At 39.8% G+C, this 71,389-nt stretch overlaps 3 protein-coding genes and 4 pseudogenes across 8 annotated transcripts; 4 read left to right on the top strand and 3 right to left on the bottom strand.

The window, feature by feature from the left end:
- Positions 1-14,076: 14,076 nt before the first annotated feature.
- zc3h15 (zinc finger CCCH-type containing 15) lies at positions 14,077-21,207 on the top strand. The gene is made up of 11 exons (XM_086258820.1): positions 14,077-14,290; positions 15,975-16,076; positions 16,249-16,360; positions 16,460-16,612; positions 17,201-17,292; positions 17,634-17,816; positions 19,276-19,356; positions 19,527-19,592; positions 19,690-19,797; positions 20,617-20,752; positions 20,872-21,207. The coding sequence occupies exons 1-11, from the start codon at positions 14,216-14,218 to the stop codon at positions 21,057-21,059; spliced, it is 1,296 nt and encodes a 431-aa protein (XP_086114946.1). The 5' UTR covers positions 14,077-14,215; the 3' UTR covers positions 21,060-21,207.
- A 1,388-nt stretch (positions 21,208-22,595) lies between these two features.
- Positions 22,596-29,072, bottom strand: rbm45 (RNA binding motif protein 45). 5 transcript variants are annotated; one of them, XR_015124401.1, is made up of 11 exons: positions 28,598-29,063; positions 28,110-28,232; positions 27,611-27,737; positions 27,312-27,437; positions 27,031-27,201; positions 26,384-26,513; positions 25,366-25,456; positions 24,910-25,067; positions 24,563-24,638; positions 23,717-24,460; positions 22,596-23,152 (listed from the first exon to the last, which is right to left on the bottom strand). XR_015124401.1 is itself a non-coding variant. In XM_086258823.1 (11 exons), exons 1-10 carry the CDS (start codon positions 28,871-28,873, stop codon positions 24,344-24,346), a joined length of 1,395 nt encoding a protein of 464 aa, XP_086114949.1. In that variant the 5' UTR covers positions 28,874-29,063; the 3' UTR covers positions 22,596-23,853; positions 24,321-24,343. The 5 variants fall into 5 exon arrangements, 4 of the variants coding, with proteins under 4 accessions (XP_086114949.1, XP_086114950.1, XP_086114951.1 ...); XM_086258823.1 differs by having other exon boundaries at positions 22,596-23,853; positions 24,321-24,460; XM_086258824.1 differs by having other exon boundaries at positions 24,321-24,460; positions 28,598-29,061.
- Positions 29,073-32,085: 3,013 nt separating this feature from the next.
- Positions 32,086-36,409, top strand: LOC147315850 (cytochrome c). 2 transcript variants are annotated; one of them, XM_086258827.1, is made up of 3 exons: positions 32,086-32,242; positions 33,562-33,736; positions 35,257-36,409. In XM_086258827.1, the coding sequence occupies exons 2-3, from the start codon at positions 33,568-33,570 to the stop codon at positions 35,400-35,402; spliced, it is 315 nt and encodes a 104-aa protein (XP_086114953.1). In that variant the 5' UTR covers positions 32,086-32,242; positions 33,562-33,567; the 3' UTR covers positions 35,403-36,409. The 2 variants fall into 2 exon arrangements, with proteins under 2 accessions (XP_086114953.1, XP_086114952.1); XM_086258826.1 differs by lacking the exon at positions 32,086-32,242 and adding an exon at positions 33,165-33,357.
- Positions 36,410-40,562: 4,153 nt separating this feature from the next.
- LOC147315851 (Ig kappa-b4 chain C region pseudogene) lies at positions 40,563-42,734 on the bottom strand (annotated as a pseudogene).
- A 2,950-nt stretch (positions 42,735-45,684) lies between these two features.
- On the top strand, positions 45,685-46,253 carry LOC147315852 (immunoglobulin kappa variable 2-29-like; annotated as a pseudogene).
- Positions 46,254-48,731: 2,478 nt separating this feature from the next.
- Positions 48,732-49,192, bottom strand: LOC147315853 (Ig kappa-b4 chain C region pseudogene; annotated as a pseudogene).
- Positions 49,193-60,920: 11,728 nt separating this feature from the next.
- Positions 60,921-63,828, top strand: LOC147315854 (uncharacterized; annotated as a pseudogene).
- Positions 63,829-71,389: the final 7,561 nt, after the last annotated feature.

The following is a 71,389-nucleotide window of genomic DNA, read 5'->3' on the forward strand; positions in this document are numbered from 1 at the left end:
GGTCTGCCCTAGGGTCTCCTTGTGGTAGGGCATGCATGAAACACAGCACCATGCTTTACTTTACCAATAGTATTAAAGGGTTTCATTATTAAATCGGTATCAGACAAACAAAGCAACTGCAAAGATCATTTTTGTCAATAAACCACCTTATGGGCAAGTTGGGATATTGGAGACATAATCACATCCACCTTTTGATCAGGAGACTGGAATGCTAAAATGGTTTTGTTACGTGAGGATCAAATATAAACTTGAAGCACTTTTATAATGTTAAACATGTCAGTTTTCTAACTTATCAGAGTGCTGAGCTCAGCTCCTGCTTAAAACTGATGACACCGGCACATATTTTACATATGCTTATACACCCTCAACACAATTTCACAATAAGTGATCAATGGGGTGGAGAAATCTCCTTTTTTTTAAAGTTGTTAAAAAAATATCCAGCTGATAAGTTCACATCAGCGTGCCGCATGAAATAATTAAACTATTTACAATGAGCTGATGAGGTTATTTGTCTTTTTAATATCTGTTAATTTTGGACTTACTTGCACCAGGTGTCTGGAAACATGACTCTAAATTAATAACTTGATGTTTTAATAAGCAACAGATATCAAAGAAGTTTGGTATAAAGGTGAAGAAAGGCTTATCTTGTGTTTTTATGGCCTCAAGTGGCAAAAGTATCTGTTGTGCAGCTTTAATTAATCTACTTTTCATAGTCACAGGAGATGTAAAAGAAAAAGCCTTCTTAACTTGTAAACATAATCCAAGAAGCTCCACTGGCTCCCTGTAAAATCCCTCCCTGAATTTTTTTTAAAGATGTTTCTTTTCACAAGTCCTGAATGATGCCATCTGAGCACTCAGAGTGGAGGTAACCTGTGGTTCTTAGTTTCCAGCTTCCAATTTTAAAATTAAATTTGGGAAACAAAGATTATCTCTTTACCTTTAAGATTAGACTTCAAACTTGCCTTTTTAATTTAGAGCTGGATCAAGTATTGCATGTCATTAACTCTTGTCTTCTCTCCACTTTGACAGTTATTCATCATTGAAATCTATTGACTAGAAGACCTACAAACATCCCCCTCATTGTGTTTGAGGGGATTCCATAAAAGACAGCCAAAACAGCCAGTATTCAATTTCCTTTTTAAAGAAAAATCTGGATAATACATTATACATGTCCACAGTGCCTAGAGGGATTCTCAAGTTTCACAGTTCAACAGGTGACTGAACAAAAACACTAATTGCATAATTAGGGAAATCTTGAATTGACTTAGGGCCTCAACAGCAGGCTCAACTGCTGTTTGCTTTGCAAGCAAAAACATTCAAGCGTTTCAGAGAACACAGAAGAGAATTTAACCTCTATAAAACAAGCACTCAGCATGTAGTTAAATACACACATCCAGCTGAGGATGTTTAAATACCAATTAAGAAAGCTGCAAACACAGATAGGTAGACATTAGATGTTTACTGACTTACGTTAACTGATGCTGAAGCCCATTCTCTTTTCTCTTCATAGGAGCAAAGTGGTGATCTACTGTCTTTGCAGATGAAATGGTGTGGTTGCTGTCAGAACCTGTTGTGTCCATTTAATCATACTGGCTAACTAAATTAACTAACTGAAGCCCATTAACAACACCCCCCTTTTTTTTCATTTAAATTGCTTGCTGTCTGCTTCGTTTGTTCACCCCACAGTGTTTTGTTCTGACTGTCCTGGTACAGTTTTAATTCATAGATCGTCAGCATCCTGGTTTCCCTTGAATAGACACAAAATTATCTACTATGACAGGTCAATGCTTGATTTATTTTTGGAAATTCCTGTAAATTAAATCTAACAGTGGCCAAAAATGAAGAAACAAGTCATTGGAGAGGCACTTGGATGCTTAACACAGGCATGAGGTTTACTACAAACTGGAATGCCATACAGTGTCCTGTTACTAGAAACCTATCTGTTTATCGTTTTATTAATTTTGCTCTCCAGCTGAAGAAAACCTCGATTTCCTCAACTTTTTCTCTCCTTTTGGATTATAGTCATTTGCTCTCCATGAATGCACCTGGCACAGCAGGTAAAGGCAGTAATACTGTTTACCATTGTGTTTTATGCTTTAATAGTCCATAGAAATGATCGAAATCGCCGTTTCCTGTATGCTGCTGATAAGTGCCGCCTCTCTGTGTCCACAGATTTTCTTATTGGTTATTTCTAAATAAAAATATCTGCTTGGGCTTGCACACACTTATCTGTGTACGCACATTTAAAACCCATAATCAATACGGCCTTTGCTTTCTCAATATTATACAAATGTTTGCCCTTGGAGCCAGAAGAGAACAGGTCAAAATAAAGTTTTAAATATGCTGCCCATTTTTCCTGGAAAAATCGAAAGAAGGTGCTAAATTTGTGAGAACTGGTTATCATGCGGGAGTTTAAGTCAATTCCAAAGGATTGAGAAAAAAGTTGCTGTTGAAGCTGTGCTTCTTCTCAAAATGTTGTTGCATATCATCTGGATGTGATGTTCGCTCCCTTGCATCGTGTGTCAGTTGTGTTTATTAATGCTGTTAAAGCCTCTACTGACTCCTTGTGCAGGTCTCTCTTGAACAACAGATTTTTAATGCTTGTGGTCTTAATATATACAAATGTATCCATCTATGGCCTTCATGGCAGTGAGCCACAGTCCCACTTTCCAGTATTTTATATTGCTGGTTTAGTATGAGGTCTCAAACTCAGTTACTCAGAGGCCAACTTTGAAAATGACAGTCACATCACGGTAGGCATGTATCTTTTTTTGGCATGTTTTCATTTAATATAAATGGATATCTCACATAGTCTGCTCATGTACAATTTTGCCCACATAAAACCCTCAACCAGTCAACAAAAACATGCTTGCATTATTATCGGATAAGCTGTCAATCTGTATTATTCCTAATTAGATTTTGCTCTACTCTGACCTACCCAGAATCTTAAAAAGCTGCTTGTGATTTAATGCATTAGTGGTCCACTTTAGATCAATAAAATAAAAGTAAAACAACACAGACCACTTTTTTATAACACACAAGCACGTTTATGTATGAAAAACTGGAATGCATGACTGATGTGGGCATTTCTACATGTGAAATATCTGAGTAAACACTGACAGCATTGATCATGATGGGTTTATTTATTGCAAGTGAAGTTGTGGTGGGTTTTGTGTGTGTATGTGTGTGTATGTGTGTGTGTTCAAACATGGTGTGCACTTAAATTATGTGGAATTATGTGGATTGGTGCTCTTTTCACTTAATTACTGTATATCATGCTGCTTCTAGTGGAGGTGGTCTTGGTCATGAAGTCAAATCCCAAGATATTCTAAACCTTGTGTTTCAAATTATCATCAGGTACTTTTTAGAGATGATTTAAACTCCTAATCATAACTTTTTAGTTGTTTTTTTGGGGAAGTAGCATAATAACAAGGCCTTCCAGGTTTAAAGGATAGGGTTCTAATTGAAAATGAAATTGAATGAGATTCTTAGTTTCAGTTCAATTTTGTTGATATCGTAACAATTTACAAGCATCTCGAGGGGCTTTATATTGTAAAGTAGAGACCCTATAATATTAGAATTTTTAAAAAATTCTGATTTTTATTCTTTTTTCTCCAGGATAATCAATGCTTTTAATTCATGAAAATGTGAATTATATGGACGAGGTGGACTACATGCATTTTGTATGGCTGATTTGATCTTGATCCAATTCTAAATGTTTAATTTTGTTTTAATTTGCACTAAATGTTTTCTAAATAAGTCAATGTATATACAAAACGAATCCCTGCGATCTAAAAGTTCAGGCTTCATACTGCTCTAAATGCTTTGTTTCAGGGAAGTTTTCCTCCTATTCCAGGGTCTGTATGATGTTAGTCAGAGGGAATATCCCTACTACGCTTCTCAGGCACACAACCTTGCCTGTGAGTAAAGAAGCCCTACACAATCTATTGTCCAGCCAATCAGAAGAGCTGCCCTGAGGACCAGTAAAATATTAATAAGGATTATTTTGATGCAAAGACACTCTAAAAACTTCAAGAATAAAAATATTAAGGCTAATAATAAAACAGGACTACGCAGTGTGTCCACATTTAAAGAGGCAACATCTCAAATCACCTTCACTTTCACTGCGTGTGTTTGAATTCGCAAGTATTCAGACTAGATTAATTGTTTTTAATAAAACAGGAAATGAGAACAGAGACACATGAATAAACTTGAGGATAGACCAGTAAACAAATAAGTAAATAACATAAACTCAAATACTAAGGCTAAATTATAATAAAACTAAAGCTTCCAAACATGCTGAAGAAAACACGAAGGTCAAAAAGCAAAACTATAACACCAAACAAAGAATTCACCATCAGAGGTTCAAAAGCCCACAGTTGAACCTGGGATCATAACACAAAGATTTTAAACTAATAAACAAGAGAAATAAAGAACAAAGATTGGACATATGAGGGACAATATGGTGCTTTGTAGCTGTAGCTGGTTACTAATGGACATTCCAGGCTCTGATTTTGTTGGTACATGTACCTAAATATGTGAGTCAATTATGTTTTCTTTTCCAGTGGTACCTTATTAAATTGCTTGCTCTATTTATCATTCTTAGTTCACCAGTCATCGCTACAGGTCTTTGAAGTTCACTGACATGTCACTGTGTCCGGTCCCATGTAGCTCTTGGTGTCTTCCTGTTTGAATGCACCTTGATGCTGTGTTCAAACTGACTGCATTAAAAGGGCCATCCTTTCAGAAAAAGAACGCACACACAGGTCAAAGGGAACAAAAGTCAAACTTTATTATTACTGAAAACCCACAGTGTAAGAAAGCAACAGCAAACTAATCTTCCAGTTAAAACAGGAAATGACCAAAAGATAAATAACAGAAACTGTGACAGAAAGACTAATATTAAAGATGACTAACAAAGGTCTGTGCCTGGAATAACAGGGAAGTAAGGAAAGTCATGATAATTGAGAAACCAACATCATGCAGCAATAGCCCTTCAACCACGTATTCCTGACCGACAAGACTTTTTTACCAGAAAGTTGATTTTTTATCATTTAAATCATTATTTTAACATTTAAAGATAAAATAACTGCACAACTGATAACTGTCTAGAGCTGCTGTATTTTAGCCTCTGATAAGCCTTCACTGATCCGTTAGTCATACTGGACTTTGGTTTTCATATCTCACCTATCTCTGAAATAACATGCTTCCTCAATCAATTTTGGGGTGTCTAACTTTCAAATTTCATTTGAAATCAAAAAATAGTTTGTGGTACTGCTTAGATAAGAGTGGTTTGGACATGTGAGGACCTCTAATCTATCCAACCTTACACTGTGGAAAATTCAGAGCTAGCTTTGATATATGTCCTGTGTGCTGCGGTTAGATGGCTGTTCAGCAGGTTTTTCCCTTTAATTTTCACCTCATCGGGGAGCTTGGACAGAAAACGTCTCTTATCACCTGTTTTAATGCAACATGTGAAGTTAGACTAAAAGAGAAACTTGCCATCCAGCAGCATGAAAGTGGCACGCACACACACACACACACCTGAATGCTCACACAGGTACTAACATAACCTCACAAAGAAACAGATACATGCATTCCCACATCCATTACACAGAGAGTCAATAAAGAAGCACACACAGGCCAGGGGGGAGGGCTGGGGAGACACAGAACTGAAACACATGCACTCATGCAGTGCACCACTGGGGGTTTGATCGCCTCTCTATGTCAAATCAGTGCATTCCTTATTAAAGGTCCTTTTCTTCTCTCCCCTCTTCTTTTCTCCATCCCCTTTTTTCCTCTCCTTTTCCCTCCTGTCTTTGCATCCTCTTCCTCCCCCCTTCCCTCTCCCTCTTTCCCTTTCCATTCCTCTCTTCCCTCCCTCCCACTCCTCTGTCAGAGAGCAGATCTGCCTGAATAATTTCTTCCCCCTGGACCAGCTCTGCTCTTTAATTCATGAGCCAGAGCGCAAGAGTGTGTGTATATATGTGTGTGTGTGTGAGAGAGAGAGAGAGAGACCGAGAGCGAGCGAGAGCGAGAGCGACAGTGTTTCAGTGTTTGTGCGATTGTGTCAGAGAATGTGTGTGTTTGTGTGTCAGCAAGTGAGAGAACAAAAAAGAGAGCTAGTGACAGAAAGTGTGACACCGGCTGTGTGTGTGAGCAAGTTTCTTTTTCTTTTTTCATTTGAAATTTCACAAAATGTAATTGTGGTGTTTTGTGGTTCCCGTATCTTCATTTGTGTGCATTTGCATGGCGACAGCACGTGCACCAATAGCCATGCATATGTGCATGTGGGTGTGCATGCATATGTGTGCAGTGATCTTCTTCAACCGCTGAAAGTCTATTTTTAACTTCAGGATGAAGCTGGCTCAGAGTCATTTAGGACCGACTCCTTTGAATGAATCGCTTGCTTCCATTCAACATTAAGCTCCTTCCACTTCTTCCCAGATAAATCATTTACTTCTTTGCCACTCTCAGAAATTAATCTTTTAGCTCTTTCCGAACACTTCCAAATTAATTATTTGGTTTATTTCAGTTGTTCTAAATTGAGCCATTTAGCTGATTGCAAATCTTAACTGAAACGCTCAGATCATTAACACGGAGTTCCTTTCAACTCTAATCAAAATAGTTGGAGTTGAGCTGCATGCTTCTCACACAAGACGTGACTGGACTCCAGAAGAGCATCGCTCCCTTTATTTATTCCAAGTTTAAACAGTTTATGCTTGTAAATTATCCTCCATGTTGTTTTAATAAAAACAAAAGAATATTAAAAAGCAGGCATGCCTGCAAGGCTTGGACAAGCTGTGACTGGCAGCAGGTGAAATGTTCATCTGTATTCTTTTATTGGCAATAACAAGAGTCTCACTCATGGAACTGAAAGTGATTTACAGGTTTCATTTCAAGCTGCAATAAATTTGTCCTTACTGTCTGAATTTCATCTGTTAATATTTCAGAAACACAGTTTATTAAGTCCTTAACTTGTAACAATTCGCCGAGCGAACGTGACACGACTATAATAGTGCTGAGCTTTACTGCCAGCAATCATCTGCTGGTAGGTGGAAAATATATATATATATCTTTTTTTTTTTGCCAAGTGGCAGATATCTAATTTTGGAATGAAAGTCTTCATTTTTTATTTGAAGTCTAATTATCTCTGGGAGTTTGTAATCTCTGAACATTCTGCTATAATAATCTGAGTTTTTATTGTGTGACTTCTTCTCTTGATTTTTCATATTCTTTACTAAACAGTTGCTGAGTTTTAAGCATTAACTTTATAGAAAGACATTTGGTTATCTGTTAAATAGGTTTAATCTTTGAGATGATGTACAGTATTGAGTGGTAACTGATTAAAATTAATTCCACATTATCCATTCACATGTGTGAAACATTTTGTAGTATCTTTACACCCCGTTCATTTTCAGTGCATGTCAGTGTTTTTTTTATTATTTAATCCCCATAAGGTGAATTGCGTCCAACAGAGTTTGCCCTGTTGTGGGTGTTAAATTTCCATTTCTTCCAAGTCATATCTCACCCCCGTTTTGGCTAAACATTTGGTGGGAGATGAGAAAAAGGGCTAATATCTGCGCTTGTATTACTTTTAAAAATGACGGCAAAATGAAATTATTTAAATTTCACTTGAAACTGTCTTTTTTTAAGGGATTAACAAATTTTTTTAACATAGATCTTCCTGCAGTGATGGAACCAAATGCAGTCTTGAAAGCGAGTGCAAATGATTCTTGCAGGTGCCCTAAGTTTTGATGGTTATGTATGAACTTCCTGTACAGAGGCAGTGCTGAAACAAACCTTGTTACTACACCCTCTGAAGCATTATTATTATGTCATCATTCTAATAATGTATGTAATGTGTGACCAGTAAGTGGTAATGTTATCCAGAAGGATTTAAACCTCAAATGCAGAACACTGAAAAAGGTCAGTAGTTTTAATGAGCAATTCTCTGAGCAACAAGAGCGGGGAATACTTGCAGGTAAACAGTGAAACAGATTAGGTAAGTAATCTTTCTGGTAAGCTGATCATTCACAAGCTGCAGGGGACTTGGACAAGTTTCTAAATAAGCAGGTAAGTATACTTTAGGCAGGGGGCAAACACTGTTACTGCAGTTTTCCTCTCTTTCCTCAGGCTAAGGTTTCCAATATTTGAGTCCTCAGAGTAGAGATGTTACAGCAGCAAGGGCAGTGAGAGCGGGTGAGGCACACTCTCCAGGTGGGCAGACAAGTACAAGGTCCATGAGGATACAAACAAGCAGGTAAGCGCCATGCTAACGTATGCATAGGTTAAAAATCTGGCAACAGGTGGTGGTGGAAGCCAGCTTTAAACACTGGTGCGCCTGCCCTGGGTTTCCTGACACCATGCTCAGCACTGAAACAGACTGGTTAACTCACAACATTGCCTCCAGTCACATGGATAGGAGAGAGAAAGAGAAACAGACAGGCGCCACACCTGGAAGACTGTGACAGTAAGACTGTATGTGTCCCTATTTTTTTTTATCATGTGTAATTGAGGCTAATGTAGCATTTACTTAAAGACTTACAAAGACATCAAATTAAGTTTGAGGATAAAGTTTAAACTTCTAAAGTTAAACCTTTTCTTGAGATATTTCTCAGGCGGTGGAGTTCAAGCTCAGCTCCAAAACCTAAACACTATCATTTTCATTTTGTGAGCACTTTAAAAGACTTCTTATCTGATTTTTTTTCTGTTTTTTACTGATAATGTGCTACGGTTTAAAGCCATGAACACTACTCTGTCTAATCCTTTGACTTTCCCCACCAATGTTCTCACTCATTCATTCATGTTTCCAGTTATCAGGCAGTAAACCCCCACCTTCCAATCTTCCCTGAAACGACTGAGTGCGGTTCAATTCAATATTTATTGTCCCCTGAGATGAATATGGTTTGCAGATGGAGTTAACAATAAAATAATGAAATAGGAATACACAATAAAAAGGCACAGAAGGAATGCAATAAAATGTAGGAATGAGTAAAATCACAAAAACAACCAACAGTTTTATGCCACACAGGCAAGCATGAGATGATAAAACCCTGCAGGGAGTCAATAGCCGAAATGCTGAAAACCTAAAATCGGTTATCAGTGCTGCTGGTGCTTCTGCTAAAATGAATTGGTGGTAGCACTTATGACTGACAGTAATAGGTTTACAAACAACTTTATCCAATTGTGAGAAGAAGCCTGCGTATTTTTCCTGCAGTGAGTGAATAATGGGACAGCTAGTTAGAGAAAAATCCTGCTGAAAATAGTTTAACATGTTTTAAAAATAGCTACTGGTAAATATCTCAAATGTTTCGAGCCCATCTTCTTGTTTGGTGTTCTGTTTTTCCATAAATCACTCCAGATATTTCCAGTGTAGCTACACTGATATTGAAACTTAAAAGCACTACAATTGCAGTCCCACATTCTTCAGTTATCTGAAACATCAACAGTAAGCTAAACATCCTGTCTTGGTGTCAGTCCCTTGGGATTAGCGAGCAAAGCGCTCCTTTCTAGACTCTTCATTTTGCACCGACTTTCAACTCTCACACGGCGAGACAGAAATCCACCACGAGAGCAGGAATACACAGCAATCTCTCCACCGACAGTAGCCTCAAGGGACCTGAGTACAATGCATGCAGCAGACGAGTTGTGTTATCAGTAAAAGGATACGATTCTCCCCTTTTCCCAGATAAAAAAAAGCACCGTCTCTCGCTATCACTCTTGCTACTGCTATTGGTTATTACCTGAACACAGAGCATAAAGCTAAATACAACAAGTTCACATCTGTTCTCTTGGGACTGTCAGAATTGTAAGAAACCATCTTCTGAAGTAAATGTAGACAAGGCAGGTTGAGGGGAATGTGCATTACACCAAAAAGAAAAAAAAGAGAGGAACTTTAGCACTGAATAAGTCCTGGGTTGCGGGGAGCACCGCGGGATGATGGGATCTCAGCAGTGTGCAGAGAAAAAAGCCCTGAGGTGATGGGTGGTCAAGGTCTTTATGCAGCAGAACACTTTTCCCCAATCTACAGTGGAGTTACATGTTTTTGCTTTTGGAGCAGGAGGTTGCCTGGGTGGGCCTGGCTGGAGATTATCGTTCCTGCCCTTTTCTTCGCCCCTGGTGTCGTGCAGCACCTTGATGGGGAGCAGCTGACAGCCGATGACCTGCTCAGCAAGTTAGCGGTACAGACAAGGTGCTGCAGTTTGTCCTTGGAAGCAGGAGGAGGCTGAGGCAGACTGAATGCCAGGATGCTTTTGATTATTGCCTCAGAAAAATGAGACGGTTACAGGTTGCGCAGTGTCAAGTTTTCTCGGCTACCATGGGAAGAAGATCGACTGTTGTGCTTTCTTAATTAGGCCAGAGATGTTTTCTTTCCATCTGCAGGCATCTCTGGATTCAAGTGCATTCGAGTGTGTGCTTCAGTGTGTGTGTGTGTGTGTGTGTGTGTGTGTGTGTGTGTGTGTGTGTGTGTGTGTGTGTGTGTGTGCGTGTGTGTGTGTGTGTGTGTGCGTGTGTGTGTGTGTGCGCGTGACATAATGCCCTCTGCAGAGAGGATCGATGTTTGTATGAATATGAAGAGCGAGGTTATAGGGAAAATGCTCTTCTAGCAGATATAGTGATTTATTATACTCCACTCAGAGAGACAAAGACGTTCAGAGAGAAAGAAAAAAGGAGGAGCAAGAGAAAGAAACACACAGGGAAAGTTTGCTTGAGGCAATATTACCAGCCTCTGTTGTCTTAAAATCTAGCCTTCAGCCATGCAGTCAGCGGTAGTGTCAATATAGGTTATTGTATGCACACACTCGCGCACACATAGACGCACACATATTTGCAAGGTGGAAAAGCGCCATGCATGATAAGTGTGTTAGAAATAAAAAGTCTCCGCATTGCATGGAATAAAATAAAGTTGCAGCAGAGCATGCGAGCAGAGAGAAATGTCTGGTAACACATGGCTTTATAACACATTTTCAGCCAAGGATGCTGTTACTAGAGTTAATTCATTGTCTCACTCTGGGACTCATTAAAGTGCACAACTAGTACTGCCATTATAAGAGCACCCAAACTGAGTAAATGTTGTCCCTTACCCTTGAAAACCAGGACTCATTAAAAGACATGAGCGCAAATGAGAGCCCAAAAGGAGCAGGCATGTGTGACCCATTTTGGCTCTTGTCTGTGCCTCGGTTTCTTGTGCGACACATACACACATTTGCACACACACACGTTCTGAACAGTGAAGTGGCCGATGAACCGAGGCATGATGTGGATGAAGGCCACACATTTCAAATGTGCCAAACCAAATCACATTAGTAACTTAAGTGAAATCTAATTAAATCAAGTTAAATCAGCAGCTGAAGCGGTAAAACCCCTGCTGGTTAGTTCTCCACCTTGCAGCGATGACAAAGGGGTGCTTTTCTTTCTTTTCTTCTACAAATGCACCCAACTGTAGCTTTGTTCCTGCTCTTTCTCTTCTTTTTGTGCTTCCTATAATTTTCCTCACAGCAAACCACAGAGGGTTTGCAGATAGGGGCTGATCCATTACTCAGCCAGTAAAAGTCATACCAAAGTTGAAATTAATTGACTAGTGGTCTAATCAAACGGTGAAAAAAAAGAGTAAAATGCTAATAAAACAGTCTTATTTTCAGTGGCCAGATGGTGGCTCTCTAATAACCTTTTTTATCTACCGCCTATGATAGAAACACACATCTCCTTTCTGCTGATTTCTCAGTACCCGTGTAATCAAATACTCCAAAGTCATTCAACCAAACTCCAATTTAGGCATGTGGTCCTTCTCAAGTCTCCTGAGTTGAGCCACTTCTTGATCTTTTGGTTGCTGTTTGAGGCTGCAACATTAATCTGTCAAAAGAAACTGTAAAGTAAGTACTCTCTCATAGTGGCCTCATTATATCACCTCACCTTGCAGGCAGCATTTCAAATAATTTTGAAGATGTTTTTGTAATAACTAAATACTTGTAACACTGCAGATCTGTTTTCCTCATTATCCAGTTAGTTTTCCAAAACACAGAAAGTCCGTGCCCTCAAATAATTCTGGGCTCTCTAACAATATATGTCTGAATTTTGTTTACACTTGACCGTTAAATGAGTGAGGTCCTCTTTTCTTAATGTACAACTTCTTGAAGCGTCTTGCTTCAGCTGACATATATTGCAATACTGACACCAGATGGTTAAATCTTATAACTGCAATCAAATGGCTTCAAACCCGGTATCATAGTCTGCAGTATATGCACACTGAAACTTGTGAGTAGGAGCCAGATGCAGACACTCAGGTCCTGAGCCTGTTCTTGTTTCTGATGGTGAGACACGGCTGAAATGAATTGCATAAGACGAGACACAGGAAGTGAAACCAAAGGTAAAGCATGAGTAACAGTAAACTCACAAAATAAAGCAGGAGGTGAAAAGAAAACATACTGGGAAAATAAAGACTTAATACAAATTGATACAAAAGAAATGACACGAGGACCAGTGTTGGTCAAGTTACTTGAAAAAAGTAATCAGTAACTAATTACTGATTACTTCCCCAAAAAAGTAATCCCGTTACTTTACTGATTACATATTCTAAAAAGTAATTAATTACTTAGTTACTTTTTAAAAACACGATTTACAACCTGAATAGGTGATAAAGCAATAGATCTTTTAGCCCAATTTTACTTTTTCTGCATAATCCATCATACAAAATGTAATCAAATGGAAAAGTCTCTTTTTAAAACTTGTTTTATTAGTTTTAATCTTTTAACTTTATGCATCAACCAAAAATTTAATTATATGCAACATTCTCTGACTGGAAGAAATTTGTTTAACATTTAAACTTATTTTCTGCACATTCCAGCACATAAAATATACATTTTTGTGTGTTTACACTCACTCTTTCAAATAGATGCAAGTAAAACACAGCAGAAAATAAATAACATCAAAGACTAGCGGTCCTGTTGCTCTATTTTCACCTGTAAAGCAGGAGTGGGGTAGGCGGAGGTTTACCCTGGTGCAGGTGTGCCGCAGCGGTCAGTTGAAGAATCCGCGAGTTTCTCTGTGAGTTTCCCATTACGTGGTAGCGCACTCCCGGTGCTTGCTTGGAAGTTTAGGGGGGGGGGGGGTTCGCTGTAAAAAGAAGTTTTCTTCCCACGCACAACGTACACTAATGCTTTTGTCACTTTTTATGGAATCAAACTCAAAGTAAGGTCAGTACTTCCAAGCTTTAAATGCTGCACGCTCATACTCTCTCCTGCACTCGATATATGATCCACTGTTGATCTGCACACAGCTGTTGTCACGAACGGCGCACTCGCTTACATCACTGTCATGAGACATTCTCGCAAAAAAAATCATGGTTTTAGTAACGCAGTAACGCAGCGTTCCTACGGGAAAGTAACGGTAATCTAATTACCGTTTTTGTAATAGTAATCCCTTACTTTACTCATTACCTGAAAAAAGCAATCAGATTACAGTAACCATCTCTGCTGAGGACAAGCAACTAGTTTGTGAACACTCTGGGAACTTTGCTCTGGATGGTTCACCCCAGGTATTTAAACTCTACCTTCACTGCATCTGCTCTCTGCAGCTTCACTGTTACACCTGTCTTCCTGTCATCCACACACATCTTTTACAGACTTTCATTCCTCTTCTCTCCAAAGCATACCTCCCCCTCTCCAGACTCTTCAGCCTGCTACCTTATATCACTATAGATCACAGTGTTGTCTGCAAACATTGCAGTCCATGGACACTCGTGCCTGACCGCAACTGTAAACCTGTCCATCATCACTGCAAACAAGAATGGGCTCAGAGCTGATCCCTAAATTAATCCTACCCGCACCTTAAATACATCTTACCATCTCACCATGTCTTCATACATGTCCTGCACCACCACTGTAAGAAGAAGAAGAAGAAGAGGAAGAAGAGCCTTATGTTTGACACCCCTGAACTAGACGTGTTTTGCAATTTCCTTAGGGATTACATAATTTCCTTAGGGATTAATAAAGTATTCTGAGTCTGATTTTTCTACAGACTACAGTACCCATCCTGCCTCTCGGGGTGCGTGTTGACGTCACAGAACATCAACAACTCACATGTGGCCTAGAAGGCGCTGTTGCGGTGCTAGCAACAAGCGGGTAATGTGGAGCTGACTCCCCTGCAAAATCACCATATTAATAAAGATATTGAACAGCTTCACGCATTTTGAGAGAGCTGTACCTGAGCCGGCATGCCTCCGAAGAAACCCGCCCAGCCCGGGGGAAATAAAAAAACTCAGGAGAAGAAAAAGGAAAAGATTATTGAGGTAAAAGTTACACGAGTTAGCGTGTCGTTGATTAACCCTAGCTGATAAGCTAGCATACGGCTAACCCAGGCTATCGCAAGTGCTGACAGGTGAATCGTAAAGTTGTTCTGGCCTCTGGGCAGTTGTCAGTGCCTTCTAATTGTTCGGTCCATATTTCCATAGTTAGTAGTATTCTACTAAAGGCCCCTTCGGGTATAGTTAAACCTAAAGCTAGCTGACTCTCGACGAAGGCATGCAGCTAACCGATAAAGCTAAGCTGCTATCAGGGCCGTCCCGCCGCATGAGCAAGTGTCCACAGTTATTGCTTTAAGGTTAATATCCCCTGTTGAAGACGCATGTAAGAATTACAAACATTATGTTAAAGCTTATGTAGTGTTTTATGAGGTTTTATTCATGGTTTTAAACACAAACGGGCACGAAGGCGCAGAGTGAAAGGCCTGTTTTCTGACCGGCCTCAGGACTGCTCAGGAAACACATTTCAGTCTGTTTCAGTGATGTAAACGGGCTAGAAATGAGTAATTTCAAGCTCAATTTGTGTGTATTTAGTTTTTTACTGAAACAACACTTAATGTTATCAGCGTCTTCCGGTCGCTTACATGTTTTCTGTTGTGGTTAAGTTTAGCAGCGGGAATTTCAAGTAAATTTTGAAAGGGGCGCAGTTTGTGCTCGAAGTTTTTAACATGCAACTTCATAATTCAGTTTCCTTAACACCAGACAAGCAACTCTTGCTTTCAGTTGCAAAGTTTTTAATTTTACAACAGAAAATGGTGTTGAGCCAGGCTGTAGGTGTGACTTTTGTTGTTGGTAAAATAACTATTTAAACACATAGATGAGCCACATATTGCACTCTTGGTTCAATACCACCTGTTAAAATCAAAGCCTACTGTTATGGTGGATGATAAATTGGGCCTGTGGGTTTTTAATAAAGAATGAACGTGAACTAAATAAAGATGAAACTTGGGATGAGTGCTGCAGGCAAGGTAGTGCCTAAATAAAACATTTAGACAGAGCGATACAGTGCCGCAGAAGGCCAACCATAGCCTTCAGTTCTAATCGCTGTGAAAATTACCCTGAGTAATGATGTTTAGTGAGCTAATTTTTTATCATAGCTGTATGTCAGATTTTGAACAAGTGTGTCAGTATTTGTTGAATTAGACATGCATTTATGATCTGTTCCTTGTCGATAGTCTAACTTTTCACAGACTTGGTCTGCTGAGACAAATTTTGGTTTCTCTGAAATCCCTGACCACTGGCCTCATGTTGCTGTTAGTCAAACGAAAGAGAACAGATGCATCAGCATTATTTTAAAGGATCTATGCAATAAAAGCAAACTTGGAGGTTATGCTTTGCATAATGAGCCTAACAAGACTGAACCAAGACTACAATCTCGGTTTTGGTTGTGTGATAATTTTTGCTGTGATATGTGCAAAAGAAAATCAATTCACTCATTCTTTAAGCGATCTTAAAACTTTAGAGTTTTCACCTGACTAGCACACTTCAACTAGGTATGGATGGAAAAGTGAACCATGGCCTGATATTGCAGATGTGTCAAGTGGATTTCACTGTACTCCTTGTTGTTGTGATGTAACACTCACTCAGGCTTTGTGTTTGGAATTGTATTATAAAAGTGACAATTAATAAAGATTTGTTTGGGCTCTTGTGTTTGTTTGTTTGTTTTTTGTAGGATAAGACATTTGGCTTAAAGAACAAAAAAGGGGCCAAGCAGCAGAAGTACATCAAGAATGTTACTCAGCAAGTCAAATATGGACAACAAAGTGCCAGACAGGTTGGCGAACTGTTCTTGCCTTCTGTATTTCTTTCTGCCTTCATCCTTGTGTATCTTCTTAATCCTTAAGCCAAACATTCTTCTCTTACTTTTGCTCACTCTACTTGCTGTCTTCCTTAAATCTTTTGTAAGTAAGATAATCTTTAAATGTGGCTGAATTTGTCGTGTTTAGATTGCCCAGGCTGAGGCAGAAAAGACCATCAAGAAGAATGATAAGAAGAAAGAGCTGGATGAACTCAATGAGCTTTTTAAACCCGTAGTTGTTGCTCAGAAAGTCAGCAAAGGTAACACACAGCATGTGACACACAGGAGATGAATCATTTGATGTGTTAAATTTGATAAAAAAAGATGATTGATCTTTTTTCTCTCTTTATTTCCTGCAGGTGTTGATCCAAAATCAGTGTTGTGTGCGTTCTTTAAGCAGGGTCAGTGTACTAAAGGAGACAAGTGCAAGTTCAGCCATGATCTATCCATGGAGAGGAAATGTGAAAAGAGAAGCGTCTATGTAGACGAAAGAGATGAAGACCTGGAGAAAGGTTGGTAGACATCACAGTTAACCTGTACATATTGAAAGGGGGGTTATTGCTGCATGATATCAACATCTGCATCATGATTTCTCTTAGCAAATCTGTTTATCATTTTATATTATCCAGATAAATTAAGAAGACAACCATCTGCTAAATATGTAAACAGCTTGATTTGATATTTAGTTATGATTACATGGGTCTTAAGCCTACTTTATGGCAGCTTTGTTTATTTTTCCTGAATAAAATAGTCAATATTTTCCCCTGTAATGCAAATAAACCTCATTCTGAGTTTATTTCAACTACTGATATCTGGACTTAAAATTCAATGATGAACACTTCATTAAATTAACCAGGCCTTTGCCTTATCTCCTTTATTGACTTTACCTGGACGGGTGGTCCATCATGCCTACCATGTTTGTTTGTTTTTCCTTTGAAAATTAACTGAAAGTTCTGCTACGTCTTACTATCTTAGAGCCCCATCCTTGTACAAAAAAGGCCAATGTGAGCTATTTTTATGAGCTACAGGAGAGGGTGTTGGGCATTTTAGTGATTTGAATTCATACCCCATGCTGAAAGACTGTGATGTGCTGCTTTCAGACACTATGGAGAACTGGGATGAGAAGAAACTAGAGGAAGTCGTCAACAAAAAACACGGAGAAGCTGAGAAGAAGAAAGCCAAAACACAAATCGTAAGTCTGTTAATTAGTGAATGAAGACAAGGAGCTAGATATTTGCTGGTCGTCTGTGTTTTCATCAGGTGGTTTAATGAGAGTGTGGGAAACGGACTTGTTTGTGTGGTAAGGTGAAATGCAGGGAGTTCAGGATGTTTGCTGGATAAAGAAGAAGCAGAGAAAACCAAATCTAGGGAAAAAAATGTGCTTTTTTCCTCTCAGTTTGTTCCCAAGAGTCTTTTGGCTCTAAACAAAATTCCTCAAAGACAGTCCATCTAACAGTTCAGTCAACTAATACCAATAATAATACACGATTTTGTCTGCTTTACTGTTGCTAACTCACACTTGTTTGTCTGCAGGTGTGTAAGTACTTCTTGGAGGCCATAGAAAACAATAAGTACGGCTGGTTCTGGGTGTGTCCCGCAGGGGGCGACAATTGTATGTACCGGCATGCTCTGCCTCCCGGTTTTGTACTGAAAAAAGACAAGAAGAAGGAGGAGACAGAGGAAGAGATCTCGTTGGAGGAACTTATAGAGAGTGAGGTAAGGATAACTACAACAGCGCGCTTTAGGGAACCTTTGAGGTGAGTAACAGCAGCACAGAGTTCAACTATTGAATGAGATGGACTGGAAGGTGTAAAAGTGAGGCTGCTGTCTTGGGTATTGCTGATATGCAAACCGTTTTTACCATAGACAACTTTGCACTTTTCTCCTTTAACTTCAAAAGGCTGGCTCAGCCTGGTGTGGAGGTTCACGTACCAAACCAAACAGAAGCTGTGAAACCTTTATGTGGGTGCTGAATGATTAAATGCCTCAACTAATGCTCCAAGTAGGCAGGTCAATAGGAGAGCGGTAGTCCCAGGGTCCACTGGTCAGTTGTTGCTCGATATGGTCCCATTAGACCAAATTGTCATTGGTTATACAATTACTAGTGTTACTTACAATATAAGAAACAAATCGTCTGGGATTGAGCCATTGTATTTTTTGCAGCTAGAGCAGGGGTGGGCAATCTCAGTCCACGAGGGCCGGTGTCCCTGCAGGTTTTAGATGTGTCCTCAAACCAACACAGCTGATTTAAATGGCTAAATTAGCTCCTCAACATGTCTTGAAGTTCTCCAGAGGCCTGGTAACGAACTACTCATGTGATTCAGGTGTGTCGACCCAAGGTGAGATCTAAAACCTGCAGGGACACCGGCCCTCGTGGACTGAGATTGCCCACCCCTGAGCTAGAGGAACAGACTGGAACCACTTTGATCCAGACTGATTGACACCATGTTGAAGAAGTCACTGCATTTTGTTAAAACTTTATAGCAGTTTCTGTTGAAATCATGTTGGACAGTTTAACTATTAAAAAAATGCCATCTGAAACAGAAAGCTAAGTTGTCTGTGTTTAGAGCTTCTGCAAACATTCACGTCTCCAGCTTAAAGCTTTACGTGTGAATGTTATCACTACTGGTGTTTCTGTAATGGCACACACATCACAACCAATAGCAGCAGCCTCACCTAGTCCAAGCTGAGTGCAAACATGTATCTGAATCGGTTATGATTTCTTAAGAAAAGTACGTTTCAAATAGTTTAGTCCAGACAGATGAGATTACGTATCATTGCAGACATCTAGACATTTAGTGACAGCAGTGCTAATAAATGTGAGCAAACTATGTGACCTCTGCAGGGTAGTGGAACGATGTTTAAACATGAATACAAAACTGCTTAATATAAATTGGTGTCGCGGTCAGTGCTGCTGTTTTGGATTATTTTTGAATGTGTTACTTAGGATGTTTGCTAACAATTCAACATATGTAATTATGAAAGTAAACTATTTCTACTCAGTATTGAAAAACAGCAAAACTTGCTGTTAAGAGAGCACATAAGCTAAGACTGAGATATTATAATTGAATGCTAAGAAATGTCTCTGTCTTCAGATGTTGTGGCCTCATGCTGTTACCTCAAATTAATTAATTTAAGTGCGGAAACTGAGATTTCTTTCTTTGTCTCTCTCCAGCGTGCAGCTCTGGGTCCAAATGTCACTCGGATAACTCTGGAGACTTTCCTGGCTTGGAAGAAAAGGAAAAGGCAGGAGAAGGTTGGACACATTCAAACACTGTAGTAGCATCAGGTTGTCAGAGCCAAGTCCCCACTTTTTCCCTGATATTATTAAAGACTTGATTCCTCGGGGGGTTTTCAATGACTGAAATCATTAAAGCTTTTTCAAATATTTTTGTCAAGATATACTTGATGCTTTTGTTTTATCAGGTGGACAAAGCAAGGGAGGAAATGGAGAAGAAGAAGGCTGACTTTAAGGCTGGCAAATCTCTGGTGGTGAGTGCAGTGGTTGTGAAATTTCACCTTGGCAGTGGTGCCGAAGCAAAAATGTCCAAACGCAATTTGTATTATTATCTGTATTAATTATCTGCAGGTGAGCGGCCGTGAGGTGTTCGAATTCCGCCCAGAGCTGGTTGATGATGACGATGATGAAGCTGACGACACTAGATATGCCGACGAAGAAGAAGAGGAGGAGGAAGAGGTAATTGTGAAATTTCCAGCAATTGCATAATGCAATAAACTCACAGATTTGGTTGGAGGCAGTTTGAAAGAAGCTCTGTGTTTTAGAATAGACAAAAACCTCCCACAGTCTTGTTTTTCTGTAGTCTGTGTGTGAGTTTATATTGATTTCAGCTCTGTGGCTCTCACACTTGAAATGAGATGTCCCCGCACAATAACCTGTGTTTGGTGTCTAATATAGTTTGCGTTGTTGGTATGAAATATAAATGTTTTGATGTTGGCATGCAGTGTGTTGGTGTTACCACTTCAAGCGATTTATTTTAGTTTCTCTGTGAGGTCAGTGTAGTCAGGCAGATATGTTAAGGTACTGATTTATACTGGAGAACAAGCATTCAAATATGAAGCCAGTATTTCAGTATTTTATAGCTGGTGAAAAAAGACTTATAGGTGAATAAATATTAATATTACTGATAGTATTAATGATAGTTGAACCTTCTTACCAGTGATTGGTTGAGCCATGCACATCTGTACCACATATCGAGACAATGTCAGTGTTTTCTTTAGTTAAATCCACACATGCAAGTCTCCCAAAATTCCCTTTTTGACAGTTGTCTTATTGTTGCTTTTCCAATGTAGTCACAATGGTTTATGCTTCCTAGCTAGACTAGTATTCAGATATTTTCTAATTTTATGGAAAAGGAAAAATGTATACATCAAAGATAAGAATTTTAATATTACTTTTTTTTCTTGCAATTTTATTTGGACACTAGAGTTTTTTAAAATTCACATTTCCAGCCCTTCCACGTTTTTTCTTTTCTTTCTTTCTTCTTTTAAATTTCAGATTGATACTACAGACATCCAGGACATAGACTTATCTCGCTTTGTTCCACAAGAGGTCGACAACACAGGTATTACTGTAGCATCCATGGACCGGTTCACCTCTAGGAATAAGACAGAGACGACGGAATCAGACGACGGTGAGAGAAAAAACACACTGGTCAAAGTTTATCCCTTTTTTGTAAGAGAACAAACACAGTACTTCTGATGAACAAACGTCAGCTGTGTGAGTAGCATTTTTTTCCCCTCCTGCTTGCAGAGGAACAGCTGAACGGAGCTTGTGGTGGCGCCGAGGCCAACGGGCTTTCAGAGGAAGAGGGCGGAGGGGAGGATGGAGGAGGGGAGGATGAAGAGGAAGAGGAAGTACCGGTAGATGAAAACCTGTTCACGGGAGAAGATCTGGAGGAGCTCGATGAAGAACTCAACACACTGGCGCTGGAAGACTGATGAGGAGGGAGCAGGAGGTAGAAGTCAGATGGACTAAGTGGCAAAGGGATGGACTGATGGATGCATGGAGCTAAACATCAAAGAGACCAGACGTTTGAATGATTTTAAGTTTCAGAGACTCCAGTAATAAAGCCTGATTATATCTTGACATCACTGCCTGTCTCTGCCCTCTGTTTTCACCGTACATCATTCTGTCCTCTGGGTGTCCAAATTTCCACGGCAGGGCCAACTCCACGCATCTCTGCTGAGGAGAACTTTGCTGTGGTTGCACACTTTTTGTTGCTTTACAAACTTGATGGCTTACACTGACATTTGGTAAATTAGGCTTCAAGTGTTTCTCTACTTGATCAGTAAAATATTGAATATATTGATTTAAGGGAAGTGTATCAGATTTAAAATTAAAGAGCTATACCTGTTAGACTGTATTATTAAACCAGACTTCAGTGGCGAAGAAGTTATACAAGTGGAAGGTGAACACAACTCACCTGCTCTCATGCCAAAAAGCTTTAGTTAGGAGATGCACTTTTGTGATTAAAGTAGATTCAAGATTTCAAGATTGTTTTCCCTTCAACAGATCCACTATTTCATTTAGCTGAGGTCACAGCTCTGCTGAAAAAATCTCTTATTTTTAGTAAAAAAAATGTTTGAAGGAAAGGTCCAAACTGAGCTTCTTAAATGTCAGCTCCCTGATCTGAGACCAGATTTGTTCCCAGTGCCAGCCTGGTATTGTAAATAATGTTCTCATGAGTTGCCTAAAAATAAAATAAAATTACTGTACATCCAGTGTCCGTCTCTTTTTGGATGCCATTGCTAAATAGCTTGATGCTGTCCCTTTTCTGTTTAACACCCATATTTCAGTGATTGTTGTCTGCTCCCCTCCTGTTGTGTACCATAAAATAAAAGCAGTGTATTTTCAGTGATTCAGGGTCAGCTTTACCTTTTTAGACCCTCTCTCTGGGCTAGGACCGGGATAACACACAACCAGCGCCAATGCTGAGAAGAAAAAAAGATTTGGAGCTCTGTAAACCAACCACCTCCACTCTCAAAGTCTGTGGCCCCAACCAGTGGTTTTAAAGTTGATTAGTAGAGTTATACTTTATGCCAAACCCACTCAGTTATTTATAATATCTATATGTTGAAATCCAAGATTGCTCTTAAGCCAGAACAGGAGACTAGATAAAGCGCTAATTAAGAAAACATGTATTTCTGAAAATGCAACCTAAGTAAAAATCCACCCAGGTTTTTAGTATCAGATATATGCACATGGGTGAATAGCCAAGTCAAACAGGGCTTCCCCCTTTAGAGCATCAGAGGGACACTGCAGGACAAAGACAAGTACAACAGAAGAAAATGAAGACCCAGTATCCAGATGGTCTCTGGGTCATCATCACATATTTTTTTAAAAACTACAAACTAAATGCATGACCTTTTAATTTAGCAAGCTTCTTAGCATAACAGGAGAAATGATGGTTTTATAATTTATTTTTTATTAGCTGTTCAGTTAATATGTTGTAAAAGAAGAGATGAGACAGACAATGTGTTCAACTATATTTTTATTGACAAAAAAAAAAAGTTTCACAGTCATTCAAATCACCACCTTTTAACCGAGACCTGCACAGGCTACAGAGCGTACCATCAGACAAATAAGGAGGACCAGATGTGAACTACAAACTGTCCACATCCAGCTTTATAAAGCCTGTTTTTCACAGCTTATCAGTAAACTGCAGCCTCCTGCCTGCAGATTTTCATAAAGTAAAATGCTGCACACTGCCCGAACCATGAGACTTCTCACGTCAGCGTTTCTTAAATAATCTGTTAAATCAAAGAGCAGTGTCGAGGCTGACATTTTGCACTTAGAAAGCACGAAAGTATGACACTGACCACAAACTACACAATTGCTATTCACAGACTGTTTACGATTAAGACTTCAGTTTATTAGTGTTATAACACTGGAGCGTCCTATCAGTGAGTCGCTGCAAGGTCACTGACCGGGAGTAAGGTCAGACAGGTGTCAAAGGTCGTGTCAGAGGTCGGGAGAAGGTCTTGATATCGGTCTGTCAGGTCAGGTGTCATTGTGTCATGGCAACAGTCGCCTGGGGAACAAGAAGCTGCAGTGTTATTCACAGGAAGAGAAACGACTGTCATCAGAAACTTCTTGACATCTTGTTAGAGTGTCGCTTTTGTGACTCATGAGGAGAGAGCTTCACAGGAGTGCACAGGTGGGTGACGTGAAGGAGCTCTCACACAGTTTAAGTTGCAAATAAATCATAAAGGGCCTTCGCTGTGGGTAACATCGAGGTTAAATATTCTAAACTAATAACCTGCAATGGAAGCAGAGTAGGGGTGCAAAGCTTGATGTATAATGATAGAACTTTCTAATGATATGATTAATAAATACTCTTTTACTACTTTGAATTCTTTTAGCTTATAATCAGGCTTTGAAAGCCTTCAACACAATTTGAAGACTCTGATCTGTGTTTTTTTGCTTTACTGACCAGACTTAGTATTGCAAGAACACTTATGTACAACACATGCTGTGACATTGCTAATATATCAGGAAAAATCCAGAAAGTTGGTGTTTCCTAGTGTTTTATTTCATAAATACTTTGTTGTCTGTGTAGTGCTTCCTAACGTTTTCTTTTTGCACGTCTACCTGCCTCCATGATACCACCTGTTGGATCAGACATCACAGCACTGCAGAACTTTCTTCCTTGTGAACTGATGAAGTAGCACTGGTCCTTTGTAGTTGGTTAGCCTGCCTACACACTGAGCCTTTCTTGTCGCTGAACAGACCCTGACAGGTGATGTAGAAAGCCAAGAGTTACGCTTGTTTCCCACTATTACGCAGCTGAGATTTGAACTCCCAGATTACTTCAAGCCGTCACCTCACACTGTCCCTGATCCTTTCCCTTTTTGTACTTATTGTGTTTATATGCTTCATTTTTGATCTTTTGTCGACGTTTGTTAAGAGCGTCTTTACTTTGTGGTCAGTCAACACATATACCCGAAGCATCTGACACTAGAGCACACACACACACACACACACACACACACACACACACACACACACACGTGTTGGATTAAATAAATCAGAATTCCTAATCAAAAATATAAGAAATTATTCTCGTTGGCAGTGTGTCTGATATTTTCTTAAACAAACATGTAAACAGACAAATTACGTGTACAGTGTATATATTTTGTTTCCAAAATACTTCCAATTGCACATACTGGTGAGCCTGCAGTAGAAGACTGCACACTTACCACTGGTTCGTGTCATGTAGGCTTCAGTAGGTACGAGGACGTTTATGAGATTCCTCTCTGGGAGGATCAGCCAGCATCACCTTCATCTTTACCCCGTTAACGACGCGTCCGTGGAGCGCTGCCATGGCCTCGTCCGCACACTGACAGAGATGAACACAGTGATGAAGAAGAGTTTGAAGTTTACTTACATTCTATTCCTTCATTAATAAAACCCACAAGTTTATCCTCAATCTGAGCTTTACCTGTTTATCTGCATACTTCATGTATCCAACTTTCCTCCCTGGAACCAAGTGGACTTCAATGAGGGAGCCAAAGCGACTAGACAGACAGACACAGGGAGGCACAGATGAACAAATAACATTTAATTGTAAAGCAGGAACATTTGCTAATTCTGTCTGTTTGGTTTAATAGCAGCTTTACTCTGTTATTTAAGAGCACTTAGCCTGATGTTATCATCCACAGCAGTTTGCACTGATTGAGCCAAGAGTCGTGATCAAGCAGACCTTTAACCGTCCCGGTAATGCACTGGTTTTTTTTGTTTTGTTTGTTTTTTACTTTTAGTGATTGAGTCAGACCACAGGGCACTTACCAAAAAACATCCTCCAACACATCGGGGGGCAGCGGGGAGGGGCTGAACACGACAAACAGCCGCTCCTTGGTTTTGCTCTCAGGCGGAGCAAGCTTCTTCAGCGACGGCAGGTTGGCGTCGGTCTGAATTCGAGAAACTGACGAGACAACAGAGAAGCCCTGGTACATACCAACACAGAGAACACAGGATCAGTAATTTAAATGTCACATACTGTTCACACACTGCATATCCCTCAGAAAAGGAGATTCTAGGTTTGATCTGTTGAACTACTTTTAATCTTTATGTGAGCACAGATTTTTAAAAGATAAGCTAATAAGAATTAAAATATAGCTTTTTTAGAAATTTTCTTATTATCATTGCTAAAAAAACCCATCTGAAATGTAAATAAAATGTGCAGAGTAACAAGACGATGACCTGACACAATTTTGTAAATCAGATGTTGAATTAATGACTCACAGGTTTCATCACTTGGCTGCTGGATGGTCCGTTCCAGACCGCTGACATCATCTGTGCTGCAACAAACTGCATGGCCATCCGACCTACAGGACTACACACAACAGCAAACATACAGGCTGTTTCCAGCTGTGGACACGATGGGAAAATTAAGTCTGCCTCAAGCACCCAGCACAGAGGTGCACTGGTCGCTTGTAGGGCTTCGTCTACATGTTATAGCTAAATATAATCACAAGGGGGCAGTGTTAAAACTCTGTGCAGCAACTATAATGAGAGCGACTCTTTTTCATGTTTGTGATGTTAAAGACAGAAGGTGTTTAGAAGAAGAGTGTTTAAAACACTGTGTACTGTGTAGTAGTGCATGCTACTTTAATCTCTGATGGCTTTTTGTGCTTCTTCCTGTGTTGCGCTGTATTCTACTGATGTGTAATTTTCATGTTCAAGCCAACTTGAACAGGAAAGGAAACACTGGTCCTACATTGCATAGTTAGAGACGCTGAGGCATAGCATATTGAGAAACAGCAGGGGGAATGACAGCTGTGCATCTCAGCCCCAGTTCACTGTCACTATATAGTCCACAAGCACCAAATTTAATATCCTGGCCAAGTTAACTAGATCCATATTGTTCAGGATCGTCTTCTGCCTGTTCTTCTGATGTCTTTTACTAGAGAGAGTGTGAAGTTCATGAATAATGTGAGTGTGTATCGCTAACAGCTTTGAGATCACGTAATATTTAAAAAGGCAGTCACGGCACTCTGAAAAAACACTGCCCGGTCACTACAACCCACAGGGGACAACTTTCACCTGTGAATATTTAACAACAAATAAAATGTGGCCAAGAAGGCATGCAGACAAGGTCGCAGTTAATTATCAGTGGCATTTTCGTTCCTATCTTTTAATTTATGGATATATTAACTTTAAAGGGTTTTTCTTCTCTGAGGCTCCAGTAATTTGTGACCCTTCTGCAGGCTCAAAGTTAAACATATACTGTTGTGTAGTTATGTGTGCATTGTGTGTATACCTGCCGCGGTCCTCGCCGTCGTCAACAAAATTTACAACCAGTCTGTTTCCAGGTGGATATTCAAAGCCATTTAGCTTTTCTCTGGCATAAAGTGCTGACCCAAGATTGCTGTAGCGAATCAAAGCATGGCCTGGAGGCAGGTGACACACAGCAAAGAAAAGGTCAGAGTGGAATATTTTACAGTCATCAAAATAGAATGGACCACATCAACATCCACAGAGAACCGATACTGCAAACTAGAGTAAAGCTGATGTAGTGTGTAAAATAACCATCAGCTCCATCCAGTTTTTCAAATGTGAGGGTTTGCTCCTTTTAGCCATCTCATATAATCACAAATACAATATTTTTAGTCACTCTGTCACACTAAGAAAACATTCATGATTAAAATCTTGTCACATCTGTAGAGGATTAAATTGATAACATTGGTGGCTCTATGTTCTGTAAGAGCTTACTTTGAGGTTACTGTTCCCAACAATCTGCTCAGTGTTTAGTGATTCCTTGGCCCAACAGGTGAAGTTGGACAGTTACCGTCCCTGAGCCTCATTCTGCAGATGGTTCGTGTTAAAAGGGGTTTTTTTCTCCTCAATGCAACAGATTCTGACTGGTGTAACATGTTGGAGGTATATAAATAACATTGAACTGTTAACCTTTGTTCATTCCATAGGCATCCCTCTGCAGCTCGCAGTACTCCATGCCAGGTATAATGTCAAAAAGAGAAAAAATCTGCTCTTGATTGAGTGCAATGCGCGTGGACACAATGAGACAGCGTGTGAAATCACCGTGGCGGTAATCTATGACTGTGTAGTTCCCAGGGTCGCCTATACAGAGAAGAAGGACACCAGGGTCAGTACCAAGACAGAGGATAATACTAAGACCTTTACCCTTTCCTTCCTATGGTAGTAAATTCTGATGACAAAGAAACTCATACCCAACGTGTACTGGTTCATGGATTCAGAGCCGCCAGCATAATCATTTCTGGCTGCTGCTCCTCCAGAGCTGTAATCTTCTGTTGCTGTCGATTTGCTTCGAGGCTCAGCCAGAATGGCCCTGTAGGCTAATAACATCATTTCCACAGTTTTAAATCATAAACATAACCTTTACTAAGTGTTAACAGAAGTGAGAAGTCACCACAGCTGTAACCGTTCACCAACCATTCTGTATATTTGATGTTCATACAGCTGCTTCTACCAGGATTAATGAACAAGTAAATGAGTTTGGCAGACCTACCTTTGTCGCAGTTCTCTATGGCGAGGGCAGCTTGGGAGGGTTTGTAGTACCTTACGTAGCCGAGGCCTTTACTTTCTCCTGTAAACTTGTTTTTGATGATCACACAATACTCAATATCCCCATACTCCTGCAAAACAGAAAACAGAAAGAATCTAAATGAGCATTTAGGGGTGTCAGTGAGTTCTAGAGAGCCTCAATTAAGATGGCCTAAAAGAACACACTATATACGCTAAGCATAAGTGGTCTGTATATAGTTAAAGCATGTTTTTTGTTCTTACTTAACAGAAGTTTATGCATTTTTAGGCCATTTGATAGACAAATATAAATATATTTAGCTTAGAGCAAAATACTTTAATCACAGTCCTGGTGTAGGTTCTGTGGTAGATGGCCAAAACCTCTGTGCGTGAGCACAAAAATATTTTTCATAAAGGAAACACAATACTGACATTAAAACACAGGCAAACATAGAGCTGCAGAACCACAAAAGAAGAAGTATTACTTTGAATGTTTCTTTGAGGTCCTCTTCTGAGAAGGATTTGGGGATCATGACAAAAATCCTGGTCAGCTCCTCATCCTCAACATCTCTGTGTCTCGTTGATGACCGTGACTGGGCTATAAACACCTAAAGAGCCAACATTTGCAAACAAAGAGACACAAATTATGCATTAAAATAGCGGACGATACACGTTAATTGTATATTTTCGAAGAAGAATCGCAACTATGATATTTTCTTATGTAAAGTTAAGAATAAGATTTATCCCTCGCCAATAAATATTCCATGTTTTGTCTTCTCAGTTCCAAATATTTAAAATTTAAACAGCATTTTGCACAGAAGAGTGAGATTGTAGATAATTAAGGTTCCGTGAACTGAAAGCAGCTAACGATCACGCCCCTTTAGCTTGCTAGCTATACGCATATTATAAATCGACCGTCTGAACTGAAGCAGACAAAATATAATCTTTTTGGAGACCTAACCATTGACATTACCTTCACAGGTTTAGTCCCTTCCACCAGGACTTTTCCGTGCATTTCTTCCATGGCCAAGCAGGCCTGAGAAGACTTGGCAAACTTTATGTAGGCAATGCCTTTGGACTCCTTTGTCTGCTTGTCTTTGACAACCCAGACCCCCTGAATGTCCCCAAACACGTAGAAGCTTTCCCGCAGCTCATCTTCAGTGATGGACCGACTCGTCACCACGAACAGTCGGCTGTTGGGAGGATCGTCGAGGTTTTCGGGCACCTGTTTGGAGGGATACTCCTCCATCTTCGCTTCCCTGTAAACACTAGTGATGTGTCGGTCGCGAACGAAATGGCTCTTAGATCCGAATCTTTGACGTGAACGACGCGAGACGGCTCCTTATCGCGAGCCATGTTTTTTTTTCCTTCTCTCATCCTCTCTGGAATTTTTTTCCGCTTCACTCCACATGCCAGCCTTGTGTTTTGCGCTGGGAAGAGGGGGGAGGGGCGGTAGTTACACAGTAGCACAGGAACAGAGCTTGAGGGAGAGACAGAGAAAGAAAGCCAGGGACAACAACTCACATTAGAAAGGTATAGTAGTCATCCACAACTATTTTCAGTTGCGGATGATAAAGGATTCAGAAGGTTTATTCATGCAGGCCTATATGACAGAGAATGTGCATCTTCTTTTTGTTTTCATATTTTAATTTATATTTAATTGTGTTGTGGTTTGCAGTGTTTTGTGTTGTTTCATTTTACATTTGTTTGAAAGGAAAGGGCTGAAAATTTAAATAGTTAAAAGTTGAACTGTGACTAGTTGGTTTTTGTATTATATGATTTATTTATTACATTTTATGTAATAAAAAAGTATATTTATAAAAGTATATTTATAAAAGTATATTTACGTTGGCCCCTAGAGACAAAGCATGTACAAACTTCAAAACACGTACAAACCCTGAAGCACGTACAAACTCCAAAACACGTAAAAACTCAGAAGCACGTAAAAGCTCCAAAACACATAAAAACTCAGAAGCACGTAAAAACTCCAAAACACGTACAAAACACAACAGAAGTGCTCCAGAATGCTAGGCGCAGTGTTGAGCTTTTGTTACTTAGAGGCTACACAAGCCAGCAAGTACTAACGACCGGATTTGGTGTGTGGTAGTAACAGGTTAATGAACTTTTTTTTAAATTATTTGAATGTATATGAGTGCTTGTGTATAAATACACAAACAATACACATATGCTTTTAATTGTGTAATTTAAGTGATCTAGGTAGCTCTGTTTTGGAAGTTCAGTTAACGCTAGAAATGTGTTTTGGAGTTTGTACGTGTTTTGTCTCTAGGGGCCACTGTATATATTTATATATAAACATATATAAATAAAAACCACTTCTTTTACATTAGTAATTCTTTTTGTGCATAATTTTATATTATTGTTAATAATAAATTAATTAAAGCAACAAAACAACCTGAAGAGGCGGTTGGGAGCCGAAAGAGCCGACTCTTTTTAGTGAGGCGAGCCGAAAGAGCCGGTTCTCTAAAATGATCCGGAAATCCCATCACTGATAAACACAGCAGCGTTGCTTGCAGTTGTTAATGCTGCCTTCATGTGCTCCGCGGCAATTTTTTAAGTAAAATATAACGCTCTCGTTATCTACGTGTTTTGAAAGAAAAAGCTTTTGGAAAAGTAAATTCCTTCATTAACATTATTTAGATTGAGACTTAAAAATTCACGACTTACCGCTTGTAGTAGCCATTTGCAAGCATTTGAAAACGTTATGAATCAGAGAAGCAATGAAATTGAATCGTGCATAGAGAATGTTTATAAGGCATGAGATTAAATCTTGTTTTAGTACTTTTGTTTTAAATCTTTAGAAAGTGAATTGCTTTGTTCGCTGTCAAATGAGAACTTTAGAGAATTAATTGTAGAAATTCCGACAGTTTTAAATGCATCCGCGGCGCTGATGACACGTATTTGCGTTTACTGCCCTCTGCAGCACAGGAAGGAGAAATGCAGGTGTTACAAAATACCCTGGTGTTACGAAAAGATGCTGCAGAGAGGTTTTGTAACTAACACGTTAATTAACATGAGTAATGGGACTTATCACCAAACGAGAAGCCCTGATGGTTTATTAATCCTATTAATCGTGTTCTATAAATACTTGACACAGGATTACACTCATCAGGGATCAGCTGTGAAATAGTTACCTGAGCTCTTTCTGTCTGCCTCTGTGTGTGTTTAGTTAAAGAAATAAGAGGGAGCTAGCCCTTCGTTACAGATGATAGAGTTAGTCACATTCGTGCTGGGGACAGGCGACCAGAAAAGTTGTGGGGTTATATCTATAATGTCAGACCATGATATTTAAATAAAACACGTGCTGTTAAAATACGATGTGCTGTACAGGAGGTAGAATATTATTTTTGAAAGCATCCTAGTTTTCATGTTCGTGCGCGCGCGCGCGCGATCGCTGGTGTCTAGGTGTATTTTTAGGCGCTTACGGGTCACGTGCTGAATGACCCTTCTGAGCACAAACGTTTAGATTTTATAGCCACTTTCTGTCATAGTATTCCAGTTTCACATGTTGTGAATGTTGATCGCTATATTTCCTTGTGTTTAATAAAACAAGTCTTTTTTACTATCCTGGGGACACATAGGGTTACCTTGAGAAAACACTCAAGGGTTATCACTTAACCTTTTTATTTATTTATTTATTTTTTCATTTTCTTTTGTCTTTCATGTTTAATATAAATATCATTTAGGCACATAAATTTCACTTCGCGAGTGAGGGTTCATTTTGGGATAAGGATGTAGAGTGCAAAAGGCAATGTAAGAAACTACAAGTAGAAGACATAAAAAGAAGAAAATATAATTTATTTAATAATTTGTAAACATTATGCGCACATTTTCTATTCGTAATTGGTTTGTGGAGAGTACATGTAACTAAGTGTGTACGATCATTGAGTGACTTATTAAATTACGTGTCAGTTTTGTTAAATTAAAAGGCTATCTTTGGTTACCAAGTTAAACGTGGAGTACTTTCGGTTGCCAAAATCCTTCACGAAACTTCTCCAGAAAAGCAGGTTCAGTTTGCCCCATAAAGGCTCTGGAGGAAATGCGACAAGATTCTTGGGACCTGTGCTAAAACTCCCTTTCGTGTTCTTGCTCTCAGCCTCGTCGCCTTGCGTGTACACACATAACAAGACTTAGTAAAACCTTACATATAGACACGAAATTAGTGTTTCTGTGTTTAAATTGTATTTTTTTCATAAAAAGTAAACGACTTCTTTATACAAAATTAAAGCTATGACATAGATGAGGATACATATTGATATTTTGCTCTTTTCTATTTATTTTTTATTTATTTATTTTTCTTCTACTGTACCTTTCTGCTGAGTGACTGTCTTCTGCTCGTCAAATACATTTCATTGCGATGTTGACTTTGTGCTAACTTATGACAAATAAAACTGAAAACAAAAAAACATAGAAATGATACTACACGACACGTAATGGTTAAGCGGTAATCTCGCGGCACGTGATTGGCTGTGATGACGTCGAAAGCCGGTGCCTTTAAAGTGAAGTGACCTTCTTTGCGACCGTCACAAACTGCTTGTCGGCTGAGGCGGTTACTTACCTACAGTAGAGTATTTTTAACCCGACATCTTCTCATAAAAAGGTAACATTTCATACTTTATAAATGTATTTACAGGGGAATGGAGGTTATATTATAAGTAACAGGATATGAGTCGCAACAGTAGTATGTAGCGGGAGTTAGCGCCCATGTTGGTGAATAGCCGGTTGTGTTCTCATTGCGTAGTCCGCTATGGGGGAATAATAAGGTAATTTAAACGTTATAGACATTTTACTTGGGCTCTTGTGTGATTTGGGAAAATATTTGGGCAACACAGCAGCTTTGAAGTGCAATTTCCGTACGCCGACATTGAAGCATCCTTGACAGCCCCGGTGGGCGACCCATACCCGGCTTATCGTACTACTAGCACGATGGTCGGCCCAAGCTGAGTTCAGGCTGAGCTTGAGTCAGCGATTCGAAGCGTCAAAATCAGGCGAAAATGCCACGTAGACCGCGAATACACGTTGATACTTGTTGTAAAGGGTGTATGCCCTTGATATTACGTGAGGGGGATGTCATTCAGCCGGCTGCCGCCATGTTGGAGGCTACGCGGCAAACGATGTGGTGCGGTTCGTCTCTTAAGAACTAGAATGAGAAAATTAGCCGCTATGTTATGTAATTACTAAAATACTGGCCGTTTAATGATAGCTGATAACTAAAATGTTGATTTGTAGGTAGTTTTAATGAAAAGGGGGCGGTAGAAGGATTTTGGGGGACCGGGGGTCATGTTAGTGGTGTTGCACTAAAATGTTTCCCCCAGTGATGATAGACCATCATTTTTAACCTCGAAACTCAAAGTAGAAGCGACTTTATGGCAGAAACACCGGTCGGATCTCTGCCACTGGTGCTCTAGTAATTACAGCACGTTTTCCGCTAAGCACATTAACCTTGGCTCCCCTCGGTAAACCTTTTGCCTCATGGCGCAATATCATTAAAAAGGTCCTCCTTTACTCGCCAAACCTGGCAACCTGTCCCCCCTGGAGTAACTCGAGCTGGGGCCCTTCGTGGCTAGCCCAACGTGTTTTAAGGGCGGTGTAGTTTCGGCTTCCTGCGCTGCTTCTGTCAGCTTTCCGGGTAATCTCGGCGTCGTGCCAGCGCACAGGGCAATGCGATCACTTACCTGAATGCATTGTAAAGTTAGAGCCAACGATAAAGAAATGGTAAAAGTTATGGAGTTGTGTCCTTAAGTGACCTTCACAAAATGGCGCTGGGGTCAAATTAGAGCTTTAAGCTTCCTAACTGGGCTATGGATAGAAGACTGTCTGGTGTATTTAAAGAGCCCTTCATAATTCTGTATACTTTTACTTTTTAAACTCCTTTTTCATCTCATTCTGTTCTTTTTCCTGTTGGCTTTGTTTCTCCAGTCAACTATGGGAGACGCTGAAAAGGGAAAAAAGGTTTTTGTCCAGAAGTGTGCTCAGTGCCACACAGTAGAGCAGGGTGGCAAGCATAAGGTGGGCCCCAACCTCTGGGGTCTGTTCGGAAGGAAGACCGGACAGGCAGAAGGCTTCACTTACACAGACGCCAACAAGAGCAAAGGTGAGTTCACTGGGTCTCTGAGTAGATTATAAATACATTTGTATGCTAGATATAGAAGGGAGACTGACATTGTCTGAAATCTAAGTTATTTTAAAGGTTTTTAAATTGATTTGTGGGGACTTTCTCTGGAAACTGCCTCGCTTGACTAAGTGTGTAGACAGAGGACAATGACTTGCATCTAAACCTCTATGTTCACAAATGTTTTTTTGTTTTTTTTTATGCAGAAGTCTTTAAAGGGCTATTTTGTGTTTATATGTTGTCTCAGTAGCTTACAAGCTAAAGATTTTTTTCTGTCTTTTTTAAAAAAAAACAACCATTTTATTAATTTTAATAAGGCAAAGGATTCCCATTTAAGCATCTATATTAAAAGTAGTCAAGCTTTTTTTTTTTTTTTTTTTCTTTAGGGCTTTAAAAGTCTCATATCCTCCTGAGTTTTCACATTTTGAGGCTTGCAGGTTTTCAGCTCAAATCACACACAGTTTGTACCTGCAGGTGTATCTCTGGTCTTTCTCACTCTTGAAGTGAAGTTAATAAAATTATCTCCTGTGGCCCTTTTTGGAAGAGTGCCACATCTTTCTTGCCACTGCCTTGGATGATCTGATGGAAAAATAACCCCAAAACAACATAACCTGCTAGGGTCGTTATGTTTTGCAGTTCACATTGACTATAATGGTGTTGGATTACTTGAACATTTCTTTCACATTTTTCAAATGACAAAGCCATTTTAGGTTTCATAAAAGGTCTCATGACACTCTTTCACTGTGCACACAGGCCTAAAGATCCCTGCGATTTTTAGCACCCTCGCCATTTGTTTTCTCTATAAATCCTGCTGAAGCTGGGGGCCAACACGCTCAAAGTCCTTTGTGTAAAACTGCCCCTCTGTGGTGCTTTTCTTCCTTCTGTAACTTTCCCCTCCCAACTTCAAACTCAAGAAGGGGCAGGTGTGTGATATCAGTCAAGATAATGGTAGATGCGATAAAGAAGTGTTCTCGTAGCTTAGCAACAGTAAGCGTTTGAGAGAAGTACTCTTAAAGGTTATGGGTGTTTAAGGACAAAAGGACGGATCTTTAAAATTTCCGCTATTGTCTCAGTGTGACTGTTTTGGCATCGCAGCCTGCTGACACTAACAGATATCCTGTATTTGTGGTGAAGCAGTATGTCATCTGACAAGCCATGAGATACTTAAATATTTGGAGTACACAAACAGTTTGTACAATAAACTATTCAATTGCTACAAGACTGTTTAGAGTTGTAACAAGTCTCTAGTGAGATTCATTCAGAAGAAGCAGGCAAATGAGTGGGAAGTGTTAGGTGACATTTATTTTCACCTCAGTTAATTCGTTTTGAGTCTAAACTAGACTTATATAAATGGCAGCTTTAATTCCTTTTTTCTTAAAGATTGTATACAAGCTAAATGCTTTTTATTAATGTGGCCTCTTTAAAGCCACACATTAAACTGGTCACTGATACTTGGTGTCACCTGCTTGCTACTTGACTCATTGATGACCATTTTCCCTCAGGTATCATTTGGGGTGAGGACACTTTGATGGAGTACCTGGAGAACCCCAAGAAGTACATTCCTGGAACCAAAATGATCTTTGCTGGCATCAAAAAGAAGGGAGAGCGCCAAGACCTCATTGCATACCTCAAGTCAGCAACGTCATGAAAAGATCACTGAGATCACAATATTTAATGTAATTTTAATGTTTTTTTTCTGCCATTACACATTAAATATGATTTTATGTTTAGCCATTTGGACAGACGGTTAATGTATGTTCTCAGACTGGTGTTTGCTGTAAGTTTCACTTCCTGTTAAGGTCAGATGAGTTTTGAGCAGCTGTTCAAGTGACCAAACATAAAACCAGAGTCCTGTTTTCGATGAGTCTGTACGAGTACATACTAATCACATTATTTAAAAAATCTCTTGGGAGGATGGGTCTTCTCTCATTCTTTTCCATGACAACATGTGTCTGGTATTTTTGACTAACAGAGCTATCACCATATACTTTATTTTCAAAACGATGAATAATAAAATTCATCTAATATCAGCTACATGAAAGTGAAACGGCAATGAAGCCTGTGTGGAGTTTTGGTGGAAACTGGTGCTGATTTTGAATCTGCCCTCAGGATTCATATTCAAGTTGTGAGTGTCTGACCTTTGCACAAATGTGATTAAAGACTTCTACCTGCTGTGAATGCTCTTAGTTTGTTGTGGACTGAATTTGGGAAATACCGCTTTTGTTAACACTCCTGAAACTACCCCTCTGAGCTCCTGTTTTTACCCCCTGCCTGTCTTCAGGCTCCTTTGAAGTTTTTAAAGATTTCTTGCTAAAGGTGATGTATTTATCTGCCTCCTTACAGCCAAGAATTGTGGGGTTGTATAAATATTACATTGATGCCTTGAAACCCACCACCATGCGGAGGTACAGTGAAATCAGCTGGCATACAAGCATCACGAGCTAATATTGTGGCGTGACTTTATAATGTAGGGTAACTATTGTGGGCACCATCTGGACTGAAGGAAGATGTTATTTACCTGGTTTCACAGGCAGGACAGAGTTGGTTTAATTTCTTTTACTGTAATTGGTGTTTGACTGTAATGTGGTAGCTGAATGTTGTTACAGATAAGATGGTTAAGGATCAATTAAAAGAAAACATACAGACATGTAAAAACGACTCTTCATTTCATGGTGTTTGTCAGGAGCTGACAGCTTGTCCCTGCAGCCGGGTGATGTTCTGCTCTTTTAAAAATCCCTCCAGAGTAAAGGCAATAAACATCACTGGTCTTATCAAACCAGTAATTTTTATTAAAGATAAGACCAGACTAATTTTACAGTTGCCTCAGCCGATTTGTTAAACAAATATGAAGCCAAGCATGACCCTAAATGTGGATTTGACATTTTTGTGTTCAGTTCATCTTAAAGCGAATTAAAGACGCCGTGGTGAGCAAATATGTGTAAATCTTATATTATCAGTGTAGTAAGTTACATCTGCTACTGTAATAACACTATTTGGAGTCTTGTTTCCTGTATGTATATGTATATATATATATATATATATTTATATATATTTATATATATATATTTATATATATATTTATATATATATTTATATATATATTTATATATATATATTTATATATATATATATATATATATATATATATTTATATATATATATTTATATATATATATTTATATATATATATATATATATATATATTTATATATATATATATATATATATATATATATATTTATATATATATATATATATTTATATATATATATAAATAAATAGCAGATTAGACATTGAATATATCCACTTAAAGTAACATTTTGTGGTGCACTCCCTGTCTCTTTAAAGAGAGTTGAACTCTCAGTCATACCCAGAGGGCCGCTCTTGCTGGTAAGGTGTCAGTTTACTGCTCATGAAGTCATTCTAGAAAGACAGTCAGCTGATGGCAGCCCAGGCCTTGCTTTACCTCTGGATCAAAGATCAAGTAAGAGCAGAGACGTGACTGGATTTGTCTTCAAACAATGTCTCTGTATGCTGCCTGGAGACAGAAGGCTGAGTAAATTTAGTGTTTGAACTCTTAGGCTGTAAACTCATTACATTATTTAAGGATCTAGTTTATGGAAAATCTAATTAGAAGAGCCCTTTTCTTTGCCCATATTACACCTCTCCATAAACTATGTTGGTTTTGAAAGAGAAGCTGGGACGCCCAGAACAAGTTGATGAGGATTTGGAGACACCTGCTGGCCCATGAAGATAATACACAACAAAATGCCTTTTATGATACTTCATTGTTGAAAGATAGAGGGGCATAATGTTCTGAACCTCAGATGGAAATAAGGTAAGGCAGAAAATACCAAGCCTCTGAGAGGCTGATAGGTTCAATTTAATGTCACAATAAACCTACACATACAAATACATCTTTAAAAAACAAATAAATGAAAAGCACAAAAGTGATAAAAAATACACTAATTCATCATCAATTCAGGACAGTCATGCTGATAAAAGACAGTATCATTGTAAGGAAGCAGTGATGTGTGAGGGGCAGAGTAGGCAAAGGACTAACAGGGACGTGTACTGTTCAAAACGTGGTTTTTATTTTATCTACAAATATGAAAACAATCATATCAAAAACACAGCAAAGAAAATAAATAAGTATAAAGGAGTTAGCAAAAAAACCAAAAACCACAACGCATAACAGACTGTAAAAGAAACAGCCATAATAATAGAATAGTATGTAGCTCAATAAAATAGAATTCTTCATCAATATACTTTGAGGTTGTATTATATTTTACAGTGTCCACCAGGGGAGGGTCCAACACTCAATTAAATTCTGTTTCCATGGCACCAACATAGCGCCACAACAGCCACCTCAAGTTTATTTGTGTTGTAATGCAAAGATCCTGCAATATTAGATAATGAGACAATCCTTTATGAGCAGCACTCGCCATGGTGGGAAGGAAAAACAATTCTTTACTAGGAAGAAACCTCTGGCAGAACCAGGCTCAGGGAGGGAGCAGCCATCTTCACAACTAGTTGGGGGCCGAGGGGGAAGAAAATACAAAAAACAAGACACAGAGAGACAAGGACACAATGCAAACTGTGAGGCAGAGTGAATAACATGTAGTACTAGCACATAAAGACATGGGGAGTAGAGAAGAAGTGCATAGTACGTGATGGAAAGTCCTCCAGCAGCCTATCTAATCGGTGGTCGGAGTCACTTAATTCAGCTGTAACTATAAATTTTATCAAAAGGAAACCTAAGGAATCTGGTTCCACAGAAGAAATGAAGATTCTTGCTTTTGGAAACTCTAGGAAGCACAAAGTAAGCCCACAGTCTGAGAGCAATGTGCTCCATTGGAATAATGTAGTACAGTGAGATGGTTAAGATAGATGAAATACAGTAATGGGGTCTAATACTGAGGTCAGTAGAAGAGAAGCAGTCTTAAGTATTTTTTTTTCTCTAGTTGTTATAAGTTTATTAGCAAGAAATTCAACAACAGTTTTTAAACTGGTCAATGAAAATACACCAACCTTTTGGCCTTTGAGCCATTCCAGATATACTCCACTGCTCTTTAGATGCTCTCTACTTTGAAATGATTGGCTGGACTTTCTTCTAAACCATATCAAGACACGCCCCTCTTCTTCTCTTTGTAGTTTCACTTCATATTTAATGTTGAGAAACATTCTTTTACAAGATATGTGTTGTTGTGCCTCTGCAAATATTTCTGTGCAACTTTTAGAGTAATTGAGACACCTTTCTATTCAGGTTAGCTGACAGTGTGACAGTTTAGTACTACATCAGTGCATTTTGCCCATAGACTGTTTATAGAATATGGGAACAGCTTAAAAGTGAAGCCAGTTTGCAGTGCTGGCTATTAGACCAATCCTGGCGTTCACCAGTGCTGCCCCTGAGCCTTTTCAAAGTCCCGTGTCACATCACAAAACTTGCATATCTATGCTGCCAGACAATACCCCATCAGCCTTTCCAGGCTGAGGGATAAAAATGACGGTTCACTATTCTTCTTATGACCAGCAGGGGGGGACTCATGATTGCAAAATGAAATCCTCTTGTGGTGAAGTCTATACAACCATGGTCTCCTTGGCTCTATGACCTCAGTAAACATTTTTCTCATGAGTTGATCTGCTCTGTTGCCAGTTCATATCTCATTTGCACACACTCATCCCCCCTCCCTTTCCAAACGCCTTCGACACTTATTCCCTTCCGATGCTGCACCCTTTACCCACCCCTGTTGCTTGTCATCAATGTTCCCTCTAAGCTGCGCACGTGCGCAATTGCGCACTGCTGGCACGGTCTCTGCGCACAGAAAATCTTATCCCTAACCATTAACTTATCCAAACGGTTCTCATGTTTCCTCATTTTTCCATTCTCATCATTTAGGGATGTGTTGGGTGCCTGGAAGCGTAATATGTTGACGATTTGTCACCTAGCCTCAAATATTATGCTTTGGGAGTGAGAACATGTTGTTATCCCAGGTGTGGCTGGTTCAAAGTTGGGAGACTCTCTAGGCCTGGTTTTGCCACCACACTACAGTACACACACACACACACACACACACACACACACACACACACACACGCAACATAAAGTGATTCATCAAAAATGTCCTACTGCTATCGCATCCATGTTGTGTTCAACACACCTGTGAATTAAAGATTTTATTGTAAACATATCATCAAACATGAACATGAGTGAAAAAGCTGTTATTGAACCGAAGGTGTTTTTTCATAGTTTGTTCATGTCATCATTCATTTAATCTTCTCCGTGTTCGTCAGTGAAATTAAAACTTTGTTCTTCAGATTCTTTCTAAGCACTCCTTGCATTCGTTGACTCTCCTGTCTGTGAGTTCTCCTCAGAACAAACAGCTCATTAGAGACACTAAAGACTCTTTCTTCTTTAGACTTGCTTTGTAGTCTGGTGAGACTGTTTCCGTGGTAACCAGGTCCCAGCATTGCTTCATGAACCAGTTTGTCTGGTACAGGTGAGCAACACCACCAACAACCTACCACACACATTTAAATAAACATAAAAATAACCTGAACAACTTTAAAACTCCTTTTTCAGCTTTTGCCAAAATGCAGATCTCCTTAGTGGTTCTTTCAGCCTGTGTTTTATTTTACCAGTGTAAAATAAAGACATCATGTTGGAGTGCAGAGTTGGTCTGAATTCTTCTAAATGAAACATATATTCATCAAGTGCAGGTTTGTAGATTTGAATAAAATTAAATGTCTGATTCAACCAAAATTCACTTTGCAAAACATCTTTATTACCTAAAACATGAATGTTGTCATTATGAGAAAGAAAATAACAGTTTTAGTCTTTATTTGTTCTTAAAAAAGAAAGATGGAGAGACAGTTACAGAGTTGAGAATGAGAGCATTAAACCAGTATCAGGTTGAGTCAGGTCAGGACTGGGAACACTGGTCTCTCCTCAGTGGCTCTGAGACCAGAGCCTGGCAGCCCTGGGTGGCCTCACAGGTCACAGAGCCCACCTTCATCCAGCGGTCTGCAGGGAGCCTCAGGGTGCTGCTCCAGCTGTAGAGGCCGTCGTTCTGCAGCACCACGGGGCTCCTGCTCTCCTCCCAGCTGATGCTGCCACTGCCATCCACCTTCCAGGACAGACTCCAGTCTGAGGGGAAGCCCTTGTTGGCCAGACATGTGATTGTTGCAGTCCCCTGCTGTAGCTCCTCACTGGAGGGGGGCAACACTGTCAGGACGGGATGGGCATCACCTAGGAGACACCAATCAGCTTAGAGCACAGGGAGCACACAGCTGTCAATCAAACCACAGACAGTGGGACACCTTTACTGTAAGAGCTGATTTTCTCCGTTAAGAAGTTTCTGTCAGGTGTTTTTTCTGCTCCACCAGTCATTCACTCACACATTGTTTCACTTCCCTTTAAGAAACCTCTCATGCATATCAGCACAGAGAGAATCATCACACAGTTTGAGCTGAAATATGTTCAAACTACACTGGAAATAAAAGAAGCAGATGTGGAAACATTTACAAAACAAGTTTAAAATCATCAATATTGTACATGACTGACATTAATATTAACTGGAAACAAATAAATAGAATAAATTAATTAATTCAGCGAAACGAAATGCTCTTCATGTATATCTAAAACAATTTTTAAAATTCACACAAACTCAAAGTAATTTCAAACAATACTTGAAAGTTTTTCTTCTTTATATTATTGTTAGATTTTTTTTTTTCAGTTTTAATTTGACTGAAATGTAGACATAATATTTTGACAGAGCAGATCTGAATTATCCTCCACGACACAAGAGGATGATAAAAAATTCCAGCATCAAACTTATTGTAAAGCTACGTGCTTTTCTCTTAAAATCAGAAGAGAAATTGTTAAATGCACTTTAATAAAAAGACAGTATTTGATAGTAAACCAGAATAAACTTACGTCCAACATTCAGTCTGGTTCCTCCACCAAAAGTCCACCACAGTGATACAAACTCATTGAGGCGCCGTACAAAAACCTCTGACTGTAGAGAGACACGGCTCTCTGACTCTGAAACAAACAAACTCAACAAAATCATTCACTGTTTGCACAGCAGCCACGACTCAGCTGATGTGACTTCTTCAAATACCATCATACAATGTTAGTTTAAATACAGTTCAATCCATGAGCTTTTGGACGATCACATTTTTTTGTCCTGTCCCGTTCGGCACTGAAGCAATCAGAATTATTGTCTGAAGGCCAAGAAAAATTCTCAACAGATTTATTTTCTCAAGTGAATCAGTGCCATACTGGTCCACTTGATTGATCTTCATTATTTTTTATTTTTTATTTTTTTTTAAATGATTACAATTGGAACAGATATAACCAGGGGATCGTAAAGACAAAGACAGATAAGAGAAGTTTAAGAAAAGTAGAGGGAAAGAAAAACAGAGGGGAAGAGGGACAGTGAGAAAAGACAATGAAAACCCATGAGATCACCTGCTGGAAGAAAAAGAAGAAAACAAGCAAAAAGAGAACAACACAGTAGGGAGACCACAGCAACAACCTAGATAAGCATAAGTAAGAGTAAATAATAAAGACTGAGTGCTACTGAGCAGCACAAAAGACCGACAGCAGACGATATGCTTAGAGGCAGCATCCAAGGAAGACGGTGAGTGTCTGTGCACACCTGTGTGCGTGAGTGCGCTTGTTTCCAAAAGGTTTCTCCATGTAACTATCTAATAGTAATTGTGGGGAACCATAGCACTGCCCCCCAGGACATGGAGCAAGCACGGAGGACATCCAGGACCCAGACATCTAGATTCCCCCCAGAGCACAAGAGCCCAAGCAGGACCACTGGAGGGACAGCCGCCTCCCTCCTAGAAACAAGCTGGGGAGAGCCCCAGACGGGTGTGTGTGGGGGGGCGGTGAGATGGAGTCTAAGACCCAACCAGACATATAAACATAGACAAAGCTCTTCATAAAACATGCCTCATCCACAGACATTCGTATAAACACTAAATCCTATGCCTGAGTGCTTTCTATCTAGCATTGAGACAAATGTTCAGCATTTTACTCTCACCAGTCAGAGAGTCTAAAATATTTGAAACTGTAGCCTTTTGTGTTTGTCACTGATCAATATCTGAGTAATATTATTCATAATTGGGCACTAACGCACATGGTGTCTTGATGCACGCTCAATCATCCAGGTAAGTAAAACCCACAAGGTTGATTCTGTTCATCTGGACGCAGCGTTTTCAGGGGGAGAAACGTTTCGTCACTCATCCAGGTGACTTCTTCAGTCTCAGCTGACTGCAGGTTTCTCCAACCTTAGAAACAGTGCATTTGCATAATAACTGAAACCAGCCCACTGAAGGAACAATGGGCTGGGAGGTCAGTTCCTTGATCATTAATATGCAAATTCTCATAACCATTAATCAACAGCCACTGATCAATGGCCATGAGTAACACACATGGTCTGGTGCAAAGATTCAGTATAAGTTCTGATGATGTGCTGCTTATGTTTTTATGCTGTAATCTTTATAGTGTAGTACAGAGCACGATGAAGAAATGATGACTTTTCTTCGTGCAAATATTTACCAACTGTATTACCAGATTTTAAGTACGTCACAGAATAGCCTGCCCAATCCTCACAACCAAAGCTTGCTCAGCATAAGATGCACAATGTAAAACTTTAAAAAAATGCTTTTAAAAATAATCAACAAAACACAAATTGCTGATTTTATGAATAACTCAATGGATTAATTAAAAAGAGAAAGAGGAAAAAAAAATGTAATTACAGCAGACAGGAATACCAAATCACTGATTCTTGAACACAGAGTAAACCTTTTATAATGGACAAGGGCATTTCCATGATTTCCATAGAGAGGCACTTTGCATCAGCAGCACCATGCTCCAGTGCTCTGGGAGAGTTTATAGTCCTGAGAGTTGAACACTGGATGACTGACAGCTGTCCTTCATCACAACAGAAGCCACAGAAATCCTCCTCATCAAAAACATGACTTTGATCTGCGTCCTCATCTGGACTCTCCTCTGCTGCTGCTTCACAGGTAAAGTCCAGAGAATCAAACTCCTCTCCTCTATCAACATCTGTCCCTCTGAAATGAAGCCCACAAAACCATGAAGCTGCTTTATGTTTTTGTCTCTGTGTCCTCAGAGTCTAAACCTCAGGTCCCAGTGACTCAGCCTGGAGCAGTGAGCTCTGCTGTGGGAGGATCTGTGAGCATCAAGTGTAGGACCAGTCAGAATGTTTATTTTTACAGCAGTTCCGACTCCCACTCTTTAGCCTGGTACCAACAGAAAGATGGAGGAGTTCTGAAACTGCTCATTTACCTTGCTAGCACTCGAGCATCAGGGATTCCAGCTCGTTTTACAGGCAGTGGATCAAACTCTGACTTCACTCTGACCATCAGTGGAGTCCAGGCTGAAGATGCAGCAGTTTATTACTGTAAAGGAGAATTCCCTTCTAGCACTTGGGAGCTCTTCACACAGTGAAAAACAGTCGTACAAAAACCTCCCTCAGTCAGACTGAACAGAAACTGCAGTAACTTCCAGCTGCAGCAGAGACTGACACAGTTCAATGAGCACACACACAATTTCATGAAGGGACTGAATTTTTCATCACATCACTCAGAAATCTAAAGTTCACTATTAAATGATCATTATGGTGGAAACTTCTTTCTACCCACTCAAAACTCAGGAAATCTCAAACTGTCACGGTTGTTACTGTGAATCTTTGAGTAGTTAGAAGATGCTTGATCATGAACTTTGACCTCAGCTTCATAATGGATCACAGACACACTGTCTTTAAATAAAAGAAACAAATCTCAACACTCAGTCACCCTGAAGCTCAACGATTTCTAAAGATTATTAAAGTGATTCTTTTTAAGAAAACAAACACTGCTGTCAGTCAGTTCAGTGTCAGCGTGGTTCTCCAGGTGTCCTTTTAATAAATAAATCCAACTTTAAGTGGAAAAATAAATAATTTCAAACCAGAAATCGAATCAGTGTAAAGTCAAATATATACAGTTTTACATTCAGCTCTTATGACACCAGAGTTTTTCAGTTTTTTCTCGTCTTCATGTTCAGACAACAAACATTTGAAAGTGAGGCCTTTAGCCTCCATGTTAGTAGCTTTCAGCCAATCAGAGCAGAGTTCAGGATGAATAAAGTCACTTAGTGCATTAGTGTGAACTCATCTGCCTTCTGCAAAGAGGACACCTTCTGTTCATTTAGATCAGCCACAGAAGAACTCAGGCACACATTTCATAAACAGCTTCACTATCATTAGCTCACACACTGATGCTAAATCAGTAGCATTTCAAGCCAAGCAGCCATCAACAAGGATTCCTGTCACTCTGTTGACGTCAGAATGAGTCTCGTGTCATGTTTTCTTTAGGCTTCCAAGTTCACACAATTCTACCTTTGAGTTTAAACTGTCTTCAGCAGGCTTGACTCTAGAAAAATAATCCTTATCTTTTCACATAGATTGCGGCCAGAAAAAAAGAAGCGCTGTGAAGTGTGTGGACCCAATATAAATGCACCAGATACATGCAAGAAGTACATTTGCAATATACACACACAGTGAAACTCTGCCCCTCATAGTTGGTGTAGTCTGGCATGAAAATAGCCATGTTCAATCGGACTAATGTGTTGTTCAGACAGATGTTGTGTAAACTAACCAGAGTAGGTTACATTTCTAATGAAGGTCGAACAAATAAATCACTACAGTTTTGGAAAAACTTGCTTTATTTGTACATTTGTTCATTATTTTTCAGTCTCACTGAGGGAAGCTTCATAAGCTCAGGACAGCTGCAGCTGACTGACTCTGTGTGTTTGCATATGTGTCCTGCCTCTCTGCTCACAGCTGTTAAGAGGCCAGTGTTGATCAGTGGCTGTCCAGGCCTTTCAGAGCCACTCACACACCAGCAGCACAATGATGATGTCACTGACTCTACTGCTGGCCACCCTGGGGCTCCTTGTTCAGGGTGAGACTCTCTGTGAAAACTTTGCTTCAGCATGCAGCCAGGTTCACCACAATGATGTTCTGCTATGATGGAGAAACTCTGAAACCAGCAGCACTGACCTTCTTCCATCTGTTCTCCATGTTAGAGAAATGATCCTCTAATGTTTGGATGTTGATCATCTTTCTCTGAGTTCGATTTGTCTCAATAACTCTTCTCCTCTTTTCATGTTTTCAGGTTCATCAGCAGAAATCATCCTGACTCAGACTCCTGGATCTCAGTCTGCTGTTCCAGGACAGACTGTTTCTGTCGTAAAGCCAGTTCAAGTGTTGGCAACTGCCTCAACTGGTACCTTCAAAAGGACGGAGAATCTCCCAAACTCTTAATTTATTCTGCTACCAGCCGTCAGTCTGGAGTTTCTGATCGTTTCAGTGGAAGTGGATATGGGACTGACTTCACTCTGACTATCAGCAGAGTTCAGGCTGAAGATGCAGGAGTTTATTACTGTCAGCAGTGTAGCAGCTTCCCGTTCACACAGTGATACAACGCCATACAAAAACCTCCCTCAGCTGAAGAGGAACTGAGAATAAAGAAAAGCGTATCTGAGACAACAGCTGCTTAGAAAAATGTAATTTTTGACAATTAAGTAATGATAACATTTTCCATATTTTTTCTGTGCTTTCTTTTCCTTTATTACCTTATTATCTTAAACTGAGTGAAAAAAATTACCTCAATTATTTAGTACATTTTTCCCCTTAAACAATAAAACTGCAGAAGTGTAGAGCTGCCACCCAGGCAGAAGAAAAATAGAGCTATATCACGTTATCATGTGAAAACTTTATTGTTCTGACAATATAATTTTCATGTTTGAACAACATAAAATCATGTTATTACAGTATACATAATTATCACGTATTGTACAAATGTAAAAGGTTTTTGTTGTAATGTGATAATTCACGATAGTTCGCGCTGACGTCTATCCCAACGTAGGAAGTGTTAGGAACCGCTGTGTTTCTGGAATATTATATTTTTGTTGCTGCAAGTGGTTTCTATGCAGTTTTTGCAAAGCTATATGTGGAAGGAAACCGTGACCCAGGGTAAGCTAATGGCATTACATGTAAGTACAACTCCTCCGGTTTCATATGCAAAAAAAATATTGCGCTAGCTTACATGGTTGCAGTTCTACCGGGATTTAAAAATAGTTATGCAAAACAGAGCGTGCCCGGTTTTAAAGGGATAACAGAGAACATGTGATTAAAGGAGCTCTCCATGCAGGTGAAATAATCCATCCTTAAACTGCAAAAAAAGAAAAAAAAATACTGAGAGACTACAGTGTAAGGAGTGACGAAATCAGGAGCTTGGTACACCCTGAGAAAGAACACTGGTGAAAGCAAAATTATCCTTACCACATCATCTAGTGTGTGTCTTAGTACACCTGTGTGCGTGAGCGCACTGGGATTGAAAAGGTTTCTCCATGTGGCTATCTAATGGTAAGTGTGGGGAGCCACAGCCCTGCCCGCCAGGACATGAAGCAGGCATGGACGAGATCCAGGCACCATACATCCAGAGCACGAGAGCCCAAGAGGGTCACTGGAGGGGACCACCCTCTAAAAAAGAGCTCAGGAGACCTCCAGCAGCTGGAGCAGACCAAGCCTCCGGGCCCAGAGACCCGAGATCTAAGGGCCCCACAACCCCAGGAAATTTTCTGCTATTTAACTTTTCCAGTTACTTTTGAACACCTAAAACGATGCGATTGTGTTAAAAAATGCTTTAGTGCCTCAAATTTTAATGTAATCTTTATGTTCAACCCACTGAATTAACGCTGAATGTTGTCTCTGTCCAAATATTTATGGCCTTAACTGTACATATGTCTGTATGTAGCCTATCTAACCTTTAACAGATGGACGTTTGATGAGAGTTTATATAGTCTGTTGTAGCAAAAACACAAACTGAACTGACTGCTGCAGCTGGAAGCTACTGCAAAGACTAATAGAGTTTAGTGAGGACACACACACACACACACACACACACACACACACACACACACACACACACACACACACACACACACAAATTTCATTATCATAATTTTAAATATTATGGACCAGGTCCATGAAGCCGATTATAAATGCGATAATTAATAAGAGCAACTTCTCCATGAACGTTATCAAAAATGAGAGTCTGAAAATAAATCATAAAACAAGAACCTCCCCAGCAGTTGGAAGCTTTCATTTTCAGAAACAATAAAATGCTCAAAATGTCCTTCTTCTCAGATTTTAGAGATTTAAGTTAGTTCATTTTCATTTACAACTCTATAAACTTTATGTGCTGTTGAAGGTGATGAAATACAAACCTGAGGATCAAATACTGAATGGTTTGTTTTTACACACAAAACCTACTTTTAAAGATGACCCGGACTAATAACAAAGACATTTTTTGAGCTCTAACTGAAGATAATTTCCTTTTTTCTTTTGCACACATTCATTCTTTATGGTTGTAATTTGTTGAGAAAGTTCAATTAGGGATCCTCAACTAAGCCTCCACCTGCTTCACCTCTGCCACCACCAGCTTCTAGACTCTTCTCTGCTTTGGTGCTTCATCACAGTTTCACTGCCAAATAGTTCATTAATCAAACTTCAGTAAATCTTCTCTTAAACTTGATTTAAATGATCTCTGTTTAAACATACAGATGACACCCTGCTCTTTAATTTTACTTATTAGGTTTTAGATCAGATTAAAATGTAGATCATAAAACAGCTTTGAGACTAGAAATTATGAAGAGCACACAGATAATCTATGGTTGACATGACCTCAACATCTTATAGAGAAATATTTAATATGTGGATTTAAAAATATATTAAGCTATTTGAACTGCACATTACACCTGACATTTTTTTTGGTCCTTCTAACTAAATTTTACAACATTTTTTATTTTTTGAAGTGCATTTATTAAACTCACAGAGTCAAAGAACATGTTTCCTCGTTACATTTTTATTGTTTTAAGTTTGAAATATCAGCTTTACAACAGACACAAAAGGATGAAACTAGAGGAGATTGTTGCTATGATTGTTGTCATTATGAGATGGAAACATGACTGTTTAATGAGTTTATTTTTTAAATCTGCAAACACAAAGAAACAAAGAGACAGAAGAAAATCAACATCAAAGACTCAGTGATTGACATCAGGACTGGGAACACTGGTCTCTCCTCAGTATCTCTGAGACCGGAGTGTGGGAGCCCTGGGTGGCCTCACAGGTCACAGAGCCCACCTTCCCCCACTGGTCTGCAGTGAGCGTCAGGGTGCTGCTCCAGCTGTAGAGGCCGTCATTCTGCAGCACTCCAGGAGTCCTGCTCTCCTCCCCTCTGATGCTGCTGCTGCCACTGCTGTCGCTCGTCTTCCAGGACAGACTCCAGTCTGAGGGGAAGCCCTTGTTGGCCACACACATGAGCGTGGCCTTCCCCTGTTTCAGCTCCTCACTGGAGGGACCCAGCACCTTCAGGGCGGGGCGGGCATCACCTAGGAAACACCAATCAGCTTAGAGGACAGGAACCACAATTTGATTTTCTCTGTTAAGAAGTTTCTGTCAGGTGTTTTTTCTGCTCCACCAGTCATTCACTCACACATTGTTTCACTTCCCTTTAAGAAACCTCTCATGCATATCAGCACAGAGAGAATCATCACACAGTTTGAGCTGAAATATGTTCAAACTACACTGGAAATAAAAGAAGCAGATGTGGAAACATTTAAAGCAGAAGTTTGGCTTTAAAATGATTAGAAGTCTAAATCATGGACGACTGAAGACATTAGTGGACACAAGCACAGAGCAGCTACTCATTCATGTAGATTTGAAATGTTATTGAACAGCTCACATGATTTCAAACTAAATCTGAATCTAAATCAGCATACAGGATCAACAGATGTTCACATTTTAAAGCATCTTTTATACTTTTTTAACTTTTGTGATCATTTTGGCTGTGTTATAACTTGTGACATGGATTTTTTTTTTTTTTTTTTCTTTTTTTTTTAAAATGACATCAGAAACAGCAGTATGCGACATTACGTGATGGCAGAGCTTCAGTTCATCCTTTGTCATTTTTTTTTTTTTTTTATTTTATTTTTTTTTTAATAAATAGGACAGGGGGAATGAATGAGAGAGAGAGGGGGAGAGAAAGAAAGAAAACCCAAGGGGAGAAGAGACGGTGAGAAGGGGGGGGAAGAGAGACAAAAAAAAAACAAAAAACTCCTGGGTCACCTGTATGGAGAAAAAACAAACAAACAAACAAACAAACAAACAGAGGAGACAGCAAACAACAAAGAGCAACATAATAATAGAGAAAACAAAGCACCATCACAATAAACTAGCTAGTCATAGATATCAGTATTTACTAAGTAATAAACGATATTGTGCAGCACGCAAGATAGACAGCGCACAGTGTGCTTTGAGGCAGCAGCCAAGAAAGCTTTAGTCCGCGTCTGTGAATACCCATGTGTGCATACCTGTGTGGATCAGCATGCTTGCATTCCAAAGGTTTCTCCATGTAATGATCTGCTAGGGAGTGTGGGGGGGCCACAGCCCCGTCCTCCAGGGTGTGAAGCGGGTATGGAGGAGATCAAAACTCCAGACATCCAGAGGCCCCCAGAACACAAGAGACCATGGAAGACCAACAGAGGGGCAGCCGCGCCACTGTTCCAGTAAGAGCTGAGGAGAGTCCCAGATGAGGGCTCACTCAGCAGCCGCGGAGCAGAAGCCAGGGGGGGTTGCAGTGACGCGCCCGTGAGCTCCGCCGGCCCCCAGCTGCGCCTGAGTGACCGAGCCCTAGGCCGAGAGGCCGGGGGCACCCCACCTCCAAAGGGGCCCGAGCGAGCCCCAGGCCCCAGGCCCCGACAAGCGGCCGCCAAGGAGTGAGCCGGTGTGTACCCGGACGCCCACCCCCAGACACAAAGAACCACCAACACACCGACACCTGAGGGAGTCCGCCACCGGCAGGGGAAGTGGTGGTGGGTGGAGATAGGCCTCCAAACCTTGGAGGGCCTGAGGTGTCCCCAGAGAGGTGGCGTCTGATACCCAACCTGACATATAGACACAGACATACAGGCACACACAGACACAAACATCCATTCCCACCCTCATGCTCTCATATGCACTCACTCCACACTCAACCAACGTGGAGACAGACATAAAGAGACGCTGTACACACAATCACACTCCCCAAGCGTACTCTACAAACCGGGTCTAGGTACCCTTGCCCCTGGAGGGGGGATTTGCACCCAGACCCAGGTGGTGTTACCCTTTTCCCTGCGGTGGGGAGAGGCAGACCACCCCGACTCCGCAGTAGCAGGGAGGCCCCACACCCCAGACCGCAGTCGGACGGCCAACTCCTCCTACTAGCCCCCCCGCTCCAGCAGGCCGCAGAGAATGGGGGTGGGAGAAGACTCCAAACCTCCCTCCACCCGCTCATTGTAGTGTTGATGCATATGTGTTCTAAGGTGCAATTAAAACCCAGGAGGGCATGGAGCTACCTGCCAAGGAGCAGGAGTGACATGGATTTTTGCAGGAAATCTTCTTTTTGCCTCTCCGTGAATTGCTACCTTATCGTGGTGGAGGGGTTTGTGTGTCCCTGGGATCCCAGTGGCTATGTTGTCTGGGGGCTTTTGCCCCCTGGTAGGGTCTCCCATGGCAAATTGGTCCTGGGTGAGGGACCAGACAAAGAGCGATTCAGAAGACCCTTATGAAGAGAACATTGAGGGAACAGTTTACCCTGCCCGGGATAGGGTTACCGGGGCCCCGCCCTGGAGCCAGGCCCGGGGAGGGTGCCCGAGGGCGAGCGTCTGGTGGCCGGGCCTTAGTCCATGGGGCCCGGCCGGGCACAGCCCGAAGAGGAGACATGGGCCCATCCTCCCGCAGGCCCACCACCCGCAGGAGGCGCCATAGGGGTCGGGTTCAAGGTTCAAGGTTCAAGGTTCTTTATTTGTCACATGCATAGTTATACAAGTATAACACACAGTGAAATGTAGCCTGACACGCATTTACCATGCTAGCACTCGAGTATCAGGGATTCCAGCTCGCTTTACAGGCAGTGGATCAAACTCTGACTTCACTCTGACCATCAGTGGAGTCCAGGCTGAAGATGCAGCAGTTTATTACTGTCAGAGTTATCACAGCATCAATAGTCAGCGTGTGTTCACACAGAGAAAAACAGTCGTACAAAAACCTCCCTCAGTCAGACTGAACAGAAACTGAAGTGATTGCTGCAGCTGGAAGATACTGCAGAGACTGATACAGTTCACTGAGGACACACACACACACACACACACACACACACACACACACACACACACACACACACACACACACACACACACACACACACAGGGAAACGAGGGACCAGGAGCAGATCACACTATAGACACAACCATAAACGATCAAGAAAGACGAATAGAACTCATAATATTCATTAAACTAAAAAATAACACATGATCCCTGGGTCACAGACCCAGGGCCATGACAAAAAGCCCAAAGTTATGGGAATCATTAAAATGAATAACTAGGGTAAATCCAGGTTGTTCTAAGTTGAGCACGCCCCTGTACGGAGATCTCTTCATTGGCTACCTTGTCAGGTTCGAGCAGATTTTAAGGTCCTGCTGCTCACCTACAAAGCTTTAAATGGATTGGTACCTTCATACCTCTCTGACCTTCTACACCTTTATGTTCCATCCCCCCTTAAAGGTTCCTAGAATCAGAAAAAAGACAACAGGAGAATTGTGTTTTTTTTACTCGTATTGCTATGTATGGCTTTTATTTATTTATCTTATTAGTTTCAAATAGCTATACATCACTTTGTTTGAAAGTGCTTTATAAATAAATTTATTATTATTATTATTATCATATCTGTCATTCATGCACAGTTGTAGTTAGTTGTAATTTCTTAAGACTTTCTGTAACTTGTATTTTTCTTACTTTTTATTTTCTCCTTGTATTTACCTTCTACTTGTGTATATATGCCTGTTTCTATATTTCCTTTTTAAAATTGCCTATTTAAAACATTTATTTTTGTATGCAGAGAGCAAAGTGAGCTGGAGTCAAACTCCTTGTTTGTTTGCACAAACCATCATAGCAGGTAAGATGAACAGGCACATAGTTAAATGCATGATTGGGGCACAGAAAGGAATACCATCATGTACCACCATGACAAGACCCAGCACGGTTTGTATCACCAGCAGATATAGAAAGTGGCTGACATTCAGAAATCCTTTTTTTTTTTTTTCCTTCCTTCCCTCCCCATCTCCAGCTGCCTCCCTCTTCCTGCTCCACCACAATCACCCACACATGCAGGGCCTTGGGATAAAGGTGTGTCACCAGGGTGCAGGGGAGGCATCCCCCCCCCCCCCCCCCCCCCCCTTCTGGGTAAGGGTAACACCACCTGGGTCTGGGTGCAGTTCCCCCCTCCAGGGGCAAGGGTACCCAGACCCGGGGCTTAGAGTACGCTTGGGGAGTGTGATTGTGTGTACAGCGTCTCTTTATGTCTGTCTCCACGTTGGGTGAGTGTTGAGTAAGTGCATATGAGAGCATGAGGGTGGGGATGTTTGTATCTGTGTGTGCCTGTATGTCTGTGTCTATATGTCAGGTTGGGTATCAGACGCCACCTCTCTGGGGACATCTCAGGCCCTCCAAGGTTTGGAGGCCTATCTCCCCCTACCACCACTTCCCCTGCCAGTGGCAGACGCCCTCAGACATCGGTGCGTTGGTGGGTCTTTGTGTCCGGGGATGGGCATCCAGGTACACACCGGCTCACTCCTTGGTGGCTGCTTATCGGGGCCTGCTACCTGGGGCTCGCTCGGGCCACTTCGGGGGTGGGGTGCCCTCGGCCTCTCGGCCTGGGGCTCGGTCACTCAGGCGCAGCTGGCGGAGCTCACGGGCACGTCACTGCAACCCCCCCTGGCTTCTGCTCCGCGGCTGCTGAGTGAGCCCTCATCTGGGACTCTCCTCAGCTCTTTCTGGGATAGTGGCGCAGCTGCCCCTCTGTTGGTCTTCCTTGGTCTCTTGTGTTCTGAGGGCCTCTGGATGTCTGGAGTTTTGATCTCCTCCATACCTGCTTCATGCCCTGGAGGACGGGGCTGTGGCTCCCCACACCCTCTAGCAGATCATTACATGTAGGAACCTTTTAAAAACAAGCGCGTTCATGCTCACAGAAATTCTGTCACTCGCTCTCCCTCTCTGTCTTTCACTCACATAGACACGCACACCACCACCATCAACTTTGCTAAATTGCTAATGAAAAACATTGATCGTTCTTTTTAAATCATTTTGTTAACTTTGAACTTTAGTCTATATTTGGAATGTTGACACAAATTAATATGCACGTTCTTATGCTGTGCTACTGATGTACAAACCACAACAGCAATATATATATTTAAAGATGAAACTAGATCACACCAACCTGTCAGTGCTTTAATCCAAGGCTCTTTTTAAATGCGTTGCACTCTGAACTTATTTTTATAACTGACTGGTTTAGTTTTATTTTCTTTTTAAGACCTCAATAATATCCCACCCATCAGTCGTTTTATTTTACAATTATGTAAGAGCCTCTAAGAGCAGTGCCTGTAAACATTTTTGTGCAATCCTTAGAAAAATGAAGATAGTTTTGCTTCTTTTAGCATGACTGGTTTTACAAGTGGTCCGGTGATGGTCTGAGAAAACATATCTTTGAAGGGTTGAACAGACCTCAGTGTGTCAGCCAACAGTACCTTGACTTCTGGTAAATCCTCAGACCCATTATGAGACCTTATGCTGGTCATAATTTTGTTGTACATGTAAAATGCAATAAAGGGCTATTCTATTCCATATCCCTGAGTTCCTCCTGGTACATGTCTCATGTAGCCAGAGTGTGTAGGTAGTTGGTGATGGTGAAAGCATTGATCTCAGGCCCCCACTTTCACCAGACCTGAATCCATTTCACAGCTTCTGGGACATTTTGTTTTATGCATTTGATGCTGCCAAATTGTGCCACAGATTGTCCAAGGAATCCCTTCATCCAGTATAGGATCCCCCAGGATCTAGTGTCACATAAGGAGCCACATTATGATTTTTGTTGTGATTTTGGTTTTCACTGGTTTCCTGTTATGTCATTTTGGTCTATCAAGATCGAAGTGCCATTTACAGTTAGGTTGATATATGGTTAATATATATTTGGACACAATCTGTTTGTTTTTTTTACCTGTTAACCAAAAAATATTCCAATTATAGTTATATAACAGATGTGGACATAATGTGTAGACTCTCAGCTGTCATTTGAAGGTATCAACATTCAAATTGGATGAATGGTTTAGGGGTTTCAGCTTCTTTTCAAAGGGCCTATGTCTTTTTAAAGGGACGTTATATCATTATCAGTTAAGCAGATAAAAAGCCTGGAGTGCATTTCAGGTGTGGTGCTTGCATTTGGAAGATTTTGCTGTTAATAGACAACATGCGGTCAAAGCACCTCTCCATGTGGGTGAAACAAACCATCCTTAAGCTGTGAAAGAAAAAAAAACAATCTGAGAAATTGCTACAATAGTAAGAGTGGCAAAATCTACAGTTTGGTCCATCCTGAGAAAGAAAGAAAGCACTGATGAACTCAGCGCTGCAAAAAGACCTGGACATCCATGGAAGACAACAGGATGATGATGATGTGAGACGGGGCAGAAGCAGTCGAATGAATTCTGAGGTGTTCAGAGACATCCTGTCTGCTCACATCCAGCTAAATGCAGTCAAACTGATTGGATGGCGTTTCATAATACAGATGGAAAATGAATAACAACAACCAAAACAAAGGCTAAAGCAACCCAGTGTCACGGTTCTAGGTCATTGTGACCCATTTTGAGTCTCTTGTGTTTGATATTTTATATTATGGTTTATGTTCTGAGTCCTTTGTTGTGCTGTTTTGATTATTGTAGTTTTCATTGTTACCCTAGGTTCGATTATGGCTGTTACAGTTTTAGTTCTTAGGTTTTGTTATGTGGCTTCCCTCTGTTCCATGTTGTGTCTACTTTGTGCCTTTCTGTCCCACTGTTCAGGTCTCTATGTTCTGAGACTTAACAGTCTCTGTTAAGTTTACGTGTCTAGAGTTCAGTCAGTGTGTTTCCTGTTTTACTTTAAAGGTCCGTGTCTCATGTCAGTGTTTCTAGTTTTGCTTCCCTTGTTTCGTCCTGCCTAATTACTCCCAGCTGTGCTCTCCTGTCTCATTCTCCTCCTTATCCCTCAATGTATTAAAGCCCTGTGTTTCTCTTTATTAGTGTTGTGCTCTCCCTCATACTTGTGTCATAAGGGTATCATTGCCAGCAAAATATTTTCAACCAAGTGTTAGAAATCAACATTTTATTTTCAGTTATTTAATTTGTCCAATTACTTTTGAGCCTCTGAAATGAAGAGAATGTGTTAAGAAATCCTTTAGTTCCTTTTATCAAATCTTGTTGTTCAACCCACTGAATTAAAGCTGAAAGTCTGCACTTCAACAGCATCTCAGTTGTTTAATTTGTTCTGTGTTTACCAATGTCCAAGGAGCACTACCCATTCTTCAGTTAGATAAATAAAACTAAATTAAAAAAAAAATTCTCCTTACATTTCTGTATTCTCTAAACAATCCTTGTTGCAATTAACTATTTCATATTTTAAATATTTGATTTGATTTGATATACCTTTATTAGTCCCACAAGGGGAAATTTCATAAGCTGTTTAAAAATCTTTTACCAGTCCCCCAAGAAGAGTCAACAGCCTGTCTATTTTCTTGCTACTGTCATGGTCCTGGGCCATGTTGGCCCAGTATTCTTAATTTTCTTGTATGTTTGTATTTTGTTCCCTATTTAGGCCATGTTTCCTGAGTTGCCCTGTTGTGTTGTTCCCTAAGTGTTTTCCCTTCGTGGCTTTTACCCCCTGTGTGCCCCTCTGTGTATCTGTGAGCCCTCGTCTCTCCTTATGTTTTATTCCATGTTTCCCCTGCCCGTTATGTCTAAGTTCTCCCCGTGCTCTCTCTCCCCCCTGTGTGCCCTCTGTGTATTTATGAGCCCTCGTCTCCCTTTGTGGTTGTTCCATGTTTCCCCAGCCCGTTATGTCTGTGTTTTCCCCGTGCTCTCTCTCCTCCTGTCTGAACCTCTGTACTTCCTGTTTGACTCTGCCTGTCTCCCGTCAGTGTTATGTTCAACCCGCCCTGTCTCGTTATGGTTATCTGTGTCAGCTGTGTTCCCCGTGTGTTCCCACTTTCCTCGTTAACCCTCTGTGTATTTCTGTCTGCGTCTCCCTCTGTTCGGCGTCGCGTTCTCCCTCATGCTGTGTGTGATTCCCCTTGTGTTTCCTGGTGAACTTTATGTTAGTTTTTCCCAGTTTAGTTTTCCTATTATCTTTTGTCAGCAATAAAGCTGCATTTTGAGTTTATCCCCTGAGTCCGTGAGTTTGCATTTTGGGTCCTCATCCTGCCTGCCACACAGCGACCATGACAGCTTTTCCTCTCTCCATTTCTAAGCTACCTAAATCTAAAGATTTATCAAACGTTTGTTAACTTGTAGGATGAAAAGATAACACACATACAGACTGTGCATGTTTTTAATCAAACTGGAAAAAATGAGAAAAGAGAGAAGCAAGGCGGTGCCAATGCAAAATCCTGCAGAAAAAGTAAGTAAAAGTTCATCAGAGTCCCAAACACAACCCTCCTAGCAGATGAAAATTATAATTTCCTAGCTGATATATGTCTGACCATTTCCACCTCCACATCTCAAAACGTGGACTTTTATCTCTCGGCCTGCAATATTCTCTTGGCCACTGAATGAAGGATGATACACATGGAAACTGGGGCCCTGTGGAAACAAAAATATATCACTTTGGGCCCACCACTTTAATATTGCAAAATCAATATTTTGCTTTGATAAATAGATTTATGTTTATTTTTGCAAGCTTGAGCTTTGCAAGCCATTTGTTACATATCTTTTTTGAACATTGATTAGTACTATACACCAACTACAAATATTTTTAACTTTTAAATGGCGTAAAACACCAATTTAAGCACTTACTTATAATAATAAAGTAATGGCAAATATAACTTCTTTGAATATCAGTTTTAAATGAGGTATAGCCAACTGAAATATACCACTGTAAAAAGACTTAGTGAAACTCAGGTTTTAATATGATTTATCTTACTGAATTGTGCTAAATATATGCAGAACAATACAGTCGTGGCCAAAAGTTTTGAGAATGACACAAATACTGGTTTTCACAAAGTTTGCTGCTTCAGTTTTTATAATAGCAATTTCCATATACTCTAGAATGTTATGAAGAGTGATCAGATGAATTGCAAAATCCTTCTTTGCCATGAAAATGAACTTAATCTCAAAATTCAATTTCCACTGCATTTCAGCATTCAGCATTTCATGCCATAAAAGGACCTGCTGAGATCATTTCAATAATGTTCTCATCAACTCAGGTGAGAATGTTGACAAGCACAAGGCTGGAGATCATTATGTTATGCTGACTGAGTTAGAATAGCAGACTGGATGCATTAAAAGGAGGGTGATGCTTGAAGTCGTTATTCTTCCTATTAAACATGATTACCTACAAGGAAACACATGTAGCCTTCATTGTGTTGCATAAAAAGGGCTTCACAGGCAAGGATGCTATTGCTACTAAGACTGCACCTAAATCAACCATATATCAGATCATCAAGAACTTCAAGGAAAGAGGTTCAATTATTGTTAAGAAGGCTTCAGGGCGCCCAAGAAAGTCCAGCAAGCGCCAGGATGGTCTCCTAAAGATGATTCAGCTGCGGTATCAAAGTGCCACCAGTGCAGAGCTTGCTCAGGAATGGCAGCAGGCAGGTGTGAGTCTATCTGCACGCACAGTGAGGCGAAGACTTTTGGAAGATCTTTGCTCTGGCAGCAGTTAGGCAGATGCAGGAAAAAGTATTTTAGTATACATATGTACAAAGAGTCTGTCTGCACTGATTACATGTTGGCTAAAATAACACCAAAACATTATTTTCTGTTAAAAAATGAAGTAAGCTAATGAACAATAGGAGAATCTTTCATGGGCACTTTCTATGAGTGTAATTTCCACCTGTCTCACTTTTGTTTTTTGAAACACAGACTTTACTTTGAGTATAGCTATTCTATTGTCTCTTTCTCCTGTAGAGGTACAGTTCTAGTGCTCACGGTCAGCTGAGTAATCATAATTATTCATAATGATAACGACTAATTGACTCTTAGTCATTGGCCCTTAGAATCATCATCACCTTTCTCTCCTGCACCCCTGCCAGCACATGTGTGCACACCAAAGCATAAAACACAATAATTTCTCATTATCACTTAAAAAAATAATATACAATCAGAATACTGGTAACAATGTCACTTAATTAATGTCAATTAATATAATATCATAACATTCCAATAATACTTTTTGTGTGTGAAATACATGACATTTAAAGACAAAGACAAGTTGTAAATTGTAATTTATTTATCATTGTTATAATTTCTACTGAATATATGTTAAAGTGAACAGGTACCTGTAGAAGGACTTTATTGATCCATGATCCATTTTATGATCAGGACTGAGGCCAAGACCGAGGCCAAGAGCAAGACCAAGCAAAGTCCAGCCAACTAAAACAAAGAACAGAGATAAAGAATGGAAAAAAACCCAATTTAGAATCAAACCTGTCATAAATGCTGTATTACCACATTTTGCAGGGAGCATATTATTTCATTTTACATATCAATTTTCCTTAACATTTTAAAAAAAGCAATTTTTATTTACCTGAGAGTGAACGTACCATTCCTGAGAATTCTTAAGATTTTCCTGATATGAGGTACCATTTTTTGGTTCACACCATTTCAGTGGGGCAGCTTTGTCAGCAGTTACATACCTGCCTAACCAACCAGTCATTGCACAAGCAATGTAGCGGCCATCAAAGACCAACAGGATCATCCAGACAAATGTAGGGATGCAGCAGTGAAAGATTGCATTGCACTTCAGTCCTTGAACTGAAGCCATCAGCACAAAGGCCAAAATCCCTGGTAAGATGAAGAATGTAGCCACAAACCAACCATTCCACCATTTCCCTTCACAGGGACACTCAAACTCTGTCTCCACCAACCTTTCCAGGACCGTCAAAATAAGGGCAAACACAGCATTTGATGCAAGTGGGCCATTTTGAAATTCTCTTTTCACTCTTTTGATCCATTCTTGTTTTCCTTCTTTACTCGCTCCTGCAGGCATAGACAAAACCAAAGATTAAAAGTCAGAGAGATAATAATTTGATAATTCTAAAGATACTTTTTTGTGATATATTAGTACTAGTCATTTGACTGTAATGCTCATTAGATATGAATCACAAGTTAATTTCCCTAACTTGGCGTACCACAGGCCCAGGAGAGCGCAAGTACAGACAAGTACGCATATTGAGAAACGGCCAGTACTCCCCTTATGATCCCCTTGCTCGCTCACGCTGGGCAGGGAGAGCAGATCCCAGTTGACCCGATTCCATTTCAGCCAGAGCGACATGGAAGTAGTGACGTTTTATTTTTGTGAAAAAGTGAAAGATGAGTGTCTTTAAATTATCGCCCAGTTCGTGGGTTTAAACAGAAAATTATACTTTTAGTACTTTCTTATGACGTATTGAGGGGGGTTTATTCAACAAACCAAAGACTTTTTGCCAATAAGAGGTGTTAAGGTTCAAAAATTGAGGAAGGAGAGTACAAACAACCATGGTCCAAGATCTTGGTCAAACAATTGATTTTAATGAATACACGCGTGGGAAGACCACTGTACGCAGACAGCAATTGATCTTCGACTTAATCAAAGCATACACAGATTTTTATAGCATCAGGGTTTGAATTAACGACGCCCCTTCATACGTCACAGACAGAATACATACGTCAAATCAACCACAATGACTTTTAACACAGTTTAAAAGAACGTTGTCTTCGTCTCGTCTGGAACACGAGCCCCACATCCTGCCAGACGCTGTTCCTCTTTCCAGAGACAAACATGACCAACTTCTCACCTATAAACAGAGATGGGCAGTAACGTGTTACTTGTAACGCGTTACTGTAATCGGATTACTTTTTTCAAGTAACGAGTAATGTAAGGGATTACTATTGCAAAAACGGTAATTAGATTACCTTTACTTTCCCGTAGGAACGCTGAGTTACTGCGTTACTAAAACCGTGAACTTTTTGCGAGAATGTCTCATGACAATGACGCAAGCGAGTGCGACGGCTATGGTAGCTCGTGTGTCAACAATAGAAAACATGGAGCGAGGGATAGAGTACGATCGTGCAGCATTTAATACTTGGAAATACCGACATTATTTTGAATTTGACTCTTTAAAAAGCGACAAAAACATAAGCACTCTGCATCGGAAGAAAACTTCTTTCTACGTCGAAAAATTCCACTTCCAACCTGAGCAAGCACCTAGCACGCTGCCACAAGAATGTTAAATTGACAGAAAACCCCCAGGATCCCCTCACTGACGTGACCGCTGTGGCTACCACATCTACTTCCACCGGGCAAACCTCAGATGGACCCACTCCTGCTAAACAGGTTAAACTAGACGTAAGAGCGACAGGACTTAGTGCCGCTGAACTGAAGAAGCTTGTCGCTGCCTATATCGTCGAGGACATGTTGCCGATTTCCACTGTTGACTCTGAATCATTCCGACGCATCGTAGAAAAAATACCAACTAAAAGTGGTGTCAAGCTGCCCCAGAGAAAGTCATTTGTAGGATACCTTGAGAGAGAATATGACAAAATGAACTCTAACTTGAAGGCTACACTCGAAGAGGCAGAGTTTGTTTCCACCACTGCTGACATCTGGACGGTAAATAATAAAAGTTTTATGGGTGTAACAGTTCACTGGATTAATTCCACATTACAACACAACAAGGCCGCTCTAGCATGCAAGAGAATTAGAGGCAGCCATACCTATGATGTAATTGGAGCAGAGATTGAAGAAATCCATTCATCATATGGACTACAAGGCAAAGTTATTGCCACTGTAACGGATAATGCATCCAATTTTGCCAAAGCATTCAGAGTATGTCAGCCCTGTCATTTGGAGTCTGAATCTGAAAATGAAGAAGGTGATGACGAGGAACCGACCTTTACTGATGTCATAGAAGCTCTTTCAGCTGCATCTGGTGATGCACAGTTCAGCCTCCCTCCACACTACAGATGTGCATCGCACACAATTAACTTGATTTCAACAAGCGATGTTGACAAACATCTAAATTCCTGTGCAGACACCAAGGCTGTATATAGGAGTAGCATTGCAAAATGTTCTGCTCTTTGGACTAAAGCAAGTCGATCAACATTAGCCTCTGAACAGGTGGAGGAAGTCAGTCGGAGGAAACTAATGGTACCGACATCCACAAGGTGGAATTCCCTGTATGAGGCCATTTCTAGAATCATCACAATTCCCTTGAATGAACTTAATCCCCTGTGTGTAAAACTGGGAATCAAGTGCCTTAATGAAAGGGAGTACCAGTTCTTGAAAGAGTACTGTACTGTGATGAAGCCCCTGACAGTGGCTCTGGACATCTTACAAGGGGATGAGTGCACCTACGGGGCTTTACTGCCAACACTCACAAGCCTGATGTCAAAGACCCTTGCCCTGAAAGATGACCTCTCTAGAATGACAGCCAGCCTTCCAGATGTCATTGTAAAGGTAAGATTATTATTAATTGCTTTGGGTGGATTTGTTAAATTTATTATACCATTCACAGTGGGTGGATGTTATACTTTGTTTTAAGCAGTGGGTACAATTATTAAAATGATAGAATAAAAGACCAAGTATTCACCCCTTGTTAAATATCAGGGACATTGATCATCATTAATCATGAATATTAATCATAATATCAACAAAAGCCTCAGCCAAAATTAAATCTCATACAGTATTGATAATAGAAAATATAGATGGTTTAGAGCTGTAAAGCCCACAAAATATTGACAATAGGTAATTATACAGTAAAATAATTGTATTCTTAGTTGCATCATATTGTATGTTACAGGCCATCAAGACTCGTTTTGATGCTGTTCTGGACAGCCAAGAAGGACTTCTCGCAGCGGCCACTTGTCCCAAGTTTAAACTTCGTTGGCTGAGAGATGAGCGTAGGAGAGAGTATGTGAAGGAGCTCCTGATAACAGAGTGTCGTAAAGCTGCTCCTGCAACTGAGAACACTAATGTGTCCCAAATCCCAGCCAGCCCAGCCGAAATGGACTTTTTTGAATTTCAGAATCAGCCCACAGAAAGCTTCTCAGCAGAAAAAGAAATAACTGACTTTTTAAGGTCAGGCTATGAGCTTGAGATTCTGAATCAGTTCCCAAATCTCAAAAAGATGTACATGAAATACAACAACTCCATCCAGTGCACCAGTGGAACGGCTGTTCAGTTTAGGTGGATTGGTGCTTTCCCCAAAAAGGAACAGAATGTCTGATAGAAGGTTTGAGAAGCTTCTGCTGATGCGATATAACCACTGTTTCAGTCCAAAAGAAAACAATAAAACATAGGTCTTTTTCAGGGTTGCCACAAACTGAGACTGGATTAACAGCCTGAATGTAGCATGCAATAGCATTTTCTGTTTTTGTAATCTCAATATTATGCCTCTCTGCACTTTACCAACTGTTAAAAGATGTTTTTGTTAATTTTATTTATTTTATTTATTTATTTTTTTCTTTATTTATATGAAAAGATGTGTGTATACACAAAAATAATTTATGTTATATGCTGGAGTATGCAGAAATACAGTTTAAGCCTTTATTTTCTTAAAATATGGTGTAATGTGCAGAAATATGTTCAAATGTTAAACAAATTTATTAAAGTCAAAGACTGTTGAATTTAATTTAATTTTTGTTTGATGCACTGTTTATAAAGTTAAGATTAAAAGTAATAAACAATTTTTTAAAAAGACACTTTTCCATTTGATTCACTTTTATATGATGGATTATGCAGAAAAAATAGCATTGGCCCAAAAGGTCTATTGCTTTATCAAGCATTCAGGTAGTGTATCATGTTTTTTAAAAGTAACTAAGTAACTAAGTAATTAATTACTTTTGAAAACAAGTAATCAGTAAAGTAACGGGATTACTTTTTTTGAGAAGTAATCAGTAATCAGTAACTAATTACTTTTTTCAAGTAACTTGACCAACACTGCCTATAAATGAGTCTAACTAGTGTGTGTGTGTGTATGTGCTGACCTTAAATGCTCTCTCATCTCACCCGTTGCACTTCTGACCTTTTACCAGACCAGAGGCTCATCCTTATGTGTAATAACCTAACTGAAACTACATGTACTATGTTGAATAAATATTTTACTCAAGAACCTCTACTAAGAGCTTAGTAAAAGAATATAAAAGTATAACAGACAATTTGAATAACCTAGTAATTCAAATAGCCTTGTCTAACCTGCTTCTCAGAGTAACTTAGACTCTGCTTTCTCTTCTGCAAACTCTTCTGCAAACTCTCTGCAACTTCCTGTCAACTGCTGCACTTAGTCTTTCTAAAAGACACACACTGTTTAAACCTCTGAATACAATATCAATGCTGCAGATTCTATTATTAATGCAATGGTAATGATGATGATTATTTAACAATAGCAGTAAAATAATTTCCCTGCTCCACAGAGGATAATCATGTCTGTGTAAAGCCTATTCATAAAACTTTGATGCTCAGCATACCACATTCTCAACAAGTAAATGGCTTCGTGTTAATTTCCAGACGTCCTACAAAAATACTATTTGCTCTGATTGTTGCACATTGCCAAAAGTTATGGCTGCTGGAAAGAAAAATATACCTTTCTGAGTACATTACCGAAAACTATTGTCTTTTTTATTATTATAAAACACATTTCTGTGGCTGAAAGACAAGAATGTGGGATACTGTTTGTCCATGATTTTGACAGGGGGAACAGATTGTGGCAAGGTCAGCCTGACATATTCTGTAGGAAATAACTACCTTGGCATGACACCGGCACAACCGCAGCGTATGGACATCTAAAAAAAACAAAAGAAAAAAAACACCAACCCATTTTAAACCCTGAGTATGGTACACGTTTTGCGCCTTTCTTCTATTTTCATGCCACATCATGGTGATTAATACACAAATAGAACTGCCTTTCATGCGTTACTGTTGTGGAGCAGGGAAATTATTTTACTGCTATTGTTAAATAATTGTCATCATTACCATTGCATTAATAATATAATCTGGAGTTTATATTGCATTCAGGGGTTAAACAGTGTCTCTTTCAGAAAGACTGAGTTGCAGGCTGACAGGAAGTTGTATGCAGAAGTGGAAGTTATTTTGAGCCGCAGGCTAAGACGAGGCTTTAACAATGTAACAGATAGCTTTAAGAAGGCCTTAAGCAGTTATGACTATTTTATACACAATGCATATCTGTGCTTATTAAAGAGTTGGAGCTCGGTCAATTAATTGGGGGTCGGAAGCTTTGTTCGGCGCGATGTTCGGACAATCTATTGTGCAAGTGACTTGGAGCCATAGAAGGAATTGCAATACATGCTTACAAAACACTTATATATCAGATCATTTTATATTAAGGTTTTAGTAGAGGTTCTTGGTTAAAACATTTATTTAGTAGAAGACAGACACATAGTCTCAGTGAGCCTCTGTCCTGGTGAAAGGTCAGAAGTGCAACAGGTGAATTGAGAAAGAGCATGTGAGGTCGTGACACACACACATGAGTTAGATTTATTTAGAGGAGAGAGAGGTTACTCATGTCTGGCTGTAACTGCAAAAGTGTCTCGGTAAAAGAGGAACCGTTCCTTGTTGTCTCGGCAAGAAAGAGGAACAAGACAAGAACTGAAAGGTAGACAGGAAGGGCCAGCCATGAAAATAGAAGATGATCTTCTGGGGTAAAAGCCAGAAGATCATCTTGTATAAATCTATGTATAAAATGTATCTGTGACGCATGAAGGGGCGTCAGTAAATCAAACCCTGATGCTATAAAATATCTGTTCATGCTTTGATTAAGTCGAGGACTACTGGCTGTCTGCGTACAGAGTGTCTTCCCACGCGTGTATTCATTAAAATCATTGTTTGACCAAGATCTTCTGGACCAAGAGTGGTTTGTACTCTCCCTCCTCAATTTTGAACCTTAACACTGTCCAGGCTCAAATTGGTTTGACGTTTGAAGGTTGGCCGTGGCTTGAAATAACTAAACTAAAAGTAGCAAGCATGTTCTGAAAATGTAAGGAGTAGAAAGTAGATATTTGTTTTAAAATATAGGGAGGAAAAGTCTGAAGTTGTCAGTAAAATAAATACTCAAGCAAAGTACAGATAGCCTAAGTGAAAATTCTGATTTATTACTTTCCACCTCTGCACTTTTAGTCCATGTCAGTTCATGAGCAGCAAACAGACATGGGGCTTTGTAAAAAATATCAGATGAGATAAATACATTACAAATTCTTCTTTTTCACCAAGTTTGTTTAATACTAATTACGATTTCGATTTCTGAATAAAATTATATACATTACAAATTTCTGATGCTTTGTTAATTATTTGATCTACAAACCAACAGTATTTATAAATGTTTCAGTATTTACAAAGATTCAAATAAGCTGCACCAACCTTCAATCATTTGATCCATCCCAAATATACTCTCCTACGTTTTAGATGCTCTTCGCTGTGAACACTGAAACAACTGCTTGGTTGAGTTTCAGTTTTTCATCTCAACCATCATAAGACACGCCCCTCTAACTTTGTTTGTACTTTCTGTTTCTTTGTAGTTTTCTCTTTCTTTAGCTTTAAGAAAACTTCTCTATGCATTATTAAAGTGGACATGAAACTAGATGTATAAAGGCCCTGCACAAAAAAAAAATTAGACTGTCTGTGAAGCTGGATTTTTTTAAAAAGCGCTTAAAGCTTTTACTACATGTTTAGCCCTTTCTTGTGCCAACACAGAACATGACATCACCTGGTTGGTTGGGCAGTTGGTTTGTTTCATCAATAGACACTAAACAGTTTTAAATGTTAACAAACTAGAGGTAGAACCAATAATTCAGAGGAAAATAACTGCACACATCAGTTTAAAGGTGTCACTTGTACTGATCCTGGGTGCAACAACTATTAAGAAACCAAGGGTATACTGTCCACTTTCCCTCTTTCTTTCTCTTTTATTGTTATGTTACTCATCAGCTTGTTTGTTCACTGTAAATTTTACTAGAATCATTCATCTCTGTACTTTTTTATACATATCTCTGTACAATTTTTCTATACATATTTCTGTACATTGTTACCTGTATATACGAACTTCAGTTCCTTATGTATATAGGACCACTTTGTGTCTTCCTTCTATATTTTATATTCCCCTTGCTATAAGAACTGTGTAACACCCAAATTTCTCATTCGTGGGATAATAAAGGTTTATTCTATTCTATTCTATTCTATTCTATTCTATTCTATTCTAAACAGTAAGTGGTTCTTTGTTGCTTGGCTAGCTGCAAAGGGCCGCAATAAACTAAAGGAAAAAAAATTCACGAAAGATGTGAAGTTTTTCTGGAGAAATAAAAACGTACTAGAACAGAAGCACAGGTGACAAGCTAATAGTGAAAAGTTAACATACAGTATATGTAAACGTGTATGTATGGTATTATATGAATGTGTCTCCAAAAACCCGGTTTCAAAACACATGAAAAGCTGAAAAGTGTGTTGTCTTGTGTTAACTAATTATTGTGGAAAGTAACAGCCACAGTGATACAGTGGTGATTAAAATGTGTTCATAATTTGTAAATTGAGAATTCATCTTGTAAGTCATGGCACACTACTCTCCCCCAATAAGCTATCTGAATAACTTTGGTAATACTGGCCCTGTATTTACTTACTATTGGATCGATACCAACATTTGTAGTGTGGCACAGCACTACTGTGAATGAGGGAAAGTGTAAATGTTGAATGTTATTGTTGAAACTTCCAGGCAAGTGTATAAATTTTAAATGAAAAGATATACATGTTCAAATAGTGTCAATGAACAACTTCAGGTTGTCCTGTAATCATCATGAAGCTATAATTTGAAATACAATAAGACATTATGTTTTTGTACAAAGTATCGGTATCGGATCAGTATCGTTGATACATCCCCGAATTTTACTTGGTATTGGATGGGAAAGGAAATCAGTGGTATTGCACATCACTAGCCTGCACCTGTGGTCTTGTCCGGTGTGGTATACCCCAGCCTCTATGGATCTTGTACTTAGAGCTTGTTCCTGTGCTGCCATGATTAGTGCCTCTGTTTTGTCTTTCAGTCCAGCTTTGTCCAGACACTGGTAGGATTTCTGGATGTCAGCCACTTCCTCTATCTGCCAGTGGTACATACCGTGCAGGGGCCTGTCCTTCCATAATGGCTCCTCCTCTTGCTCCTACCATATTCTATCTACTGCTGTAGGAGTGCACGATAAGTAAAACACTTTTTATATTATTATTATTATTTTATTATTATTATTATTATTATTATTATTATTATTATTATTATTATTATTATTATTATTATATTTAGGACCTTGTCATTTGTAGTTATGAACTTACGCCACATATTATAAACTTACACCACAGACAGAGTAGCTAACAATAGGTTAGTAGCTAACATTAGCTTAGCTAAAAATACTAACTGTAGATATAAAAACTAAGATTGTCTTGAAATAAGCTGACCATTATTATGTAAATATAAATAGATAACTAGAAGTGGTTATTTATACTGTGAAATAAGACATGTTGTTAATATTATTTAGAGTATTCACCGGCCCACTTTACATCAAACTAAGCTGTTTGCCATTCTATAAAAATAGCTGATTTAAAAACAGATCCAATCAAAGAAAGATGAACTTCCATATTTATCTGATCAATATGTACAGCTCTGATGTCACTAACATCTCTACTTGATGCTGATTTGTGACCCTTTTGTTAATCCAGATAACAGAAAAGTATCCTGGATATGTTGAACTTATCTTGTAGACCAGGCTCTGAGTGGAGAGACAGAGGAAGATCATGTGACTGAGAAACAGTTTAACATTCTTATCCAGACACTGCACATGTTCAGGAGACAGCAGGATCAAGCGTGTTGCTTTCAGTTATCATACCTTCACTAACCGTTCGATGATCCTTAAAAATCCTGACTCTTTTTACTGTAAGGACAAAAATAAATGCCACCTTCCCAAAAACTCTTTTAAAACCACCCTGTCTACACTCTTTGAGTTTCTGTCTTATTATAGTGTTTTTACCTTGCAATATAAATTGCATTCCTGTGAATTTCTGTATAAATAGTCAGCTCTGGATTGTTGGAGTGTTTGACTTCAATTAGATGCCATACACCATATGTGGTGTGACAGCCTGTTGGATACAGTCATTGTCCTGTCATTTGTTTCACCCCATTTGATTGAAGCAGCTTTATCAGCTGTTACATGTCTGCCTGGCCAATATGTTTTTCCACATACTATGCAAAGAAAGGGATTAGGGCGAAACAGACCTTTTCACACATTCCTTTCTTTGCGTTGTTTCAAGCAGATGAGTGGCAAGAGTGCCAAGTTTCTCAGCGCTTCTCTCTTTGTTGACAGGAAACTGCTTCTGCTGCTCAGTTCCACATCCTGTCTTTGAAAAATGTGACCATAGAAACAACCTTAAATGAACTGTATGACAACTTTAGCATTCACCAAACTTTATTTGTGTAACAGGTAAATTTGTTTTGTCATGAGGGGGGTCATTCCATCAAAAAATCAGCCAGTCTCCCACAGTACCCTTTCAGAATCACCTCACTTCTTTCCACAAGGACTCTAGAATATTTAACAAAGGCAACATTTTTAAACATTCATAAAATATTTTATTATTTTGTTATTTTAATGTGTAATATAGTTCATAGTGTTTAAAGTAATTTTTTTTATCCAGAAACCTTACTTTTTTGTAACTAAATGTATACCAAACATTACAACTTATCACACTCTAATCTCTCAGTACATAGTACAAATTCACACACTGTACTTTGCTGACACAAATTTTCTGAGACAGGATGTTTTTCTACATTCTGTCTCTGAGAACAAGATGCAATCTCAAATGAACTTACAGTAGGTCACTGTAGGCTTAACATTCATCATGGGTTTCAGTTTTGAAACAACTTGTCGGTGGTGTTGTCCCTGTCTCTGTCCAGATTAACACATTATAAACTTTTAAGGAGGATATGGTTCCAGTCTTATTGATCAGTGATGTCAGTCTAAACTGTGTGTCCAAGCTGTGCCCAGTTGTTATTTAGTATATAAATGTAGGACAAGTGAATTCTAAATTTGAAATTTCTGAAAGTAGAAACTTTTGCTTCTACAACTTATTTTAAATATTCAGTTATTCATTTTATTTATTTATTTATTGCTTTTTTCATAACCTCTTGTTGTTAGAAAATTTGCATAGATTCCTTTTGACTGATGGAAACACCAACATTTATTCTTTTTTGGTGTCAAGCAACGGTTGTATAAGGATCTAATGGTAAATGGACTGATTCTTATATAGCGCTTTTCTACTCTCCCGGAGTACTCAAAGCGCTGTATACAACATCTAATGGCTCATAGCAATGGGCCAGACATGCCATACTCCCAAAGCACCTCCCACAGGACACTCTGAGGAACACGGCCACAAAACACATGTAGACTGGTTGGGCAAAATTCCCTGCACCATCAAGTATCGTTGAGAGGGTAAAGAGCTGGTCCACTGTTTCGCAACCTGGATGAAAACAGCATTTTTTTTCTCCTGAATCCGAGGGTAGACTAATGGATGGACTTTCCTTTCTAGCACCCTGGCATAGACTTTCCCGGGGAGACTGAGGAGTGTCATCCCCTCTAGTTGGAACACGTCCTCTGGTCCCCACCACCCCAGTCTACCAATCCAGAGGTACCGCCCCTGATGTCCATGGAACATTGCAGAGGCGTGTCAACCAAGACAACCCTACAACATTCAGATCCTTGTGCCTGACTGTTACTACTAGCATTTCTTTTACTTGTTTCTTAATTATTCTCTTATTACATTTTTATTTATTCTTTGTTTTGTAAAACACTTTGTTCACTGTGAGTGATTTTATTTTTAAATGTGCTTATAAATAAATGTGAATTTGAGTTTATTTGGTTACTATTGACATTGCTTTGTGCATTGGTTCACAGTCAAGTTGGAACAGGAAGGGGCCAACCCTAAACTTTACACAGTAATAATAATAATAATGATGATAATGGATTGGATTTATATAGTGCTTTTCAAGGTACCCAAAGCGCTTTACAACGCCACTATTCATTCACATTCACACACTGGTGGAGGCAAGCTACAGTTGTAGCCACAGCTGCTCTGGGGCAGACTGACAGAAGCGAGGCTGCCATATTGCGCCATCGGCCCCTCTGGCCAACACCAGTAGGCGGTAGGGTAAAGTGTCTTGCCCAAGGACACAACAACCAGGACAGAGAGGCCGGGGATTGAACCGGTGATCTTCCGGTTACAGATGCGCTTCCCAACCCCCTGAGCCACGGTTGCCCCAGTGCAATCAGACACCTGTTCTCCTGGCAACCACCAAATACAGACTCCGCTCTATACCACCATATATGATGATTTACCCGGGTACTTCTCATCAGGGTTCTCACAACAGTAGTCCCACCAGGGTTGGACTTCTGCAATTTCTCATTATCAGTTA

Source organism: Aulonocara sp. 'chitande type north' Nkhata Bay, linkage group LG13, assembly GCF_057382095.1.
Source record: "Aulonocara sp. 'chitande type north' Nkhata Bay isolate Kocher_YH1m ecotype deep benthic linkage group LG13, A_spYH_male_GT1.1, whole genome shotgun sequence".
Lineage (NCBI taxonomy): Eukaryota > Metazoa > Chordata > Actinopteri > Cichliformes > Cichlidae > Aulonocara > Aulonocara sp. 'chitande type north' Nkhata Bay.

Coding starts and splice junctions, on each gene's coding strand:
- LOC147315850 (XM_086258826.1), top strand. CDS start 33,322: ATGCATTGTAAAGTTAGAGCCAACGATAAAGAAATG. Junction 33,358..33,561: donor GAGCCAACGATAAAGAAATG/GTAAAAGTTATG, acceptor TTGTTTCTCCAG/TCAACTATGGGAGACGCTGA. Junction 33,737..35,256: donor AGACGCCAACAAGAGCAAAG/GTGAGTTCACTG, acceptor ATTTTCCCTCAG/GTATCATTTGGGGTGAGGAC.
- rbm45 (XM_086258823.1), bottom strand. CDS start 28,873: ATGGAGGAGTATCCCTCCAAACAGGTGCCCGAAAACCTCGACGATCCT. Junction 28,233..28,597: donor AAGGGACTAAACCTGTGAAG/GTAATGTCAATG, acceptor TTGGCTCTTTAG/GTGTTTATAGCCCAGTCACG. Junction 25,068..25,365: donor GCAGCCAAGTGATGAAACCT/GTGAGTCATTAA, acceptor GGTATGTACCAG/GGCTTCTCTGTTGTCTCGTC.
- zc3h15 (XM_086258820.1), top strand. CDS start 14,216: ATGCCTCCGAAGAAACCCGCCCAGCCCGGGGGAAATAAAAAAACTCAG. Junction 16,613..17,200: donor AGATGAAGACCTGGAGAAAG/GTTGGTAGACAT, acceptor TGCTGCTTTCAG/ACACTATGGAGAACTGGGAT. Junction 17,817..19,275: donor AGGAACTTATAGAGAGTGAG/GTAAGGATAACT, acceptor GTCTCTCTCCAG/CGTGCAGCTCTGGGTCCAAA.